This window comes from Mesoplodon densirostris, chromosome 2, assembly GCF_025265405.1.
Source record: "Mesoplodon densirostris isolate mMesDen1 chromosome 2, mMesDen1 primary haplotype, whole genome shotgun sequence".
In the NCBI taxonomy this organism is placed as follows: Eukaryota; Metazoa; Chordata; class Mammalia; order Artiodactyla; family Ziphiidae; genus Mesoplodon; species Mesoplodon densirostris.
The window spans coordinates 141,822,614-141,885,143 of NC_082662.1; the positions used below are offsets into that span (position 1 = coordinate 141,822,614).

Genomic DNA, 62,530 nt, shown 5'->3' on the forward strand with positions numbered 1-62,530 from the left:
CTTAATAAACAAAAGCCCTGAAGAAAACCATTCAAGAGGCCTGCAAGTTTAAGAAAACACGAGTTCAATTAATTTTGTGCAGCTGAACTAAACTGCATGGAATGAGAGCTGGCAGAGCTCCTACTCAACACACTAGAACGCTGATGGAGTAAAAATGAACGGAATCGCTGTTGGCCCCAGAGATACTACAGACGCGCCCGCTCAAGCCACTCGCCTCGGCGCAGAGCCCGGCAGAAGGGGTGAGGCGAAAGGGTGCACCGCTCCGCGCAGGGATCCGCCCCGCCTTCTCCGGCCCCGCCCCCCATGCTTCAGTTCCCAGCCTTGCCACTAGGGGTGGCCGCGAAGCTGCGCGGCCCCGGTTTCCAGCCGGGCCCTTTTCCCAGCCGGGCCCAAGCATGGCTGCCCCCAGGACTGCGGGTTGGGAAGCTGCCGTGCTCGCGCTTTCCTAACAGTCCCTGGCTGCTGTGGTCTCCTTCTCTTACCCAGGCCCCTCCAGCAGACATGTTTGCCAAGGCCTTTCGGGTCAAGTCCAACACGGCCATCAAGGGGTCGGAGAGGTGAGGGAGAGAAGAGCCTGCTCTGCCCACCAGGGCACCCGGACATCTCTCAAGCTCGGCTGGCTCACAGCCTTTTCTGGGCTGCGTCAGCCGACTTGGGGTGGAGGCCGAGGGGTACAGCCGGAGAAGGGACCCCGGGGGGCGGGCAAGGGTGAGTTAGACGTGTTTTGAGAGTGAAGATGGAGAGGAGGCCTGATTTATCTCCCAGGCTGTCTTTTGGATATTTTGGTGAGTTTACGAGAAAGCGTATAATTCAATCAGCGCGTATTGACTGCAGTCTGTTTAAGGTGTCGTGGAGGCTGCCAAACTGTAGGAAAACGGGGTCCCTGCCCTACCAAGAGCTTTGAGTCCCTTGGGAGAGATTAGATGGGGCACAGAGAACTACAAGTAAACGAGAAGAAGTGTCTAGTGATTACCAGTGGCAGGAGAGACAGGTGGAGGGTGAGGTGAGAGGGGATAAGGCATATGTGGTAAGAACTGTATCTGTTCAGTTTTGCAAATGAAGGTGTCACCTTGGGAATTTTGGAGGCAGTGTTCTATAGTTGTCATTCTTGGTGCCCTAGCAGAGCTGTTTAATCATAAGTTGACAGATTTGGCAAGCATAGATGAGAAAGGAGTGGGTCCAGGAGCTATGTGTGGAGTCAGGAAGGCAGGGCTTAGTTTCCAGTGGCAGGCTAACTTGGGTCGCTTACCGGATCTCAGTTTTTTCCTCTCTTTGTGAAATGGAAAGACACGCCCCAGGAACATGTGGAAATAGATGAGACATTGGATGAGAAAGAGAATGGGATGTTTTGGAAGAGTGAGAATAAGGCATCGTCAACCAGTCTTTTTCTTGGGCCTCGTGATTTTATAGTAAGTCTTGAGTCCTCAATATTTATTAAAATCCATCCAGGCAGCATACATACCAGGTATGTGTGCTCTCTGCAGGAGGAAGCTTCGGGCCGATGTGACAGCTGTTTTCCCCACTCTTGGAACGGATCAGGTCTCTGAGGTAGTACCTGGAAAGGAAGAACTCAACATTGTGAAGTTGTATGCTCACAGAGGGGATGCAGTGACTGTGTACGTGAGTGGTGGTAACCCCATCCTATTTGAACTGGAGAAAAATCTATATCCGACAGGTATGGCAATGGGATGGAGATGGCCATTACTATGGTCCTTGCCTAACATCTGTTTCTTCCATTAATCTGTCTTCCTTAAGACAAATAAATGCAAAATCTCCCTAAGAATCTTTTTGGATTTAGTGTCCCTAGAATTGGGTCTTTCAAGATCAGAAACTGCTATAGAAGTGAGGGGAGAAAAGGGTTAACACAAAAGGAGGGTGGTTGCCAAGGGAAATTCTGAGGTGAAGAAACACTGGTTTCTAGTGGGTTAAGTCGGGATTGGAGCCGAGGTCGTGAAAAGGGTGGAGTTTCAGGGCATGTAAAAAATGCTTCTTAAAACTTCCACGAGTGGAATTTTCTTAAGATACTGAAGAGATACTGTGATGGGAAAGAAGCTGGGTTAGTTAAACTCCATACCCAGCTGTCTTAGTGGTGGACTTTGGTTGCGATGTCTCACAGGGATTCTTTCTTAGGCTCTTGTCTGGCTCTCAGGATACTTTGCTTGCTTTCTTTGTCACAGATCTCAGAGAGGCAGTGTCCTTTTCTCTTTTCCATGGCTGCTGACACCTACTTTGTCATTTGGGGGCTTTTCTTCCTCCCAGCTTGGCTGCAGCAGTGCAGTGCAGTCTCCTACCCCAGGCCACCCCTACCCCCACCCTGCTTTGCTGCTGTACACATACAAGCCCTTTTTGATCTAAGGGTTTTACTGCTAATCCCTGTGGAAACAGAGAGAATAAAAATAATAAACATGGGAAAGTTTCAGAATTTCTTACAGGCTGGTGCCCTGGTTTCGGATTACTTGCTTCTGAGGACATAAAAGGAATCCTCGTTGGGGCTCTGTCCCTACTTTTATCCACTATGGCCATGTTTGGCTGCTGCCGTCCAGGTGGAACAATAGGTGCCTCCAAGTCTCAAGTGACACCCAGTTTCTTAAGTCTCCGCCTTCTTCAAGACTGCAGCCTCTTTGAGAAGGGAGTCAGCCTGATGTAAACTATATGGAATGTGTTTCCCACAGGAGAAGGGGCACTCAGTTCCCAGAGAGGGGAAAAGGGATACTGGACAGGCAAAAGCAGATGTTCACTTCATCACTAGTTTTAGCCTTACACATAAATATCCAACTTTGGCAGCTAAACAGACTCTTAGAGCTGTAGCTCACTTCATGTGTCTTCCGACCAGTAAAAGTGATAACTTCTCAAGATCATAGATTGAGAGAAACTACTGCAAAGAGCTCAGTATAAATATGTAAAGAATGCAGGTCTCTAAGGCTAAAGGAAGCAAGGATTCTCAAGTAAATAGCATATAACATATAAACCGCTTCACAAACTTGGGGTAACCTAATAAAAAAAAAAGAATGCAGCTTTTTTGGGCATCCCCTTACAACCTTCTCTCTAGCTTTGACTTGAGTTTCTTTTCTACATGTTGATTAATGTGGCCTTAGTGTTTGGCTTTGCCATCCCCCAGGGGGTTGACTTTTGGGCAGTAAGTGTTTTCTGGCTCTCTTCTTGGACAGTGTACACCCTGTGGTCTTATCCTGATCTTCTAGCAACATTTACAACATGGCCCCTGGTGCTTGAAAAACTGGTGGGGGGGAGCAGGTAAGAGTATTTTCCTATATTCTGGATAGTGGCTGAAACCTACTTAGTAAAGGCCAACTACTTTAATAAATGTACCCATTTTGTGCATTCATATGATTGAAAAATAGAATTTTCCCCTCATGTCTGTTGCATCTCTTACTTGGCTGCTTCCATAAGCTCTCTGACCCTGCTGTAAGGCTTAAATAAGATAAGTGACATGAAAGTGCTCTGTGAACTGCCATATGCTATACTTTAGATTAATAAACTGAATTTAGGAAACCAGAATAAGATAGATCATGGAACTGGACCCTCAGCTTGGTGCTTCAGTTTGACCACTAGTCTCCCAGAAGGAAAAGGTCTGATCCTCAGTTTGCCACTTTTTATTTTCATTATGAATAATGTAGTTGATGCTTAACAAATGTATGTTTGTTGAGCAAATGAGTAAATGATGAAGTAAACTGTGGAGTTAGTTGCAATGCTTTTGTTTCCTGCAGATTTGATGCCGCCAGGGCTAGTGGTGCCCCCTGCTGGTCTGCCTCAGGTACAGAAGGGTGACCTCTGTGCCATTGCCTTGGTGGGGAACAGGTACTGTGCCAGTCAGCTGTGCCTATGGGGAAAAAACTTAGGGAAAACTTGGGAGGGGTGGGAATGACAACTTCACAGCATATGGAGAAAGGATTAAAAGAAAAAACATATTCTTCCTGAGCAATCAGAGAGTGGGGAATGGCAGTGAGCCTGTGGGGTGTCCATACATCTGGGCCAAGTGTATTTGCTCCTGCTGCTGCTTCTTCCTTTTTAAAATTTATTTGTTTTTTTTCTCCTTTAAAAATTTTTTTCTTAGATTTACAGAAGAGTTGCAAGTATAGTACAGAGTCCTGAAATACTCCTTACCCAGCTTCCTGTAATGATAACATCTTGTATAACCTCGGTACAGTTATCAACACTAAGGAATTAACATTGGTACAGTCCTTGTGACACTATTACAGACTTTATGCGTATTTCCCCAGTTTTCCCACGATGTCTTTTTTTTCTTTTTTTGTGTTCAAGAATCCAGTCCAGGGTACCACATTGCATTTAGTTGTCATGTCTTCTTAGTCTCCTGTCTGTGACATTTTCTTGGTCTTTCCTGCCTTGCATGACTTCAACATTATTTTTGTCGAACATCCACATCATCATCCTCATCTTTTAATTATTTTTAATAGATTTATTGAGATATAGTTTTCATACTATAAAATTCACCTGTTTCAAATGTACGACTCAGTGATTTTTTTTAGTATATTTACAGGGTTGTTCAGCCATCACCACAGTGTCTCTTTTTTAAAATAAATTAGGAAGTAATGGTATGAACAGTTGTGAAAAATCAAAACCCTCTCACCCCATAATCCTTTTCTCCTAGAAGTAACCATTATCATTCTGATGCATGTCCTTGTCAGCCTTCTTCAATGCACATATACACGTGCATATAAAATGTATGGTTTGGGGTGTGTATGTTTAAAAATACAAATAAACAAACTTTATCCCTATTACTTTTTCACTTCAGGTAGTGGGGACATGTTCCACGTCAGCAAGCACAGATAAGCTGAATCTTTTTACCCACTGTGGGGTGATGGGAAAAGTCCTCTTCTAGTGGACATTGTGGTTGCCTCTACTTCGTCTCTATCACAAACAAGATCTTCCTGAGGCCTCTAGGGACACTAGTGCCAAGATTTTTCTAAAGTAGATACTAGGGAGCAGAACTGTTTGGCTGAAGATCGTGCATATTTTCTGTTGCCCTATAAAAATGCTGTGTCAGTTTTCCCTCCTACCTACAGGGTATATGGAGCCTGTTTCCTTACATGCTCACCGACACTGGATATGATGGGTCATTTTCATTTGTATCATCCTGAATGAAAAATGACATCTTATTATTTTACTCCTTGCTTCTTTGAGAGGGAAACATGGTAGGCATGGGAGGGGTCAGTGTTTAAAGATCTTATTTTTGTTGCTCATATTCTCCCATTTTCCTTGAACCTTTGGGAACCAAGCACCTAGAAATGTTTCCTTCCTTGTTTACCTGTATCAAAACTTGAAGTTGAAAAGAATGGTGAAATTATTGTTTTTTCCCCCCAGTATTCTATCCAAGATAGGAGAAAACTACATAAATGTGTATTTGGCCTCTGAGTTTGGCATTTAGAATGTATGTGGGAATGAATCCTAGGTGGTTTATGGAAGGGGGTGAGGGTACAAGGGAGTTTACTAAAACTACAAGACAGGTTCGAGACCAAAGTTCTTGAGCTATTGACGATTCCAAGGGTGGAAGACAAAGACCCGTCTTTTAGGAACTGGGAAAGAAGCCAAATTCAAAGATTCTGTGGCAGGAACTGACCCATGGGCACAGGAAGTGGAGCCACCGGATTAGCAAACATTTTTTTTTGAAGTTCAGGTGTTGGGAAATCTGCCCTTGAATCGTCTCCCTTGGGTCCAGGCAACGTTGCCAGGCTTGTATATTCCCCTCCTGTTAGCCAGCTGGACACCAATCCTTACAGGCAATGTGTGAGCATTGCTAAGTAACAGTGGGCTGACAGAGATTTCCCATTTGGGCTTTGGAAGTTTTTTGTAGTTATTGTAAATGTGGTTGTTTCTGATATTTTGGACACATCCAGTTCTTAGACAGATGTTATACAGAGCAAGGCCTGTTATAAAGAACCAACTCAGAAGGAACCTTTCGTTGGTACCACTGTATCTCTCTTCTCTCTTCCCTCTGGCATCCCTCAGCCTAATTTATGGCATATGAATGGCCTCCCTTCTGAATTTCCATATAGGATGGCTATGCCTTTTTTAAGATAGGGGAGATAATTTATATTTTTGAAATTAAAGAAAGGGAACTTTAAATATCCTTCTGAGTCCTGGCTGGGTTTGGTTCATAATAAGAATATAAGAATGATAACATCAGTAGAGGAGTTACTTACACAGAAGGGAATATTTGGTCAAGGAATTTTTTTTTTTTTTTTTTTTTTTTTTTTATTTATGGCTGGCTGGCTGGCTGTGTTGGGTCTTCGTTTCTGTGCGAGGGCTTTCTCTAGTCGCGGCAAGCGGGGGCCCCTCCTCATCGCGGTGCACGGGCCTCTCACTATCGTGGCCTCTCTTGTTGCAGAGCACAGGCTCCAGACGCGCAGGCTCAGTAATTGTGGCTCACGGGGCTAGTTGCTCCGTGGCATGTGGGATCTTCCCGGACCGGGGCACGAACCCGTGTCCCCTGCATCGGCAGGCAGACTCTCAATCACTGTGCCACCAGGGAAGCCCTGGTCAAGGAATTTTTGAAAGTCATATGTGTAGGTAATTTGAATAAGATTGAGACTGCACCGAGTTTTAGCTCTGTGATACAAGTGGATGCTTCAGATTTGCAACCGTGGTGCTTTGAACACATGTGTAGAAACCTGGTCCTGACATGTGCCCTCCTGGAAGACTTTCCCTGACCCTCGTCTCTGACCTCCTCCTTCTCAGAGCCCCCATTGCCATCGGAGTTGCTGCCATGTCACAGCCGAGATGCTGACCTCAGGTCTGAAGGGAAGGGGCTTCTCTGTGCTCCACACCTACCAGGACCACTTGTGGTGGGTTCCATGCTTTTTCTGTTGTATAGGGAGCTGGGTGGGCGGAGGGAGCACAGGGCCTGGATTGAGAAGCGAGAGTTTTGATCCCTGCTGTGTCCTTAGTCAAGTTGCTGACCCTAGACATTAATTTCCTTGCAAAATGTGGAGAAAAGATTTTTTTTTTTTTTGGCCTGTTTAGAAAAGAAATTACGGAGAACTTTATTTTCTAGGTGAATTATAGAATCCTAGGGCTGGAAGAAGGCCTTAGGGATTGTCTTCTCTGCCTCTCAGTACAGTGATATTCTTTATTTTTATGGCACTGGTCGATCTGGCCTTTTCTGCCGTGTACATTTAGGCATTTTCTGACCCCATGATGAGTGCTCGGGAATTCTCACATCTGAATCCAAATCAAAGTAGAGTAGATCCTCAGGCACCAGGGTGACAACCTGATGACTTTCCTGTTGTTCAAGTTCCACGTTTAGGATCTCCTCCTCATTACGGAACTTGCGCTTTCTCACTGTGACGGGTGCTCTCTGGAACTGTATGTGAGTTTATTTTCTGGTTATTTTCTTGTCATTTAACCAAAATAGTAAGTAGTGCTTTTCTCGAAAGCAGTATACCTGGTCTTCTGGCCAAGTGTTGTGTGGCCTGTTGGTATAGATTTACCCTTACGTTTTTAGTCAGTCTTGGAGTTACTTATTTTACAAGTATTGGCCAAGCCCTGCTTTGCTGGAGGTACAGCCTCATCAGTGTGGGTTTCAGCAGGCATTTGAGGGCTGCTTACTCACGTACTCCCAGCACCTTGTTTTCTGACTGTTAGTCTGGGCAGTTAAGGTCCTGTTGTCTAAATTGTTTTTATCAGTGGCTGCCTCAGTCTCCCGTCCTCCCGCCCTTTGAAAACACTTATGGTATTTACCTGATCAGAATAGCCTAAACATACCATTCTGGCCTCACTAGTAGCCATACTTAATAAGCCTTGCTGCGGCTGTTAGTAAAACTTTGTTTGACTTGCATAATCTTAGTTAACATAATGCTTTTTGTTTTTACCGCTCTTGCTATGTGGCGTCCCTTTTCTTCCTGTCTTCATAAGGCTTAGTGGCATAAAGCCATTGTAATCTCTACTCTGCAGGTTAGATTGCATTCTTTTTTTTCAGTTGAGGTATAGTTGATGTACAATGTTGTGTTAGTTTCAGGTGTACAGCCAAGTGATTCTAGTGACCAATAGTATATCTAGTGATTCTAGATATAGATATATACATATATGTTCTTTCTCGGATTCTTTTCCATTAAAGGTTATTACAAGGTATTGAATATAGTTCCCTGTGCTATACAGTTGGTCCTTGTCATTTATCTATTTTAGATTGCATTCTGATTTAACACAGAAGCAGTCTTGAGCAGTCTTGAGCAGTCCAGGTGTTTGTAATTTGTTCCATACGCTCAACCTTGGGTTTGTATTTCACCAACCTGGTACTACAGATGCGTTTGCAATCTTCATTTGGTTATTTAATTCAAAATGGTTTTATTTTTAATTTCTATGAAGGGAATACTTTGGAAGGGGAGCTCCACTTTAACTATGTTGTCTTTAATTTTTCTCTGTCCCTGAATTTCTGTTTGGGTTAAGGAGGAGGCAAGAATTACTCTCCCCATTTCAAAGATGAGGAAACTGAGGCATGGGACTTCTCTGGGCCCAGAATTGGAAACAGAGTTGAGAGGCACACCCAGGTTCTCTGGCCTCTCCTGGACACCCCTGCCTGTGGGTCTTACTCTCTCTGGACCCCCGCTGACCCCCTGACCGGGGCTGGAGAGTGTTGTGGCTGCTGCTCAGTGTTTCTGACATGAGGTTTTTGCAGGTGATCTGGAGACAAGTCCTCTCCACCATCCATTGCTCCACTGGCCCTGGATCCCCCAGATCTCAGTGAAGAGAAGGGGTCTGTCCAGGCAGACACCACCTTGCAGGGAGACATGAGGCGCCTGACCCTGGAGGGAGAGGAGGAGGAGGGGGAGGTTCAGCAGAGGTGTGGGGAGAAGTCCCCGTCGGAAGCTACAGAAGACCCCAGTGTCGGGGGCCTGAGCCCAGAGCTCACGGACAGCAAGACCCTTCAAGGTACAGCTCTGGCAGGAGCAGGGCGCTCGCCTCTCAGTGTGGGGACTGAAGCGCTCGGCTCTGCTTCCGCCCAGAGCGGCGCCACGGCTCCGGGAGGGGCGGGGAAAGGCCTTAGTGTTGGTGAGGGTGGTGCCACAGCCCTTTGCCATCTTACCTGGGAGTCTTGCGCATATGTCGCGTTTCCCTGGATACCCGTCGACTCTGCTATTTGGACTGTTCCCAGCTACACGGCCCTCTTAGTTTTCTTCTGGCTCTGACTTCTCTATCAGAGAAGCATCTGCGCCTGTCTGGGTGGGACTTTGTGGCCTGACCCCCTCTGTGGGGTCAGACCTCTGTAAAGGCTCAGTGTTCTAGAGAGTCTGGGAGCTTTGGTGCCTGGGAATGGGCTCCTTCAGAGCTGAGGGGTGAGGTACGGATGTCACCGTGCGGGGAGTTATCTTGTGCTGCGCGGGCCTTCTGCGGCCCTCAGGAAGGATGTGATTCTTGTCTTCTCCTTGCAGAGCAAATGGACGAACTGTTGCAGAGATGCTTCTTGCGTGCTTTGAAGTACCGCGTCAAAAAAGCTGACCTCCCTTTACTCACCAGCACTCTCCTGGGCAGCCACATGTTCTCCTGCTGGTATGGAATGCATGGTGTGGGCTGGGGGCCGGGCAGTGGGTCTGTCTCCTGCTCTTTGGTGGTAGAATGGGACAAGGCTGATGGGGGAATTGTTTTAGGGACATGATGTGGAAAGAGCGAAGTGGAGGGTTGATCTAGCAAATACTGAGTTTTAAAGACTTAAGTTTTAGGCAGTGAAAGGATGTTGAGGAAATGAAGGTTAAAATGCGCAAGGCGCTTTGAGCACTACCTCTGCTGTGGTGATTCTGGGCTCTTTTACGGATTGGGCAGCATGTCCGGCCCCGGAAGGGCCCTGGGGCAGCCTGTTTGTTCTGGAGGCTTCAGTCCCCTCACATCTTTCTGAAGAGTAGGTGTGCCAGATTAGGTTGTGTCAGCAGGAAGAATCGGTGTGAACCCCCCCACCCGACCCGCACACACAGCCACCAGCAGAGGGAGTGTTACATGTGGGTTGAACCTGGACTTTGAAGACTGAGCCATCTGGGCTCAAAAGCCAGCTCCCCAGGGTGTTGGAGCAAAGGTGTATTTGAGCCCATTACCAGGCTTCTCTGAGCCCTGATTTCTAACACTTGTAAGATTGCTGTCAAGATCGAATAACCTGACATTTAATAAGCACCCAGTAGATATTATCATGTCAGGAGATTTGCTTATTGATTTTCACCTCAAGTCTGAACTTCTTTCTTTTTGAGAATTTTGCTCTGTTTTTTAAAAAAGTGGTTTTAATGTAATTCTCTTCCTCTACATGTGAGCTTCTTTAAGGCATTCTATACACATGTGGGGTCTGGAGTGCACGGCAGATCTAGTTTTCAGTCTCATCTATAACTACGGCCATGTCCCAAATTAAGCCTCTGGAACAGATGCCGAGGGAGACTAGAAGTGAATGTTCAGGATATACTTTCTGGTATATCGTCTACCTTGAGAGAAAAGGATTTAAACCCACAGAATAATACACAGGTTGGTGAACACCTGACAATAAGAACAAAAGATGCACTGACTTATAAAAAGTCTTTTACTATGTATCCCAGGATGGCCAATACAAGCTGGTTAGGTAATTAGCCCTTCAAGAGTTCTTTTACAGTCATATAAAAATGCTTTGCCTTGTTAAAAAAAGATATCTAGTCTACCAAAAACATATCCATTAATGGGCTTGGTGTTGTTTCTTTTTTTCCATTTTCAGGTTTGCAAGATAATTAAAAATACCTACATATCATCTCTGAGCACACCAGCTGTCCATTAGCTAATCAGTTTTGGCAATACAGTGCACAGAGGTATACCACCACTGGTTTCTGACATTAAGTTAGCTTTAAGCTTATTGGCTATTCGTACAATTGGAGGCAGCTTGGAACCCAGGCCCTGGAAAGCATTTGCAGGGTTTACTACCCTTTTGCCTGACACCTTTTCAATGGTGAGAGGTCTGGGCACAGGCTTGCTAATCCAAGGGTGTCTTAGTGCTTGAGCTGGGGTCAGGCGGGCAGAGGGGTCCCAGGTAAGACACCTTTTCAAAAAGTCTATGAAGAAGTAATCATCACACCCCTTCAGTGCTGTCCGCCAGTCTTTGCTGCCTGGGGGACCCCGCTTCTTACCCCTCCGTGAACGACCGCCCACAAACACAACCCTCCCATCTGCCTGACTGGTCACAAAACAGTAGCGAGGTAGGCCCCTGGAGTTAATAAAGTACTTGGCACGTTTGGATTGCTCCAGGAGTTTTGGTGGTGGCATCCCTAGAAGCTCCATCATACAGGCCAGCTGGTCTCCTTCATCCTCTCCAGGGAAGAGAGGATGTCCTGTTAAAAGTTCTGCAAGGATGCAGCCAAAACTCCACATGTCAATGGACGTGCTGTAGCGGCTTCCTAAGATGATCTCTGGAGCTCTGTAGAACCGAGACTGGATATAGGTGTAAAGCTTCCGGTACTCAAAACAGCTGGACCCAAAGTCAATGACCTTAGTCGCACTGTGCCCATAGTGTTTCAGGAGAATGTTTTCTGGCTTCAGGTCACAGTGAATGATCTTGTTTCTGTGGAGAGCATCCAAGGATTGCAAGATGGATTGAGCAAACTTGCGAACCAACTGGATACTAAAACCCTGGAACTTGTTTTTTTTCATGAGCTCATAAAGGTCTACGCTCAGTAACTCAAAGGCCATGCAAACATGGTTCCGGAACGTGAAACTTTCCAGCATATGAATAACGTTCATGCTACCGGTTTTATCCCGCTTTTTAAGATGCTCCAAAATCCGGATCTCCTCGGCTGCTTGGCGATGGAAGTGCTTTTCATTGCGTACCATCTTCAGGGCCACGTACTGTCGAAGTTTGTGATCATAGACCCGGGCTACCTGCCCAAAACTGCCCTTGCCAATAATTTTCAGCACCTCGTATCGATAAGCTAGATGGTCTCGAGGCACGTGAATGTAGGCCCCATCTGCATCATCATAACCCCCATTATTGGGACCACCGATAACTCCATGTCTTTTTTTGGCATTTGGACCCACAAAGTAAATTTCTGGATAATTGATGATTTCCAGCTTCTCATAAGCAGTGAGGTGGTGTTTATACTGCTTCAGTGCTTGTTCTGGAGTCAGAGGCAACACTTTGGATGCTTTGGATGAACTGCTGGATTTTACTGTATTCACACGATCTGAACTTTTACCCTGAGAAACTGTAGGAGAGCATTTTTCAGAGTCGTTGATGCCATCTGACTGAAAAGTATCAGATCTTCTGTTGCCAAATTCTTGAAATAGTTGTTCTACCTTCATCTCACCTCCATTCAGGAAGCACTGAGTAGGATCTCTTGTTAAATGCTCAGTGGTGATCTACGGCAAAGAGAAGTGAATCTATGTTAAAGTCACTAAAAACGGTGGAAGAACGAAAGAATCGTCCCCCTGACTGAACAAAAGAACAAAACATGCCAGTTGTGTAGTTAAAAGGCCCAAAAGTGAGATAAGAAAAGCAGGAGTCTCTAGAAACTCGTGTTATGTTAATCCTTAGGTTCCCTGACTGCTGTGGCCACCCCAGCCCCACTACGTAGGCCTCCCTTTGTTCAAAACAAGACGGTCATTTTACCATACCCGAAACATGCTAGATTCCTTCTAACTGGTATGTCTTCCTACCGAGAATCTTTTCACCCCATCCACTCAAATCCTACGCTCTTTCAAAGCCCAATGCTAGTCCTCCCTCTTCCACTTAGAACTACTCCAAGCCCATACTAACTACGGCTCCACTCACATCTTAGCTGCAGCTTTTCGAGTCTACCACGTAATCTGGCCCTTGTTATATATATACTGTCCTATATTGTTCACAAACTGTTTCAAGTATCTTCCCAAATCTTAAGGGCATGTACCAGGAGCAAATGAATACATATTAAAGTGTTCTGTAAATGATAAAGGGACAGAGGCAGGATGTGATCCCCAGGTCTTCTGAATCTGGGTCCAGAACATTAACATAACCTGGTACCAGCTTCTCCTAGTGCCTGTACTATTCTCCAGTAGGGCTGAATGTTGACCTTGGCCTGGAATCAACCAAGGCCTCATCATCTACTCCTGGGTCCCCAAATAAATGATCGCATCTTTCTATCTCAGTTCATTGAATCACAAAATTTCTAATCCAGAGAACTCTTGAGATCACCAAGGCCAATTCTTTATGTATCTGGTGAGTAGCAGTGAGAATCTAAGGCCCCAGGGTGCTTCTTGTAAAACTCTCCTAAAGACAGAGAGTCTCCTTTCTCTCTCCTTCCCTTGCTCATAGACACATACACTAGTCTCCCTCAGCAAACGCCTACGTGACAAAGGCATACAACTCTTTTTACTTGATTTGGCATCACCTTTTCCTGCAAGGAACAATAACCCACAAAAGAAAACTCTGCTTATTAAATACCTCTGAAATGAAATAAGATCTTTGAAACTCGATGGAGGGAAAGACAATGAAAAAGCCAAATGCTAAAAAAAATACAAGATTGTGCTAGAAGGAAAGAAGAAAAAAAGTGCTAAATCTGTTGTTTAAAAAAAAAGTCTGGGATACTTCAAAGAACAACTATTTTTCTTAACAGACCCTGAAGAACTTTACCCCCGATCTGTATGATTGAGAGCCTCTATGATCAGGGGTAGATAATTCCAGAGAAGCTCTGAGCTATCTTTATGATCTCTTAAAATATAACGCAAATTATAAGGTAATGATCCAAAGTGGCCAACCATTTAAAAAAGAGAATTTTAATATAACCTAAGCAAACAACACCTGACCCATCACCTATATAAATAAAAATATAAAAGATGTGAATATAAAAAACAAAAAAGGGATGAAAAAAAAATTAAGTGTTGGCATACTTTAGACAGCCCCTAATTTAGTTATAAAAGCACGACATTAGTTCCTGCCTGCTTCTTTTAGGTCATTTAATCAATTTAAACATTTATATAGTTCTACAGTTACAAAAATGAGGCACTGCACCATCTTACATATAAGCGAAGCAGCCAGTACAACGGTAGCCATACTTTGGCATTGAGTTTCTAAATAAAGAGGCAAGATACGGACCAGGAGAGATCTCTGATACCAAAATAGAGAACTATCACTAGTCAAGAAAATAAAACAGGCTGGCAGACAGAACCTAAATACCTTGCTAAGATGTAAATATAATGCAACATTTTGTTTATCAGCAACTAAGTCAAATAACCATTCCTGTTTTTAGGGATGGGAAAAAAAAGGTCTCATCCATCCATCTAACATTCACATGAGCACTAATTGTTCACAATTATAAAAGTGCCAAAAAACAGGTTACCTCAAGGCACTACAATCTATTAGGAGATAGGTTTGGCTGAACTAGGGAATTACAATTATTTGGTTTTAGGTAGATTTACATAACAAAACCAAATATTTGCATGCATCTAAACCAGTTTTCCTTAAGTTTTTACTACCTAACCTAAATGCATCTAAATATTTACTGCTAAAATCTTGGGGACACGTTCTGAAGAAATGTGAAGTCAGAAGGCCTAGGTTGGGGTCCTGGCTACACTGCTCAAAAACTGTAGGTCCCAGGGTAGGCTTAACCTTTAGCCCAGTTTCTTAGCCTCAATTTCTTTATCTTTAAAGTGTGGATAATAATACCTCCTTGCAGGATGTTGCGTGAATCAAATTATAATTAATAATATATGTGAAAGACCCTCAGAAACTATAAAACATGTTAAAAACACTGGTAACAATTAGGCAAAATTCTCAATATATTGTTTAAACTCCAATACACCCTCCCTTTCCCCTTTCAGCTTATCTTTTCTCTCCGTGGTGCCTTCCTCTGCAGTTCCAGACTCCCTCCACCAGACATCTGGCATTAACTATGCCTTCTGCTCCGTGAAGGCCTGCACAATCAGCCTTCCCTTAGGATGCATGGAAACACCTCACCCACTTTCTCCCCCACATAAAACCTCCTTTCAACTTGCCATGCAATTTAATGGGTTATCTCTCCAGACATATTTGACCTTTAAAAAGAGCAATGCCTTAACCCAAGGGAATGACTCTCTAGGACCCGCGGTCATCAATGACAAGCTGGTAGGAAAGGTATTTGTGGTCCAGGGTCCACCCCTGGGCATTTCACCTACTCTACCTACATGTAAGGCTGTGCTGGCTCTGGAGGTATTCATTTCTGTTTGTGGTAAAGAGAGGGTCTCAGGTACAGACTGTTAATAAGAACAGAGATTTAACTTCCACAGAACTATTACAATAAGATTAAGGATGTCATTTGGATTTCCTGACTCATGGTTTTTCCCTAAAGTGAGCCTAAATCTCTCTCTCTCTGCAAATTAAGTCTTATTTTGCCCTCCGGAACTACACAGGAGTGTCCAAATTTCCATGTTAAAGCCCTTCAGATACCTAAAAGGGGCTGTCCTGCCTTCACCATTTTTTCTCGAGGCTCATCATCCCCATCACATCCTCCACCTCACACAGCCTGGGTCAGGCTGCCTTACTATATCCTATTCACGTTCTCAACACGTTATGGGCTGCACGTTATATCTCTCTGCAAGTGTGGCTTCCAGAACAGAACAAGACACTTCAGGTCTAGTCCCCTGTAGACTGTCAAGGTTTGAACCTGCAATGAATCTGAAGAATTCCAGAAAGAAATTTTTCCACACAGGGAGGGGTTCTCGCCTTAGCTTTCTTTCCTTTCCTGTAATAACTCAAATACTGGTCTGAATCAATTATGTATCAAGTCTGCTGTGCTATAAATAAAATCTTCCTTCCATTGTTCTAGGAGAATCTAGAATTTTCACACATGTTAAAGTAGTTACAAAACACTATATATTTCTAGTCTAGGGTTATACTCACAATAACTGACCAATGTCTGCTATCGACTTCAAATATTGTAACTATGTAATTATATCCAGAGAGACAAATAATGCCAGATTAATCATGTTTTATTTAAGAATGCTTCATGTACATTGTTAATTTGGGGCGCTCTTTTTTTTTTTTAACACCCCTGTATTGGAGTATAATTGCTTTACAATGGCGTGTTAGTTTCTGCTTTATAACAAAGCGAATCAGCCATACATATACATATGTCCCCATATCTCCTCCCTCTTGCGTCTCCCATCCTCCCTATCCCACCCCTCTAGGTGGTCACAAAGCACCGAGCTGATCAATTTGGAGCACTCTTGACATTTCAAATAGAATCTTCAACTGCGTTAATCAAGTCTTAAAGATCTTGTTGAGAAATTCAGAAAAGGAATATCCTTCTCATCCAGATATAAAACACCACCCCCTCCCTCGTTCTCGACCCTAAATCTCTGCAACACAAAGCTAACCCAATAAAAGCCTATGAGCAGATGATTTATAGTTTACAACAAGAATGTAAGGGCATCTTGGATAAACAATGAAGCCAAAGCACTTTGTGAAATGAGCAAATAGCGTCTCGCAATGGAGTCATGGCATAATGAACTGTAAGTGTTACTAAGGTCAAAAGCACTTTTTTCAGCAAAATTTGCAAAGACAGCATTGTTTTAGAATCTAAAATCTTGTGTTTTGCAAGCTGTGTTACTCTGAATACCACACAGTAAAAAAAATTCATTTTCATCCTGAAACATACAATTTAATTGCCCTACTATATGGATATTAGCACTGGCCAACTCTGAAGTAAAGTTAAAATGGACTTTAAGTCACATGATGACGGACTGTAAAAGTTTCCCAGAGAGATGTGCTAATTGTCAGCAAGTAACCACGAAATCTGATAGTCAACACGCGAGTATATCGGTGGTTCTGGAGCTCTTAGAGGTTTTTACATATTAAAAACAATAAGCTTGTGGAGAATGGAAACTTACTGCACTTTGGAAAGGAGATTAAAAATTGGGTGACCAGCCTTCCAAATATATGTAGCCCGTATCTTGTAATATTATTAGCCTTGAAAGTAGTGAAGGGGTTGATTTTTAATGGCAAAAGCTGACAAAGCGTTGGGAAGGACTATGAAAAATGCAAGCAGTGTTTTACATAGAAATAATTTTAGGTCTTAAACAGAAATATGAAGGAGAATTATTGATAAATTAGTCTACTCAATTATTCAGTTTGTTCGTTGATGATATATGCAGCAAATTTTAAAGTCACAGGATAGATTCTCCCTGTCATGGAACTTGTCCAAAACCCTGCTCTCCCTACCTCTCTATGAGTGCGGAGGGAATGGGAATTAATTTATTCTCTTAAACATAAAACGGTGTCAAAAGCTAAATGTCTGCAAGCTCCAAAATGATTAAATGCATCGAAACCAAAATGCATTGCTCAAGTTGCATTTATGATCTCAAATGGTTCTCTTAAGCATACTAATAAGCTAGGACTGCATTTCTACCGTGCAGGAAAAATCTGCAGATCTGTAAGTTCAGAGGTATTTTCTGTTTCTTGTTCTTGTTAAAATGAGCCATCATAATATACTGTACATATCATTCTATCAAAAAAAAATAACCACTATCTAGGGCTTCCCTGGTGGCGCAGTGGTTGAGAGTCCGCCTGCCGATGCAGGGGACACGGGTTCGTGTCCCAGTCCGGGAGGATCGCACATGCCGCGGAGTGGCTGGGCCCGTCAGCCGTGGCCGCTGAGCCTGCGCTCCGCAACGGGAGAGGCCACAATGGTGAGAGGCCCGCGTACCGCAGAAAAAAAAAAACAAAACAAACACTATCTAGATAAAAGTAGCATGTCGTTTTTTTCCCTATTTACCCCAGTGATTGAAAGGGATAGGTGGGCTCCAAATCAAAATCATTCTGAAAAGCTGAACTTGGACCACAGAAATTGTTATTTCAAAGTCAAGAGAAACCAAAAGTGAATAAAAAAGAGCCTGGGTTACCAGTGACATGTAACTGTACCTTGACCATTTAAAGTAGCACTTCCTCCTTTCCAGGCCCATTAGAGCTCAAAGAATTACTTCATTTACTTACATTTAGTCTTCTGGGTAGAGGTGGTTCAGAAGGATTGCAGAGTGCATTTGAACAGGGTGAGCCTTTGGTTTCATCTATTATCACGACACTGTCATAGACAAAATCATCCAATCTAGTTGAAAGGATTACAGATAAAATCTGTCAGTAACTGAAGTATATAAATTTGTATTTCCAAAACACCCTTTAACTGCTTCATATCTGCTACAAAGAATAATTAATACAAACAAATGTCCACACTGCATTTTGGCACTGAATACACACCACAGGGGTATTTGGCAGAGGAAGGGAGGAAACCCAACTTTTCCTCCTTTTTTTATTTTTAAAGAAAGGACAGCACTTCTAGGTTTATAGTTTGAAATTGTTAAAATAAGTCTTACTTTCTGAATGTTGTTAACAATAGGGACCATCAAAAGAATCTCATTTAACCTACTACTTGAAAACGAAGGCTAGTTGAAATCTGAAGCCTAAAAGCTAACCAGAACAAACAAACAAGACAGAGAACTGTATTTTCAAGTCGGAGACTTGGATTCTAATCTCAGCTCTACCACTGGCTACTCTACCTTCCTCTCTGAGCCGTTGGCCACATGTTGTAAAGGGAAGAATAGTTCCAGTCTACGCACTTCTGGGTCTCACAAGCAAGAAATAAAAGGCCTTCTTAGGGCTTTCTCTATATTTATTTATTTACTTTCCTACTTAACATCTATCTAACTTGTAGAAAACTACAGTGAATTCTACAGCAAATACTATAGGGATTCTCTAAATTACAAAACGTACTGGATTTCACATCTTTACCCACTTAATTTTCGGGTGGATGGTGGAAGCTAAATGCCAAATGATAATTTCTCTGCTCTTTAACGCTGTGCCTCCCTCCACCGCTGTAAGGGAACACAAAAGACGGAGAGGATTTATTTAATCCACAAGATGGCTCTGAATAATGTATTTCATCTGCCACCAAGAACATGGATTTGCCAGTAACACACATCAGCATTTCATTGTATCATTGTTACATGATATACTATGAATACAATGATAATGAGCCAGCTGCAAGGGAAGAATTTTTTTTAATCTTTAAAACTATGCTGGAATATTTTAGTGGCTTATAAAAACTGTTTTGTAAAATTCTAGAGTTTTCTTAATCGATGTGTTATAGGAGTACAAAGAGAAAAAAAAAAACCGAAAAACAAAAACCAAACAGAAAACCCACTACAAATTATTTTTGGAATGTTCTCTTTTTAAAAAACATGCTTACATTCTGATAAAATTATACCTTTAACGGGAACTGCTTCATTGACAAGAACCAAAAATTCTGGATGTGACTGATTCTTTGCCAACAGCACGAATAAAACAAACAAAATGGGACAGACGTCCACATTTACAAAGAAAAAGACAGACTGAAGACCTACAAGATTTCCTATAAAGAGCCAAAGGAAATTACCCAAAGGTAGTCTCCATGCAAATGAGGTGGGCAGGTGGTCCCTACTCTCCATTAAGGTGTAAAATCCTATGAAAGGTGGAGAATCTCTCAAAACACGATCCACAAAAAGTCCTACTCGGCAGAGCCCCTCACCTACACCCCTCACGGCAAAGCCCTTGGTTATCTGCTCTGAGCAACAGGGCTTATTTGAAAAGGTATTGCTCCCTGTCTCCCCCAGTTTGCTAAAAAGCCCCACCAAAAAAATCCCAGCTTCTCAGAGTTCCTACCATATACCCCCGATGTAGGACTTCAGAAATAATCCCCAGGGTGGGAATTCTTCTTTCCCTAACTCCTTTCTAGCCCACTCCCGCGCTGGGCTGGGAGCAGGGGAGCTGATGGAGAGGAAGAGGGTGGGCCAGTCCCGGAGAGGGAGTCAGACCCCTTCCCTCGTCCTTACTGCTTGGGGGCTCGCTCAACCTCCAGCCCAGTCCATCCACGCCCCCCGACCTCGCCTGCCAGCTACAGCGGCTCCTTCGGGAGCCCCAGCGCGTTATCCCCCGGCGCCGTTACTTCCGCGGCTGGGGCGGCAGTCCGTCTCCTGGCGGCCCCGCATCTTTCCGCCCGGACCCGCGAGCTGTGCCTCCCATCCGTTAGCTCCGGACCCCCCGGAGGGAGGGGCGGCGTTTGGACGGTCAGGCGAGCAGCGTCCACCTGAGCTGGGGCGGCTGCCTCCCGGGCCGCGACGTTTCCTCGGTACCTCTCTTCCACACAGTGCAGCTCCGAGCGCGTCCGCTCGGGACTGGCTGGGGTCGACAACTGCCAGAGGCGCAGCAGGGGCGGGAAGGGGAGTGGTGTGGTCGCCTAGCAACCGCGGTACGCCCCTTGAAACACCTGGGCGCAACAATGTGGCCACGCACGGGGGCGGGGCCGAGGCCACTCCCCACTGAGCGGCGCGCGTCTCGGAAGCTCTCGCTGGCCCAGGAAGGTGAGAGGCGGGAGGCTGGGAACCCGCCGCCTGAGGTTCTCTGGTCGCTGGCCGAGGCCTGAGGGCCGCGGTTGGGGAGGTAGAAGGGCCCTGACGGAGGGTTTGCCGGAATTTAAGCTGAGGTATGTCTGACTCCCCTGCAATGGGATGCCACGGATGGTAGGGCTCAGAGCCATTTTAAGGATGAGGAAAGTGAGGCCAGAGGAGATCTGTGGTTGGCAAAGCCTGAACTAAATGTCTCCAAATTCCCAGCCTTCGTCCTGCTGCACCAGACCCCCTGGAAAGAAGGCTCTTCCTGTCTTCTTCCTTGGAATGGGTGGGGGTTTTCCCTTTACTTTTCTGAAAAGTTAAGATGCCTCGGCAACACCAAGGGTAAGCGGATTTGGATAGTTGGAACGAAAGTGAAAGGGAAGGAGGTTAAAACAGAAGAACACAAGTGTTGTTTTCTTGAGCGTAACAGCCAGTCGGATTATCTAAACCTACAAAACACGAGGCAGGCTGTCTGACCCTTGAGGAGAGAACGAAACGTTATGGAAATGCCGAACACGGGCGCCACCTGGTGAGGCTTGGAGACTCATTGCCCCAAGCCTGCAGAGCATAGTCCAGAAACCTGAACATTTGCATCCAAGGCTCATTTCCGTGAGACTAAAAGTCAGAGTCCCTGTTCTCATGTCTTTAGTAAAAATGCCCTTAAAATCCAAAGGCTCTTCACTTTATAAATTACTAATGTGTCAGTTTGGGGAACTTTACACTCAATGTTTTCTTTAGCGTATGATAAAAATATAAATTCAAAGATTTTCTTCCATGATGATTTAAAATTTTTTTCTAATCTTATGAATAAGCTTTTTTTTCCTAACCTCGCCCAGCCCCTCCCCCACCCTTCCCCAACCAGAACAATCCTGCTTTCATGTGGGTTTGTATTTAGACTCCTATGGAAGATTTTGTTTGAAGGAAGAGTTCCATGGCAGCGAAAGGTTTGGACTAGATTGTTGCTGAGGTCCTTTCCAGCTCTAAGGTTGCAAAATTGTATTAAATAATCATTGTTCTTAGTACTTATGTGGACCCCTCAGACCACTTTACTGCACTAAACGTTTCGATAGGACTTGTCCCCCCAAGTTTTCTTACCTCCTTCTGAATCACTGCTCTCTCCAAGTCTGCTTTAAGACATAGCTTGAAGTAAGCCACCTTGAAGCATTCTGCTCCCCTTCCTGCCCCTGAGATAGGAAGCACAGAGGCCTCCTTTGTCTTTAGGCTATTGATCCCAAGGTCACGGGAGGGAGGATTACACGAGGATGCTGGCACTTCATGAGCCTCCGACCTTAGTGACCCAAGTAATTTCTTCAAAGAGCCCCTGTTTCATAACAGTGTGGCTGGATTAAAGCCCAATGAGGGCTCTAGCAGGAGCCCCCACACCCCAGCTGAACTGCTGCCCTGTGCGCTCCAGCTCCTGAGCAGCTTCTACATCATTTACTCCCTTTCTTCCCTTCCCGTTACCAAGAAACTGGGTTTGCCTCTTGGTGGGTGTTGAGCCAAAAGATGCAATGAAATCAAAGAGTGAGAGAAGGAAGGATTTATTACTTGCAGCAAGTAAGGAGAACCCTGAGGATCTTTCCCAAAACAGTGTCTCCCAGAACTGTCAAACTGGAGAAGTTTTAAGCATATTCATGATTTGCAGAGCTCAAGCTTCAGTTGATTGAAGTCATGAAGTTCATAAAACGTCAACATCGTAAATAGGGCTGCTATGAACATTTTGAACTGTATGCTGACACATATATATGGAATTTAAGAAAAAAAATGTCATGAAGAACAGAGGGGTAAGACAGGAATAAAGACACAGACCTACTAGAGAATGGACTTGAGGATATGGGGAGGGGGAAGGGTAAGCTGTGACAAAGTGAAAGAGCGGCATGGACATATATACACTACCAAACGTAAGGTAGATAGCTAGTGGGAAGCAGCCGCATAGCACAGGGAGATCACCTCGGTGCTTTGTGACCGCCTGGAGGGGTGGGATAGGGAGGGTGGGAGGGAGACGCAAAAGGGAGGGGATATGGGAACATATGTATATGTATAACTGATTAAATTTGTTATAAAAAAAAAGTCAGGGGCTTCCCTGGTGGCGCAGTGGTTGAGAGTCCGCCTGCCGATGCAGGGGACACGGGTTCGTGCCCCGATCCCGGAAGATCCCACATGCCGCGGAGCGGCTGGGCCCGCGAGCCATGGCCGCGGAGCCTGTGTGTCCGGAGCCTGTGCTCCGCAACGGGAGAGGCCACAGCAGTGAGAGGCCCGCGTACAGCAAAAAAAAAAAAAAAAAAGTCAACGTCATTATCCCTTAGGTTCCAGTTGATCTGGTAGCTGAGCACTTCAGGCTAATCTTTGCCATTGAAAGAGAACTGGGACTCTTTAGAACTTCTCTTGCCTAATAACAGGTAATGTTTCTGCATTCTTTTCTTCCCTTAAGATCATTAATTACTGAGACCTGTGCAAGGGCAAGCATTGTGGCCAGGCTTAGATAACAAAATGGCTTCTGTCAAGAAAGCCATGCCTGGTTCTTTTTCTCCAAGGATCCCCTACCCTATCTGCTTATGCTCCCTAGCCCCACTCAAGAGTAGTTCAAAATTTCCATTGTCTCTCTCAGTGCAGCTAAAGCCAGATTTACCTATCGTGGATTAGCCAAATATCCTGTAAGATACCTGCTTGCTTGTTGAAGCCAGTTCTAATATATCTGCAAAATAAGGAACCCCTAAAAAATAAACAAGAAAAATGGGACTATTCCAGCCTCTTCAAAAATCATCAGAACATTCCGAATGTGATTATAACAGTTTCAAATGTAAAGATGAAGAAAATATTCCTATGGCCACATGCACCTGGAATTTTGTGATGAAACACCTGTTGGTGGGTTAAGTTTAAATTCTTTTCAATAACTATAAATTAGTCTTTGCAGCATGATGTGCCATAATGCATAGTATACCACATTAATCACAAAATTGGAATGCACTTTAAAAAATCATTTATAGAGAATGTATGAAACTCACCATTTTCCCCAAGCTGTGTCGACCTCAAGTTCACCTGAGCTCCAGAAACATGTATAGCTATTTTCAGAAACAGAGATTTAACTCACTGAAACACTAAAACCATGTCATTTTTCTGAAGTTTCAGAAAGCTATCTCTCTTCTGAACCTCATGGACTTCTGTTACCAAAAACTCAGGTTCAGCTGTTCACCACTCAAAAACCCATACTTGAGAGGCAAGTGTTGCTTGGAAAGGAAAGGTTGCTTTATTCAGGAGGCTGGCAACCTGGGGAGAAGGCAGACTTGTGTCCAAAAACCAACTCCAGAGATTCTGCGGGACCATGAAAGTTTTCAAAAGGAGAATCATTTGGGGAGGGGGTCAGAGTCTTCATTATCTTCTACCTTGTACAGACTTCTGATTGGTTGGTGGTGAGGTAAGAGGGTGGTGTTCCCAGAATCTAGTGCTTAGCCTGAAGTTGCCATCCTCCACCTGGGAGGGGGCCTTAGTTCCTGCAGAAGAACTCAAACATATATTGTTATGTATATTCCTTGAAGAGGAACCAGGAACCTGCCCCATGCTGCACTACTGTTTCTTGATTGCTCCTCCTTTCTTTCTGCAATCCCTCCCTTCCCTGATAAGCAACTGTTTGAATCTGCCCTTTGGAACTCAGGAAAGGTCAAGGAGGCTGAATGAAGACTATTTCCTACAGAGAAGAAACAGGGGACATGGAAAGGATTTATACCTTGGAGGGCCCCACAGGGTCCTGCAAGGTTTCACTTCCTGTACTTCTTCCCTCTCTCTCTCTTCCCCAAGCTTTGAAAGTTGCCCCATTAATGCTTCAGAATCTTGAAAACAACAACAACAGCAACAAATAAAATCCCTATGCTTCTTCCAATACTGTAGACACTTGGTTCGATGTCTCCTAAATCCTGAAGTTTGTCCTTATTAATCCCTAACCCCAGAAAGATTTATCTTTTCCCAAAATATCTGTCACCTCTTCTCACTCTTCCCAAGTCAACATGACCAGTTCCAGCGACAGACCTGAGGGGCCATGTGAAACTATGTTTCTGAAGTTTGAAAACCTAACCAGGACTCTTTCTAATATAATTACCGTTTTTAAAAAATATATTCATTTATTTATTTTGGCCGCACTGGGTCTTAGCTGCGGCCCGCAGGATCCTCGTTGAGGCATGTGGGATCTTTAGTTACGGCATGCAGACTTTTAGTTGCAGCATGCATGCAGGGTCTAGTTCCCTGACCAGGGTTAGAAGCCGGCCCCCTGCATTGGGAGCGCAGAGTCTTACCCACTGGACCACTAGGGAAATCCCTAATTACCATTTATTAAGTCTATTATGTTCCAGGTACCATCAGAAGTGCTTTACATATATTTTCTCATTTAAAACTTATAACAGTCCTGTGAGATAGGTATTATCCCTATTTTACAATTCAGAAAACATTCTCAAAGATTACCAACTTGTCCAAGTTCACCCAGCTGGTGTGTGGTTCCAACTAAAAATTGTCACTTGCCATCGGAGTTTAGGGTAGAGATCAGGAATGAGGCCTTCTGTGCTCTGGGAAACATTGGCAGAACAGGCCTTCAGATAGTTGGATATTTTCAGAAGGTTTTATGAGCCCAGTTTCTTGCATCTTCTCATATCTAGAGAATCACTAAAATCATAAATGGAGACATCTGCTCCTCATGAGTAGCAACAACCTTCTGCCAAAATGTGTGCTTGACTGCATGTATCCCTCTTCACCAAAATCACATATATACTGACTTCCACCCTTACCTCTTCAGAGCAGTTTATCAGAGTTATCTGAGAGGCTGTCTTCTGGGCTATAGTCCTCATTCGCCCCAAATAAAACTTAACTCACAACTCTCATGTTGTGCATATTTTTCCAGTCGACAGTTTTGGCGACCATGGTCAGGATTGGCTAAGTGTAGAATAACTTTAATTGAGTAAATGAATTTTAGAAATAAGCTGGTGCAAAACCTGAATTTGGTTTTTCTCTCTGTTAAGATGACACAGTTTTCTTAGAATATTGAGCCACTTTTGATAACAGATTGTAAAGTTTCTTTTACCTTTAACTGGTAATATGTTATAACTGTGTGTACTTGCCTTTGAAATCTTTTTGTCACTTTGGTTAAGTGGATAAGCATTGTTTCACAGTGACCTATGATCCTATTTGACCAAGAGTTTTAAAAACTTTTAGATATTTTTTGACAAAGTTCCCAAATCAAATTCTAAAGATGTTCCTTTGACCTCTAGTTAACTTTGACCTCTAGCTAGCTTCAAAGGGCTCCCTGAAACATCCCAAAGAGAGGTATTAAACTATTTAGGTTCATTTGGTATGTTAAATTACATGGGAACTATTGTCAAATGAGTAATAAATCTTCTTAGGTTGTATTGCATGGGTAAATATCATTAATATACATAGTCTAGAAATTACCTACAATTCCTAAAAATCTGGTATGTCCTGGTAAAATTTATCCGTCGTAATTCTGGTTATTATCCTAAAGTGTCACAGCAGTAACCAAGTTTCTTTGTCAATAGCATTGTAATCAGGTCTTTAACTGTGCCTTCTTAAGTCTTTTGTCCTTCATAGACAGTTATTGTCTTACACTTATGCCTTTGCAAAAATGCTTCCTCTTCAAGAAGATTCATAGCAAGGACTTTTGGACAAGTACAGATTTCTGATAACTTTTAGAGCATTTTGCTGAACTGGGTAAGAAATTTAAAAATTCTAGTGGAAAACCGGATGGCTTCATGAAACTATTAACAGAAACGAGTAGTTACATAGGACTGAGTGAACTGATGAATGTGGTTATAATTTTTATGGTTTCTGTCTAAAACATTACTGGCTTTTAATCTGTGTTTTCCAGACATAAGCAGACCCTTCCCTCAAGCTAGTTATGACTTACAGCAATTTGGTAAGTTATACCTCTGTAAACAGAATTGAAACATTTATCTTTTCTGTCTACCTGATTCCTTCAGAAATTGGAAACTCATAGGTTCCCAGTAGCCTTATCAGGTAAATAAGGAAGGCAACCTCCTGGCTGGTGATATTGTGGGGATCTTGAAAAGGGAGTAATTCACCCAAATCTGTAAGGCAAAATCTGTGACAAGCCTTTGGCATTGCTTTCCTTGACCTTGAGGTCTTTTGTTTTTTTAATATTCATTTACTTTATTTAATTTATTTATTTTCTTCATTTTTTTGGCTGTGCTGGGTCTTCATTGCAGCACGCAGGCTTCTCTCTAGTTGTGGTGCGTGGGCTTTCTCTCTCTAGTTGTGGCACGCAGGCCAGTAGTTGTGGTGCACAGGCTTAGTTGCCCTGTGGCACGTGGGATCTTAGTTCCCCAACCAGGGATCAAACCCGTGTCCCCTGCATTGGAAGGTGGATTTCGTACCACTGGACCACCAGGGAAGTCCCCGAGAGGGCTTTTTAAAAAAAAAATTCAGTCCGAGACTCCTAATGAAAAGTTCCCCACGGCCAATATAAAAGATCCTACATGATCAATTACACTTACCTAAGTAATCAGGCCAAGTTTATTAAAATTAGACTTAATATGCAAACAAATTAATCTTCATTTGTCTATATTTGGTAAAAATGAGGGTAATTTTAGAGAGAAAAATTTATGTTTTAGTGGATATCAAATTCTAGTTTTGTTAATTGAGGTCTGTATTTACTGCTTAAGCCTCACTTCCGATTCAGCTCCTTGCTATTATGTTATATTATTGTAAAGTTTAATTGAATTATTAAAAGGACACTAATTTGTTTCTGAAGTTTATCTCAGTAATCTATCTTTGGATGAAGATCAGATGCCTCATGACCTGTAGCCAGGGATTATGCATACTGGAAAATACATCATTTAAAGGACTATCTCCAACCTAGATGGAAAGACCCTTATCAGGTACTCTTAACTAGCTCATGCACAGCGAAACTGAAAGGAATTGACTCTTGGATTAATGTTTCCAAAAGTGTCCCTGCACTGGACTGGCCTAGAGAGAGGATTGCTGACCTTAAAATCACCTTAAAACAAGACTCAAACAGAGGAGAAACTTTCAGACTAGGATGAGAAGACGACATCTGAAATAGACATCTGACCCAAGATGCTGGACCAGGCCTGTCTACCAATTACTTTGATAATTGCTCACAACTTTGCTTATGAACCGAATGTATTTCACAATCTTATACTGCGTTTAAAGTTAATCCAATTGTTGGCTTTATGGCTATTTACCTATATCCAGTTCTTCTGGATTACTTTGGTGGATTTCTCCACTCCAAGGCTCTAATTGGATAGCCCTTAGGAAATTTATTCTAGAAGAAAGAAATTATAGTTCTCTTTAGGCCACTATTGATATTACTAGGTGATATCCCTCACCTGGCCAATTAATAATACCTGCTCCGACTCTGACCATAAATATGAATTTTCTTGTAGGGTCACTCAAGCTCAGTCAGAACACCAAGCGGAATCACAGTCAAAAACCATAACCTCCTGTTTCTGACAAGGAAACCTCACACAGTTCTGGTATGTATCTATGTGGCTAACACCAGGCTATGCTCAAGTTTAAAGGCTCCTTTAGTATATTAAATCATACGAAGGATAACCAGCTAATAACAGTAGGAAATTGGGTCGGGTGCCTTATAAACAATACCAATATATAATTTTCTTTAAAGATAAGAACTGGTATAGAACAGGCTAAGTCAGATGACCTGGGGATATACTGGGCTGCACCTAATAGAAGTTCTAGGCTTAAATTCTTATTTATAACCTTACTAATACTACTAGCTATATCATTTGTATTTTGCCTGTTTTACAAAATCTTTTTTGTAATAAATTTATTTATTTAATTTATTTATTTTTGGCTGTGTTGGGTCTTCGTCACTGCTCGCAGGCTTTCTCTAGTTGCGGCGAGCGGGGGCTACTCTTCGTTGCGGTGCACAGGCTTCTCATTGCGGTGGCTTCTCTTGTTGAGGTGCACAGGCTTTAGTAGTTGTGGCACGCGGGCTCAGTAGTTGTGGCTCGCGGGCTCTAGAGCCCAGGCTCAGTAGTTTTGGTGCACAGGCTTAGTTGCTCCGTGGCATGGGGGATCTTCCCAGACCAGGGCTCGAACCCGTGTCCCCTGCATTGGCAGGCAGATTCTTAACCACTGTGCCACCAGGGAAGCCCTAAAATTGTTGTTTTTTGCATTATCAATTGTGTGACTGAGACTTTGATAAAATGATGACTAGGTGAACTTGAAACAGTTGACCAGATACATAGTTCTATATCACATCAATGACCGTAATAGTGTAACTCTTAATAGGGGAAAAGGCAACAAGAGGGAATCATTTCCTGTACCATAACAGACTAGTGAGACTGTCTTGTGGTCCAGAGACTTTGGCTACTCTTAATAGGGCCTAGTCCAGTAACAGCACATTGAGTTGCCTATCGACGAAACCCTCACCTGGTGCAGGAATGTCTTAGCACTCTGGGACAAAATGGTCACGAAGTGCCTCCCAAACCATGGTCGAATTTATGACCATGATCGGGCACTGCCAACTAAAAATTGTCACTTGCCATCTGGCACCACAAGAATGAAGTCACTGGCCACTGCAGTGGCTGACCTTCAACACACCCTGAAAGGAGTTCGGGGGAGAGATCAGGGATGAGGCATTCTGTGCTCTGGGACAAACTGGCAGAACAGGCCTTCAGAAAGATATTTTTAGGGTAAGATTTTATGAGCCCCATTTCTTGCATCTTCTCGTATCTAGAAAAACACTAAAATAATTAATGGAGACATTTGTTCCTTGTGACTAGCAGCAACCCTCTACCAAAATGTGTGCTTGATTGCACGTATCCTCCTTCACCAAAATCACATATATACTGACATCCCCTCTTACTTCTTCAGAGCAGTTCCTCAGAGTTATCTCAGAGGCTGTCTCTTGGGATATAGTCTTCATTTTGCCCCCAATAAAACTTAATCACAACTCTCACGTTGTGTACTTTTTTTCAGTTGACAGTGGTGAACTGGAATTCAAACCTTGGTCTGCTTGAATCTAAAGCCCAGTCCTGGGGCTTCCCTGGTGGTCCAGTGGTTAAGATGCCATGCTCCCAATGCAGGGGGCCTGGGTTCAATCCCTGGTCAGGGAACTAGATCCCACATGCTGCAACTAAAAGATCCTGCACACCACAATGAAGATCCTGCATGCGGCAACGAAGATCCCACGTGTCACAACTAAGACCTGGTGCAGCCAAATAAACAAATAAATATTTTAAAAAAATGGAGCCCAGTCCTTTGACTGCCTGTATGCTGCCTGAGCATGCAGAGCCTGTCAGGGTAACCCAGACTAGATCACTGGATCCTTTGAATTATGTGACAGTTTCCCTTGATCTAAGATTCCCAAATGTGGTAACAGAATAATCATCCTCCAAAGATGTCCGTGTCCTAATCTCCAGAACCTGTCAGTATGTCACCTTAAATGGCGAAAGGGACTTTGCAGTGTGATTAAGGATCTTAAATTCGGGAGATTATCTTAAATTATCAGGATGGGCCCAGTGTAACCATAAGCGTCTTTATAAAATGGAAGAGGGAGGCAGGAGGGTCAGAGAAGAAGATGTGACAATGGAAGCAGAAGTCGGGGAGGTGGGGAGATCTGATGCTTGGTTTGGGTCTTAAAGCTTGAGGAGGGGGCTGCAAAACAAGGAATGAAGGTGGCTTCTAGAAGCTGAAAAAAGTAAGGAAACAGATTCTCCCCTAGCGCCTCCAGAAAGAACACAGCTCTGCCAACAAATTGATTTTAGGACTTCTGACTTCCAGAATTGTAAGATATTAAATCTGTGTTGTTTTACTCCATTAAGTTTGTGGTATTTGTTACATTAAAGCTTAAGAAGCTTGGGTACTATGGTAGATTAGACACGGCCACATATTCTTTGCAGCTTCTCCTATTAGGTGGTGGAGATTAGTTTCCCAGTTCCTGACTTTGGCTAGCCATGTGACTTGCTTTGACCAGTAGAATGGGATGGAATTGGTCTTGTGTGATCATGAGTTTAGGCCTCAGAGACCTTACAGTTTCTCTCTCTCTCTCTCTCTCTTATCTGCTGCCACCATATGGACAAGTTGCAGCTAGATTGGTGGAGAATCCTCAGCCAACATCAACTGCTAGCACTTGAGACAGGAGATGAGTTGCCACATGACAGCAGCCACATGAGGATCCCAAGCAAATCTAACAGAAGAACCAAGTCAGCAGCCCCTTGAGAACTGTGAGCAAATAGGTATTGTTATTTTAAGCCATTAAGGTTTGGGGTGCTGCAATAGATAAATGATACGGGTGCTTTTGAAAAATATCCATTTCTGCCTATCCTCCATTTCACCAGATAGAGTGATCAAGAATTCCTTGGTAAGGAGCTCCACTGATATTTTTGTTGTGTCTGTTGGTCATCAATAAGGTTTGGAACTCACTAGTGTGGACCTTGGAGACTAAGTTCTACTGGGTCACCTGTACTTTGGAAGCCTACTAAGTCTGCTCTACTCATGGCGCGTGGGCCAAGGAAACCAATTCTCTATCACCTAGTGTACAGGTCAGGACTTTTTCTATTTCAAGTATCAAAAAACCCAACTAAAACTGCTTAAAGAAGATGTATTATAAACTTTTTTCTTTTTTTTTTACAATTTTTAAAAGCAGTAGTGCTTAATTCAGGTATGGTGTATGTTCTGTTCTCTCCCCATCGCTTGTCTCACACTGGCTTCATTCTCAGGCTTCTTCTGTGCAAACAAGATGCGTACCAGCGGTACCAGGATCAACTCCGTGGAAAAGCTCTCTCAGTGGTTTCCACAAAGTCTCACGATATATTGTGGGCTTTGATTGGGTCGATCCTTGAAACAGATCTCTGGCCAGGAAAATGCAGTACTCTGATTGGTCAGGCTAGAGCCACCTGGAGCAAAAAGCAGTGTCATCTGAAGTACATTAGACAAGGAGTTAGGGAGACAGCAATTCTCCAGAGAAAAATTGCTATAGTAGATTCCAGAAAAGGGATGAATGGATGTTGGGCAGCAAAACTCGCTGATATTTACTAGCTGGACATTGGAGATCAGCTTTACTGGTGTCACTTAAATCCTGATAATCCACATTGAGTCACCTGGCTACTGGAAATCTTCACCTTCCCAATCTCAAATGCCTGGACACCAGGCTTTGAAATGCATCTCACCTGTCACCTGAATGAGGGAAGCAGGTTGCCCTCTCCATCAGAAATGCCCCCTATGCTCTGTAAAACAACTCGTGAAGTACTTCTCATGTGAGATAATTTAATCCCAACTCTAAGGGCCCTACCAATATGTCTCAATGTTCATAACCCTCTAATTTCATGTACCTCTTTGTATTACACTAAAAGCTGGATTAAGGGATGTTGTAGTCAAACATTTTCCCAGGGAGTTAGTCCATTAGGAGGGTTAAAATTAACCAGAAATGTACAAAGATGGAGAATATTGTTTTTATCTGGATTTCTCTTATGGAGACAACCATACGTGCCTGGAAGAAATTCTGGGATAAGTGCCTTGTGGGGACAGTTTGGGGACAAAGGTAGGACTCCCAAGAGACCTTCAGAAAACCATGATGTCGAAACTGCCTTCTGTGGAGGGTGGGTTCAGTGGTCTGCAGGGATTTTAGGTCTGAAAGCTGTTCTTCTCTGCCCTTTTCCCTGACCAGCTCAGTCCCTCTCTCCTCTAAACAAATAAGCACATATCTGGGTTTGAGGAAAATCCGGGTATTTCCACTGGCCCTGATCATAATGATGTGTGCATGGGTCTGTCTCACTCCCTGAGACGGGCACTTTGTTTTATTGATAATCTTCATATTCCCCACATCAAGTACAGTGCCTGGCATATAGCAGGCTCTCAGCAAAGATGTCAGTGTCACCAGAATTTTAGAAACCACTCCCTGAAAGATGGAAATCTGTCTTAATATCCACTACTCCCTTCAAAATAGTACTTGCTGGTCACCCTGATGCTGGGGAGTCCTCACTTTTGTTTGCTTGCTTTTTTAAAATAATTAATTAATTAATTAATTAATTAATTTTTGGCTGTGTTGGGTCCTCGAATGTGTGCAAGGGCTTTCTCAAGTTGCAGCAAGCGGGGGCCACTCTTCATCGCGGAGCGCAGGTCTCTCACTGTCGCGGCCTGTCTTGTTGCGGAGCACAGGCTCCAGACGCACAGGCTCAGTAGTTGTGGCTCACGGGACCAGTTGTACCACGACATGTGGGATCTTCCCAGACCAGGGCTCGAACCCGTGTCCCCTGCACAGGCAGGCAGACTCTCAACCACTGCCCCACCAGGGAAGCCCCTGTGTACGGATCTTTTTGTGAGCATATGTTTTTACTCCTCTTGTGTTAGTTTCACAGGGCTTGTATTGGTTTCTCTTGTATTTGTTTGCGGTTAACAAATTACCACAAATTGGGTGGCTGAAAACAACAGAAATTTATTCTCTCACAGTTCAGGAGGCCAGAAGTCTAAACTCAAAGTGTCAGCAGGGTTGGTTCCTTCTGGAGGCTCTGAGGGAGGCTATGTTCCATGTCTCTCTCCTAGCTTCTGGTGGCTGCTGGCAACCCTTGACATTCCTTGGCTGGTGGCTGCATTCCTCCAGTCTCTGCCTCCATTGTCACACGGTGTTCTTCCCTGTCATTAATCCTGTGTAGCCTGAGGGACAGTGGAGTTGGTAGATAAGCAGGGCAATGGGGCATTGTGACTAGTTGTAAGGGATACTTTTGGGTCAAATCCTGTCCCCACCCTTAATTTACAGGCTCTCTGAAGGCTGGACCTGAACCCTAGGCTGGGCTGACATCACTGACCCGAGCAAAGATGTTCATCTGCTTCTTTCCAAAGCAAAGGAAGCAGACATCAGCGCTTGCAGACGTGAAGCCCATGTTCCTGCCCTTCCTCCCCAGAGTTGCCCCTCTCTGGATATCCACCCCTAAACATCCAGCCTTCCCATACTCCAGAAGTGTTGCCCAATCCCAGATTCTAGAAATTCTCTTGCCTTCAAGTCCTCTAGAAATGAAATGATAGACAAAACCCAGCCTGTCTGGGCTTGGCTTGGCCGTGGACAGCACAGAACCAGAGGAACTGTGACATTCAGCAATATACCTGCAGCACTTGTCCCCTGAGCCTCTTTCATCTACAGCCTCTGCTGTGTGATCTGGGCAGTTCTAGCTCTAGGTTTGATCACAGGATCCAGAAGTACATTAGGCATCAGTTACAAAGGAACATTTCTCTAAGGGTCTGGTACTATGTGAAATCCTGACTTTGAAGTTAAGGAAGCATCTTGACTCAGCCCCAGGGCTTTGCCTCTAGACTTTGCCTGTCCCCTGCCTGGTCTTCCCTCTTACAGCCACAATAAGAAGCCCACAGCTGGCTGCAGGGCTTCCATTCCTCCTCAGTCACCCCATGCCCTTGGCTTTTCCTTCCTCCTCACCACAGACATCCAGCTCCGAGCTCAAAGGTCCCTGGGAATGCAGGTCATCTGTGGTGTTTTCCCAGAGTCTATTAGGTTCTGAGAGTTTCCAACGACAGGTTTCTGCAACAGAAACCTTAGATCAGTCCCTTCCAGATCTATCCCAGGCAAGGAAATAACTGTAACTTTCTGAGATGTAAAAGATTTTACTTCTGAGCAGCTATACAACTCTTGTTTTGCCCAATTGCCAGTGTCTGAGGGTTCCTACGGGCCTCACCTGGGATCGCGCAGGTTCATTAGCTTTTGGGTGTGTGAGTTTGGGGGAGGCAATGAAGAGGAAAGGGGATTTTCAAAAGCCCTGCAGAATATCTAGTTTGAGCAGTCCCAAGAAAAGAGAAAGGACAGGTGGGCATCAAACTCACAAAGAAAGTCCTCACCCTGCTGAAGCAGGGGGCAGCTAAGGGCTCCCAGGGCATGTGTGGCAGGCTGGCTGGGAAGTGGATGCAGCTCTTCTCAGACTGGGTGCTCTGGTCTTGGCTGGCACCCACCTATCCCTGAATACCAGGCAACATATCAGTGCTGAGCTGGGCAAAGTGGAACTCTGCCTTCTTCAAATTTGCCTTGTGGTTTTATTTTGCAAGTGCAAGCATCTGATGTGCGTATCTTTGCCTCCTGTGTCCCCCTTTTATATTGTGAGTTCAACATCTTAGGCTTTTAGGTTGTCAATTTCCACATCGTAAGCAAAAGAGCCAGTGGAGGATGATTTCCTGGGAGAACAGCTGGACTGTACACAGTTGTGGCTTCAATCACAGTGACATGGACCAACTGGCTATCTCAGGATGCACTGGGAGTGAGAAATGCTTGGGTTCCTGTATTAGTTATCCAGTGCATCATAACAAACCATCCCCAAGCTTAATGACTTAAAACAGCAATTATTTACCATCTCATGACTTCTGTGGATCAGGACTTCAGACAGGGCATAGTGGAATGGCTAGTCTCTGATCCCTGGTGGCTGGGGCCTCAGCTGGAAGGCTTGAAAGCATGTGGGATGGGACGACTTGCCCAGTGCTGGAGGCTGTGCTTCCAAGGTGGCTCAATCACATGGCTGGCAAGTTGGTGCTAGGAGATGGGTTCCTCTCCACACGGACCTTTTGACAGGGCTTCCTGAGTGTCCTTTCAAGATGGTGGGGGGTTTCCCCCAGAGCAAGAAATCTAGGAGACCAAGGTAGAAATGACAATGACTTAGCCATAAGGAGTCACACAATATCACTTTGGCCATATGCTAATGGTCACAGAAGTCAGCCCTGGTCTCATGTGGGAGGGGACCACATAAGCACATGAAGACCACTGAGAGCCCTCTTGGAGTCTGGCTACCATCATCTACCCTCTGCCCTTCAATGACGCATGTGCCTCTTAAATGCAAAACATATTAACTTCTTCCCCAGGTCCCCTCAAATTTCACTCCTTTATCTGTTCAAAATGAAGGAGCTCATCATCTAAATCAGGTCCAGCTGTGGATAATGAGCCTCAGGTGTATTTCCTTGAGTATAGCTGCTTGAGTACAGTTCTTGATCTGAAGATCTGTGAATAAAAGACACAAGCTTTCTGCCCCAAACAAATTTGACATACAGTGTTGGTACAGGCATATTATAACCACCTCTAACCATTGTAGACACTCCTCAAAGGGGAGAAAAATGGAGTCACTGATTATAGCTAATACGAAATGCATCAAGGCATGTGTTGCCAGTTCCTTGATTATGGCTGAAGTCTTGTGAATGACAGTTCTTGGCTCTACCCTCTGGACTCTAACTTCTACCTTTCCTTTTATACAAATCATAAATCAAAGAGAGCCTGTGTTTGCAGCTTTCCCAAGAGTGGGCAGCAGGTTGGTAGCCCTGTGGGGCTGTACTGGAGCCACAAAGGGAAAGTTAAAGAATCTAGGCTTGCTGGACTCAGGGTTCAGCCAGCTTGCCTAGCAACAGGACCACCGGCAGGGAGCACACAGGTCCCTGATGCAGGCAGAGAAGTAGGGATGGCACCCTCCTGGGGAAAGGGAGATCTTGCTCTGCCAATAGGGAGGCAGGATGCTGTGTACAGAATCCCCTTGGGTCTTGGCTCCTACTTGTCAACCATGAATTAATTTTTAGGCTGCTAATCTGTGCCTTCTTAGCCAGGACATATGGTGTGTACAATAGTTTTCACAGCTTGAAATTTCTAGTATGCCCTTGAATAACCTTCCTCGGCTCCTTGGTCAGAGACAGATTCCACCATGGCTGTACTGCAACAGGCCTGGTCAACAGCTCAGAGTCTGGCATCACACCCCCCCGAGTGTGGCTGGGTGGGGGCCCAAGCGGAGAAGGATCTGTGGCACTCTCCTCCTCTGGGCTCCTCTGACGTTGGCTTTATGGCTGAGGTGGTTCAGAATAAAGGCATGGTGGGTCAGAAGTGCAGGAGGAGATGGAGCTGTGGCTGACCCCAGATTAAGGGCAGAGATGGTGGTGGACAGAGACTGTGCAAGGCCTCATCTTTGTTATAGCCCAGATGGACTTCTCCTCTGTGTGACTGTATCACCAAATTAAAGCAATCAGGATTTTTTTTTTTCTTGGTGGATGGACACTCTGCTCTGAAATTTTCATTAGCAAAATTAAGTTTAGTAGGGGCCAGGACCCCAGGTAATTAAATCCTTGTCTCCAGGGTACACAGCAGTCCCTTTCAGGGAAACCCAATCCCTCACCCCTGCCTGAGACTGTTTTTTGTTTGTTTGTTTTGGACTAATATCTACCATTTATGGGAAAATTTCAAAGCACCCTGCAATATATCACATGCGTTATCTCAGTGGTTTCTCACAGAAGCCCAGTGAAGTAGGTATTACCTCCACATCTTACAGAGAATGTAAGAGTTTCAGAAAGGATAAGGCATTGGCCCAAGATCAAACTGCTAGGGAGAAGCCAAACCATAATTTGATTTTACTGTGCCTCAAAAATTTTTTTTAATAAGCACTCTGAGTTTTTAAAATTGCTTTGGAAACAAAATCCCCCCAAATAATGCCTGAATGCAAAAGGTACCTAAAAAGGTCCAAAAATGTGGGGTTTCTTAACCAAAAATGTTTTAGGGCTTCCCTGGTGGCACAGTGGTTGAGCGTCTGCTTGCCGATGCAGAGAAGACAGGTTCGCGCCCCGGTCCGAGAAGATCCCACATGCCACGGAATGGCTGGGCTCCTGAGCTATGGCCGCTGAGCCTGCGCGTCCGGAGCCTGTGCTCCGCAACGGGAGAGGCCACAGCAGTGAGAGGCCCGCATACCGCAAAAAAAAAAAAAAAAAAAAAGTTTTGAATAACACATTTGAAGCTCATTTGTATAGTTTTTTCCTCTTAACAGGAGGTCAAACCTCGGACTAAAGTGGATTCCTTGTTATTGTTATTATCACCTCATGTAAATTAAAAAACAGGAAGGAGAAAATCTCGGAAAGAATTCTAGCTGAGGCCCCAAGTGTGCAATAAAATGTAAAGATCTTAATAAACAAAAGCCCTGAAGAAAACCATTCAAGAGGCCTGCAAGTTTAAGAAAACACGAGTTCAATTAATTTTGTGCAGCTGAACTAAACTGCATGGAATGAGAGCTGGCAGAGCTCCTACTCAACACACTAGAACGCTGATGGAGTAAAAATGAACGGAATCGCTGTTGGCCCCAGAGATACGACAGACGCGCCCGCTCAAGCCACTCGCCTCGGCGCAGAGCCCGGCAGAAGGGGTGAGGCGAAAGGGTGCACCGCTCCGCGCAGGGATCCGCCCCGCCTTCTCCGGCCCCGCCCCCCATGCTTCAGTTCCCAGCCTTGCCACTAGGGGTGGCCGCGAAGCTGCGCGGCCCCGGTTTCCAGCCGGGCCCTTTTCCCAGCCGGGCCCAAGCATGGCTGCCCCCAGGACTGCGGGTTGGGAAGCTGCCGTGCTCGCGCTTTCCTAACAGTCCCTGGCTGCTGTGGTCTCCTTCTCTTCCGCAGGCCACTCCAGCAGACATGTTTGCCAAGGCCTTTCGGGTCAAGTCCAACACGGCCATCAAGGGGTCGGAGAGGTGAGGGAGAGAAGAGCCTGCTCTGCCCACCAGGGCACCCAGACATCTCTCAAGCTCGGCTGGCTCACAGCCTTTTCTGGGCTGCGTCAGCCGACTTGGGGTGGAGGCCGAGGGGTACAGCCGGAGAAGGGACCCCGGGGGGCGGGCAAGGGTGAGTTAGACGTGTTTTGAGAGTGAAGATGGAGAGGAGGCCTGATTTATCTCCCAGGCTGTCTTTTGGATATTTTGGTGAGTTTACGAGAAAGCGTATAATTCAATCAGCGCGTATTGACTGCAGTCTGTTTAAGGTGTCGTGGAGGCTGCCAAACTGTAGGAAAACAGGGTCCCTGCCCTACCAAGAGCTTTGAGTCCCTTGGGAGAGATTAGATGGGGCACAGAGAACTACAAGTAAACGAGAAGAAGTGTCTAGTGATTACCACTGGCAGGAGAGACAGGTGGAGGGTGAGGTGAGAGGGGATAAGGCATATGTGGTAAGAACTGTATCTGTTCAGTTTTGCAAATGAAGGTGTCACCTTGGGAATTTTGGAGGCAGTGTTCTATAGTTGTCATTCTTGGTGCCCTAGCAGAGCTGTTTAATCATAAGTTGACAGATTTGGCAAGCATAGATGAGAAAGGAGTGGGTCCAGGAGCTATGTGTGGAGTCAGGAAGGCAGGGCTTAGTTTCCAGTGGCAGGCTAACTTGGGTCGCTTACCGGATCTCAGTTTTTTCCTCTCTTTGTGAAATGGAAAGACACGCCCCAGGAACATGTGAAAATAGATGAGACATTGGATGAGAAAGAGAATGGGATGTTTTGGAAGAGTGAGAATAAGGCATCGTCAACCAGTCTTTTTCTTGGGCCTCGTGATTTTATAGTAAGTCTTGAGTCCTCAATATTTATTAAAATCCATCCAGGCAGCATACATACCAGGTATGTGTGCTCTCTGCAGGAGGAAGCTTCGGGCCGATGTGACAGCTGTTTTCCCCACTCTTGGAACGGATCAGGTCTCTGAGGTAGTACCTGGAAAGGAAGAACTCAACATTGTGAAGTTGTATGCTCACAGAGGGGATGCAGTGACTGTGTACGTGAGTGGTGGTAACCCCATCCTATTTGAACTGGAGAAAAATCTATATCCGACAGGTATGGCAATGGGATGGAGATGGCCATTACTATGGTCCTTGCCTAACATCTGTTTCTTCCATTAATCTGTCTTCCTTAAAACAAATAAATGCAAAATCTCCCTAAGAATCTTTTTGGATTTAGTGTCCCTAGAATTGGGTCTTTCAAGATCAGAAACTGCTATAGAAGTGAGGGGAGAAAAGGGTTAACACAAAAGGAGGGTGGTTGCCAAGGGAAATTCTGAGGTGAAGAAACACTGGTTTCTAGTGGGTTAAGTCGGGATTGGAGCCGAGGTCGTGAAAAGGGTGGAGTTTCAGGGCATGTAAAAAATGCTTCTTAAAACTTCCACGAGTGGAATTTTCTTAAGATACTGAAGAGATACTGTGATGGGAAAGAAGCTGGGTTAGTTAAACTCCATACCCAGCTGTCTTAGTGGTGGACTTTGGTTGCGATGTCTCACAGGGATTCTTTCTTAGGCTCTTGTCTGGCTCTCAGGATACTTTGCTTGCTTTCTTTGTCACAGATCTCAGAGAGGCAGTGTCCTTTTCTCTTTTCCATGGCTGCTGACACCTACTTTGTCATTTGGGGGCTTTTCTTGCTCCCAGCTTGGCTGCAGCAGTGCAGTGCAGTCTTCTACCCCAGGCCACCCCTACCCCCACCCTGCTTTGCTGCTGTACACATACAAGCCCTTTTTGATCTAAGGGTTTTACTGCTAATCCCTGTGGAAACAGAGAGAATAAAAATAATAAACATGGGAAAGTTTCAGAATTTCTTACAGGCTGGTGCCCTGGTTTCGGATTACTTGCTTCTGAGGACATAAAAGGAATCCTCGTTGGGGCTCTGTCCCTACTTTTATCCACTATGGCCATGTTTGGCTGCTGCCGTCCAGGTGGAACAATAGGTGCCTCCAAGTCTCAAGTGACACCCAGTTTCTTAAGTCTCCGCCTTCTTCAAGACTGCAGCCTCTTTGAGAAGGGAGTCAGCCTGATGTAAACTATATGGAATGTGTTTCCCACAGGAAAAGGGGCACTCAGTTCCCAGAGAGGGGAAAAGGGATACTGGACAGGCAAAAGCAGATGTTCACTTCATCACTTGTTTTAGCCTTACACATAAATATCCAACTTTGGCAGCTAAACAGACTCTTAGAGCTGTAGCTCACTTCATGTGTCTTCCGACCAGTAAAAGTGATAACTTCTCAAGATCATAGATTGAGAGAAACTACTGCAAAGAGCTCAGTATAAATATGTAAAGAATGCAGGTCTCTAAGGCTAAAGGAAGCAAGGATTCTCAAGTAAATAGCATATAACATATAAACCGCTTCACAAACTTGGGGTAACCTAATAAAAAGAAAAGAATGCAGCTTCTTTGGGCATCCCCTTACAACCTTCTCTCTAGCTTTGACTTGAGTTTCTTTTCTACATGTTGATTAATGTGGCCTTAGTGTTTGGCTTTGCCATCCCCCAGGGGGTTGACTTTTGGGCAGTAAGTGTTTTCTGGCTCTCTTCTTGGACAGTGTACACCCTGTGGTCTTATCCTGATCTTCTAGCAACATTTACAACATGGCCCCTGGTGCTTGAAAAACTGGTGGGGGGGAGCAGGTAAGAGTATTTTCCTATATTCTGGATAGTGGCTGAAACCTACTTAGTAAAGGCCAACTACTTTAATAAATGTACCCATTTCGTGCATTCATATGATTGAAAAATAGAATTTTCCCCTCATGTCTGTTGCATCTCTTACTTGGCTGCTTCCATAAGCTCTCTGACCCTGCTGTAAGGCTTAAATAAGATAAGTGACATGAAAGTGCTTTGTGAACTGCCATATGCTATACTTTAGATTAATAAACTGAATTTAGGAAACCAGAATAAGATAGATCATGGAACTGGACCCTCAGCTTGGTGCTTCAGTTTGACCACTAGTCTCCCAGAAGGAAAAGGTCTGATCCTCAGTTTGCCACTTTTTATTTTCATTATGAATAATGTAGTTGATGCTTAACAAATGTATGTTTGTTGAGCAAATGAGTAAATGATGAAGTAAACTGTGGAGTTAGTTGCAATGCTTTTGTTTCCTGCAGATTTGATGCTGCCACGGCTCGTGGTGCCCCCTGCTGGTCTGCCTCAGGTACAGAAGGGTGACCTCTGTGCCATTGCCTTGGTGGGGAACAGGTACTGTGCCAGTCAGCTGTGCCTATGGGGAAAAAACTTAGGGAAAACTTGGGAGGGGTGGGAATGACAACTTCACAGCATATGGAGAAAGGATTAATAGAAAAAACATATTCTTCCTGAGCAATCAGAGAGTGGGGAATGGCAGTGAGCCTGTGGGGTGTCCATACATCTGGGCCAAGTGTATTTGCTCCTGCTGCTGCTTCTTCCTTTTTAAAATTTATTTGTTGTTTTTTTTCTCCTTTAAAAATTTTTTTCTTAGATTTACAGAAGAGTTGCAAGTATAGTACAGAGTCCTGAAATACTCCTTACCCAGCTTCCTGTAATGATAACATCTTGTATAACCTCGGTACAGTTATCAACACTAAGGAATTAACATTGGTACAGTCCTTGTGACACTATTACAGACTTTATGCGTATTTCCCCAGTTTTCCCACGATGTCTTTTTTTTCTTTTTTTGTGTTCAAGAATCCAGTCCAGGGTACCACATTGCATTTAGTTGTCATGTCTTCTTAGTCTCCTGTCTGTGACATTTTCTTGGTCTTTCCTGCCTTGCATGACTTCAACATTATTTTTGTCGAACATCCACATCATCATCCTCATCTTTTAATTATTTTTAATAGATTTATTGAGATATAGTTTTCATACTATAAAATTCACCTGTTTCAAATGTACGACTCAGTAATTTTTTTTAGTATATTTACAGGGTTGTTCAGCCATCACCACAGTGTCTCGTTTTTAAAATAAATTAGGAAGTAATGGTATGAACAGTTGTGAAAAATCAAAACCCTCTCACCCCATAATCCTTTTCTCCTAGAAGTAACCATTATCATTCTGATGCATGTCCTTGTCAGCCTTCTTCAATGCATATATACACGTGCATATAAAATGTATGGTTTGGGGTGTGTATGTTTAAAAATACAAATAAACAAACTTTATCCCTATTACTTTTTCACTTCAGGTAGTGGGGACATGTTCCATGTCAGCAAGCACAGATAAGCTGAATCTTTTTACCCACTGTGGGGTGATGGGAAAAGTCCTCTTCTAGTGGACATTGTGGTTGCCTCTACTTCGTCTCTGTCACAGACAAGATCTTCCTGAGGCCTCTAGGGACACTAGTGCCAAGATTTTTCTAAAGTAGATACTAGGGAGCAGAACTGTTTGGCTGAAGATCGTGCATATTTTCTGTTGCCCTATAAAAATGCTGTGTCAGTTTTCCCTCCTACCTACAGGGTATATGGAGCCTGTTTCCTTACATGCTCACCGACACTGGATATGATGGGTCATTTTCATTTGTATCATCCTGAATGAAAAATGACATCTTATTATTTTACTCATTGCTTCTTTGAGAGGGAAACATGGTAGGCATGGGAGGGGTCAGTGTTTAAAGATCTTATTTTTGTTGCTCATATTCTCCCATTTTCCTTGAACCTTTGGGAACCAAGCACCTAGAAATGTTTCCTTCCTTGTTTACCTGTAGCAAAACTTGAAGTTGAAAAGAATGGTGAAATTATTGTTTTTTCCCCCCAGTATTCTATCCAGGATAGGAGAAAACTACATAAATGTGTATTTGGCCTCTGAGTTTGGCATTTAGAATGTATGTGGGAATGAATCCTAGGTGGTTTATGGAAGGGGGTGAGGGTACAAGGGAGTTTACTAAAACTACAAGACAGGTTCGAGACCAAAGTTCTTGAGCCATTGACGATTCCAAGGGTGGAAGACAAAGACCCGTCTTTTAGGAACTGGGAAAGAAGCCAAATTCAAAGATTCTGTGGCAGGAACTGACCCATGGGCACAGGAAGTGGAGCCACCGGATTAGCAAACGTTTTTTTTGAAGTTCAGGTGTTGGGAAATCTGCCCTTGAATCGTCTCCCTTGGGTCCAGGCAACGTTGCCAGGCTTGTATATTCCCCTCCTGTTAGCCAGCTGGACACCAATCCTTACAGGCAATGTGTGAGCATTGCTAAGTAACAGTGGGCTGACAGAGATTTCCCATTTGGGCTTTGGAAGTTTTTTGTAGTTATTGTAAATGTGGTTGTTTCTGATATTTTGGACACATCCAGTTCTTAGACAGATGTTATACAGAGCAAGGCCTGTTATAAAGAACCAACTCAGAAGGAACCTTTCGTTGGTACCACTGTATCTCTCTTCTCTCTTCCCTCTGGCATCCCTCAGCCTAATTTATGGCATATGAATGGCCTCCCTTCTGAATTTCCATATAGGATGGCTATGCCTTTTTTAAGATAGGGGAGATAATTTATATTTTTGAAATTAAAGAAAGGGAACTTTAAATATCCTTCTGAGTCCTGGCTGGGTTTGGTTCATAATAAGAATATAAGAATGATAACATCAGTAGAGGAGTTACTTACACAGAAGGGAATATTTGGTCAAGGAATTTTTTTTTTTTTTTTTTTTTTTATTTATGGCTGGCTGGCTGGCTGTGTTGGGTCTTCGTTTCTGTGCGAGGGCTTTCTCTAGTCGCGGCAAGCGGGGGCCACTCCTCATCGCGGTGCACGGGCCTCTCACTATCGTGGCCTCTCTTGTTGCAGAGCACAGGCTCCAGACGCGCAGGCTCAGTAATTGTGGCTCACGGGGCTAGTTGCTCCGTGGCATGTGGGATCTTCCCGGACCGGGGCACGAACCCGTGTCCCCTGCATCGGCAGGCAGACTCTCAACCACTGTGCCACCAGGGAAGCCCTGGTCAAGGAATTTTTGAAAGTCATATGTGTAGGTAATTTGAATAAGATTGAGACTGCACCGAGTTTTAGCTCTGTGATACAAGTGGATGCTTCAGATTTGCAACCGTGGTGCTTTGAACACATGTGTAGAAACCTGGTCCTGACATGTGCCCTCCTGGAAGACTTTCCCTGACCCTCGTCTCTGACCTCCTCCTTCTCAGAGCCCCCATTGCCATCGGAGTTGCTGCCATGTCACAGCCGAGATGCTGACCTCAGGTCTGAAGGGAAGGGGCTTCTCTGTGCTCCACACCTACCAGGACCACTTGTGGTGGGTTCCATGCTTTTTCTGTTGTATAGGGAGCTGGGTGGGCGGAGGGAGCACAGGGCCTGGATTGAGAAGCGAGAGTTTTGATCCCTGCTGTGTCCTTAGTCAAGTTGCTGACCCTAGACATTAATTTCCTTGCAAAATGTGGAGAAAAGATTTTTTTTTTTTGGCCTGTTTAGAAAAGAAATTACGGAGAACTTTATTTTCTAGGTGAATTATAGAATCCTAGGGCTGGAAGAAGGCCTTAGGGATTGTCTTCTCTGCCTCTCAGTACAGTGATATTCTTTAGTTTTATGGCACTGGTCGATCTGGCCTTTTCTGCCGTGTACATTTAGGCATTTTCTGACCCCATGATGAGTGCTCGGGAATTCTCACATCTGAATCCAAATCAAAGTAGAGTAGATCCTCAGGCACCAGGGTGACAACCTGATGACTTTCCTGTTGTTCAAGTTCCACGTTTAGGATCTCCTCCTCATTACGGAACTTGCGCTTTCTCACTGTGACGGGTGCTCTCTGGAACTGTATGTGAGTTTATTTTCTGGTTATTTTCTTGTCATTTAACCAAAATAGTAAGTAGTGCTTTTCTCGAAAGCAGTATACCTGGTCTTCTGGCCAAGTGTTGTGTGGCCTGTTGGTATAGATTTACCCTTACGTTTTTAGTCAGTCTTGGAGTTACTTATTTTACAAGTATTGGCCAAGCCCTGCTTTGCTGGAGGTACAGCCTCATCAGTGTGGGTTTCAGCAGGCATTTGAGGGCTGCTTACTCACGTACTCCCAGCACCTTGTTTTCTGACTGTTAGTCTGGGCAGTTAAGGTCCTGTTGTCTAAATTGTTTTATCAGTGGCTGCCTCAGTCTCCCGTCCTCCCGCCCTTTGAAAACACTTATGGTATTTACCTGATCAGAATAGCCTAAACATACCATTCTGGCCTCACTAGTAGCCATACTTAATAAGCCTTGCTGCGGCTGTTAGTAAAACTTTGTTTGACTTGCATAATCTTAGTTAACATAATGCTTTTTGTTTTTACCGCTCTTGCTATGTGGCGTCCCTTTTCTTCCTGTCTTCATAAGGCTTAGTGGCATAAAGCCATTGTAATCTCTACTCTGCAGGTTAGATTGCATTCTTTTTTTTCAGTTGAGGTATAGTTGATGTACAATGTTGTGTTAGTTTCAGGTGTACAGCCAAGTGATTCTAGTGACCAATAGTATATCTAGTGATTCTAGATATAGATATATACATATATGTTCTTTCTCGGATTCTTTTCCATTAAAGGTTATTACAAGGTATTGAATATAGTTCCCTGTGCTATACAGTTGGTCCTTGTCATTTATCTATTTTAGATTGCATTCTGATTTAACACAGAAGCAGTCTTGAGCAGTCTTGAGCAGTCCAGGTGTTTGTAATTTGTTCCATACGCTCAACCTCGGGTTTGTATTTCACCAACCTGGTACTACAGATGCGTTTGCAATCTTCATTTGGTTATTTAATTCAAAATGGTTTTATTTTTAATTTCTATGAAGGGAATACTTTGGAAGGGGAGCTCCACTTTAACTATGTTGTCTTTAATTTTTCTCTGTCCCTGAATTTCTGTTTGGGTTAAGGAGGAGGCAAGAATTACTCTCCCCATTTCAAAGATGAGGAAACTGAGGCATGGGACTTCTCTGGGCCCAGAATTGGAAACAGAGTTGAGAGGCACACCCAGGTTCTCTGGCCTCTCCTGGACACCCCTGCCTGTGGGTCTTACTCTCTCTGGACCCCCGCTGACCCCCTGACCGGGGCTGGAGAGTGTTGTGGCTGCTGCTCAGTGTTTCTGACATGAGGTTTTTGCAGGCGATCTGGAGACAAGTCCTCTCCACCATCCATTGCTCCACTGGCCCTGGATCCCCCAGATCTCAGTGAAGAGAAGGGGTCTGTCCAGGCAGACACCACCTTGCAGGGAGACATGAGGCGCCTGACCCTGGAGGGAGAGGAGGAGGAGGGGGAGGTTCAGCAGAGGTGTGGGGAGAAGTCCCCGTCGGAAGCTACAGAAGACCCCAGTGTCGGGGGCCTGAGCCCAGAGCTCACGGACAGCAAGACCCTTCAAGGTACAGCTCTGGCAGGAGCAGGGCGCTCGCCTCTCAGTGTGGGGACTGAAGCGCTCGGCTCTGCTTCCGCCCAGAGCGGCGCCACGGCTCCGGGAGGGGCGGGGAAAGGCCTTAGTGTTGGTGAGGGTGGTGCCACAGCCCTTTGCCATCTTACCTGGGAGTCTTGCGCATATGTCGCGTTTCCCTGGATACCCGTCGACTCTGCTATTTGGACTGTTCCCAGCTACACGGCCCTCTTAGTTTTCTTCTGGCTCTGACTTCTCTATCAGAGAAGCATCTGCGCCTGTCTGGGTGGGACTTTGTGGCCTGACCCCCTCTGTGGGGTCAGACCTCTGTAAAGGCTCAGTGTTCTAGAGAGTCTGGGAGCTTTGGTGCCTGGGAATGGGCTCCTTCAGAGCTGAGGGGTGAGGTACGGATGTCACCGTGCGGGGAGTTATCTTGTGCTGCGCGGGCCTTCTGCGGCCCTCAGGAAGGATGTGATTCTTGTCTTCTCCTTGCAGAGCAAATGGACGAACTGTTGCAGAGATACTTCTTGCGTGCTTTGAAGTACCGCGTCAAAAAAGCTGACCTCACTTTACTCACCAGCACTCTCCTGGGCAGCCACATGTTCTCCTGCTGGTATGGAATGCATGGTGTGGGCTGGGGGCCGGGCAGTGGGTCTGTCTCCTGCTCTTTGGTGGTAGAATGGGACAAGGCTGATGGGGGAATTGTTTTAGGGACATGATGTGGAAAGAGCGAAGTGGAGGGTTGATCTAGCAAATACTGAGTTTTAAAGACTTAAGTTTTAGCCAGTGAAAGGATGTTGAGGAAATGAAGGTTAAAATGCGCAAGGCGCTTTGAGCACTACCTCTGCTGTGGTGATTCTGGGCTCTTTTACGGATTGGGCAGCATGTCCGGCCCCGGAAGGGCCCTGGGGCAGCCTGTTTGTTCTGGAGGCTTCAGTCCCCTCACATCTTTCTGAAGAGTAGGTGTGCCAGATTAGGTTGTGTCAGCAGGAAGAATCGGTGTGAACCCCCCCACCCGACCCGCACACACAGCCACCAGCAGAGGGAGTGTTACATGTGGGTTGAACCTGGACTTTGAAGACTGAGCCATCTGGGCTCAAAAGCCAGCTCCCCAGGGTGTTGGAGCAAAGGTGTATTTGAGCCCATTACCAGGCTTCTCTGAGCCCTGATTTCTAACACTTGTAAGATTGCTGTCAAGATCGAATAACCTGACATTTAATAAGCACCCAGTAGATATTATCATGTCAGGAGATTTGCTTATTGATTTTCACCTCAAGTCTGAACTTCTTTCTTTTTGAGAATTTTGCTCTGTTTTTTAAAAAAGTGGTTTTAATGTAATTCTCTTCCTCTACATGTGAGCTTCTTTAAGGCATTCTATACACATGTGGGGTCTGGAGTGCACGGCAGATCTAGTTTTCAGTCTCATCTATAACTACGGCCATGTCCCAAATTAAGCCTCTGGAACAGATGCCGAGGGAGACTAGAAGTGAATGTTCAGGATATACTTTCTGGTATATCGTCTACCTTGAGAGAAAAGGATTTAAACCCACAGAATAATACACAGGTTGGTGAACACCTGACAATAAGAACAAAAGATGCACTGACTTATAAAAAGTCTTTTACTATGTATCCCAGGATGGCCAATACAAGCTGGTTAGGTAATTAGCCCTTCAAGAGTTCTTTTACAGTCATATAAAAATGCTTTGCCTTGTTAAAAAAAGATATCTAGTCTACCAAAAACATATCCATTAATGGGCTTGGTGTTGTTTCTTTTTTTCCATTTTCAGGTTTGCAAGATAATTAAAAATACCTACATATCATCTCTGAGCACACCAGCTGTCCATTAGCTTATCAGTTTTGGCAATACAGTGCACAGAGGTATACCACCACTGGTTTCTGACATTAAGTTAGCTTTAAGCTTATTGGCTATTCGTACAATTGGAGGCAGCTTGGAACCCAGGCCCTGGAAAGCATTTGCAGGGTTTACTACCCTTTTGCCTGACACCTTTTCAATGGTGAGAGGTCTGGGCACAGACTTGCTAATCCAAGGGTGTCTTAGTGCTTGAGCTGGGGTCAGGCGGGCAGAGGGGTCCCAGGTAAGACACCTTTTCAAAAAGTCTATGAAGAAGTAATCATCACACCCCTTCAGTGCTGTCCGCCAGTCTTTGCTGCCTGGGGGACCCCGCTTCTTACCCCTCCGTGAACGACCGCCCACAAACACAGCCCTCCCATCTGCCTGACTGGTCACAAAACAGTAGCGAGGTAGGCCCCTGGAGTTAATAAAGTACTTGGCACGTTTGGATTGCTCCAGGAGTTTTGGTGGTGGCATCCCTAGAAGCTCCATCATACAGGCCAGCTGGTCTCCTTCATCCTCTCCAGGGAAGAGAGGATGTCCTGTTAAAAGTTCTGCAAGGATGCAGCCAAAACTCCACATGTCAATGGACGTGCTGTAGCGGCTTCCTAAGATGATCTCTGGAGCTCTGTAGAACCGAGACTGGATATAGGTGTAAAGCTTCCGGTACTCAAAACAGCTGGACCCAAAGTCAATGACCTTAGTCGCACTGTGCCCATAGTGTTTCAGGAGAATGTTTTCTGGCTTCAGGTCACAGTGAATGATCTTGTTTCTGTGGAGAGCATCCAAGGATTGCAAGATGGATTGAGCAAACTTGCGAACCAACTGGATACTAAAACCCTGGAACTTGTTTTTTTTCATGAGCTCATAAAGGTCTACGCTCAGTAACTCAAAGGCCATGCAAACATGGTTCCGGAACGTGAAACTTTCCAGCATATGAATAACGTTCATGCTACCGGTTTTATCCCGCTTTTTAAGATGCTCCAAAATCCGGATCTCCTCGGCTGCTTGGCGATGGAAGTGCTTTTCATTGCGTACCATCTTCAGGGCCACGTACTGTCGAAGTTTGTGATCATAGACCCGGGCTACCTGCCCAAAACTGCCCTTGCCAATAATTTTCAGCACCTCGTATCGATAAGCTAGATGGTCTCGAGGCACGTGAATGTAGGCCCCATCTGCATCATCATAACCCCCATTATTGGGACCACCGATAACTCCATGTCTTTTTTTGGCATTTGGACCCACAAAGTAAATTTCTGGATAATTGATGATTTCCAGCTTCTCATAAGCAGTGAGGTGGTGTTTATACTGCTTCAGTGCTTGTTCTGGAGTCAGAGGCAACACTTTGGATGCTTTGGATGAACTGCTGGATTTTACTGTATTCACACGATCTGAACTTTTACCCTGAGAAACTGTAGGAGAGCATTTTTCAGAGTCGTTGATGCCATCTGACTGAAAAGTATCAGATCTTCTGTTGCCAAATTCTTGAAATAGTTGTTCTACCTTCATCTCACCTCCATTCAGGAAGCACTGAGTAGGATCTCTTGTTAAATGCTCAGTGGTGATCTACGGCAAAGAGAAGTGAATCTATGTTAAAGTCACTAAAAACGGTGGAAGAACGAAAGAATCGTCCCCCTGACTGAACAAAAGAACAAAACATGCCAGTTGTGTAGTTAAAAGGCCCAAAAGTGAGATAAGAAAAGCAGGAGTCTCTAGAAACTCGTGTTATGTTAATCCTTAGGTTCCCTGACTGCTGTGGCCACCCCAGCCCCACTACGTAGGCCTCCCTTTGTTCAAAACAAGACGGTCATTTTACCATACCCGAAACATGCTAGATTCCTTCTAACTGGTATGTCTTCCTACCGAGAATCTTTTCACCCCATCCACTCAAATCCTACGCTCTTTCAAAGCCCAATGCTAGTCCTCCCTCTTCCACTTAGAACTACTCCAAGCCCATACTAACTACGGCTCCACTCACATCTTAGCTGCAGCTTTTCGAGTCTACCACGTAATCTGGCCCTTGTTATATATATACTGTCCTATATTGTTCACAAACTGTTTCAAGTATCTTCCCAAATCTTAAGGGCATGTACCAGGAGCAAATGAATACATATTAAAGTGTTCTGTAAATGATAAAGGGACAGAGGCAGGATGTGATCCCCAGGTCTTCTGAATCTGGGTCCAGAACATTAACATAACCTGGTACCAGCTTCTCCTAGTGCCTGTACTATTCTCCAGTAGGGCTGAATGTTGACCTTGGCCTGGAATCAACCAAGGCCTCATCATCTACTCCTGGGTCCCCAAATAAATGATCGCATCTTTCTATCTCAGTTCATTGAATCACAAAATTTCTAATCCAGAGAACTCTTGAGATCACCAAGGCCAATTCTTTATGTATCTGGTGAGTAGCAGTGAGAATCTAAGGCCCCAGGGTGCTTCTTGTAAAACTCTCCTAAAGACAGAGAGTCTCCTTTCTCTCTCCTTCCCTTGCTCATAGACACATACACTAGTCTCCCTCAGCAAACGCCTACGTGACAAAGGCATACAACTCTTTTTACTTGATTTGGCATCACCTTTTCCTGCAAGGAACAATAACCCACAAAAGAAAACTCTGCTTATTAAATACCTCTGAAATGAAATAAGATTCTTTGAAACTCGATGGAGGGAAAGACAATGAAAAAGCCAAATGCTAAAAAAAATACTAAGAAAAATATAAGAATGTGCTAGAAGGAAAGAAGAAAAAAAGTGCTAAATCTGTTGTTTAAAAAAAAAGTCTGGGATACTTCAAAGAACAACTATTTTTCTTAACAGACCCTGAAGAACTTTACCCCCGATCTGTATGATTGAGAGCCTCTATGATCAGGGATAGATAATTCCAGAGAAGCTCTGAGCTATCTTTATGATCTCTTAAAATATAACGCAAATTATAAGGTAATGATCCAAAGTGGCCAACCATTTAAAAAAGAGAATTTTTTTAAATAAAAATAAATTTTTTTAAATATAAATAAAAATATAAAAGATGTGAATATAAAAAACAAAAGGATGAAAAAAAAATTAAGTGTTGGCATACTTTAGACAGCCCCTAATTTAGTTATAAAAGCACGACATTAGTTCCTGCCTGCTTCTTTTAGGTCATTTAATCAATTTAAACATTTATATAGTACTACAGTTACAAAAATGAGGCACTGCACCATCTTACATATAAGCGAAGCAGCCAGTACAACGGTAGCCATACTTTGGCATTGAGTTTCTAAATAAAGAGGCAAGATACGGACCAGGAGAGATCTCTGATACCAAAATAGAGAACTATCACTAGTCAAGAAAATAAAACAGGCTGGCAGACAGAACCTAAATACCTTGCTAAGATGTAAATATAATGCAACATTTTGTTTATCAGCAACTAAGTCAAATAACCATTCCTGTTTTTAGGGATGGAAAAAAAAAGGTCTCATCCATCCATCTAACATTCACATGAGCACTAATTGTTCACAATTATAAAAGTGCCAAAAAACAGGTTACCTCAAGGCACTACAATCTATTAGGAGATAGGTTTGGCTGAACTAGGGAATTACAATTATTTGGTTTTAGGTAGATTTACATAACAAAACCAAATATTTGCATGCATCTAAACCAGTTTTCCTTAAGTTTTTACTACCTAACCTAAATGCATCTAAATATTTACTGCTAAAATCTTGGGGACACGTTCTGAAGAAATGTGAAGTCAGAAGGCCTAGGTTGGGGTCCTGGCTACACTGCTCAAAAACTGTAGGTCCCAGGGTAGGCTTAACCTTTAGCCCAGTTTCTTAGCCTCAATTTCTTTATCTTTAAAGTGTGGATAATAATACCTCCTTGCAGGATGTTGCGTGAATCAAATTATAATTAATAATATATGTGAAAGACCCTCAGAAACTATAAAACATGTTAAAAACACTGGTAACAATTAGGCAAAATTCTCAATATATCGTTTAAACTCCAATACACCCTCCCTTTCCCCTTTCAGCTTATCTTTTCTCTCCGTGGTGCCTTCCTCTGCAGTTCCAGACTCCCTCCACCAGACATCTGGCATTAACTATGCCTTCTGCTCCGTGAAGGCCTGCACAATCAGCCTTCCCTTAGGATGCATGGAAACACCTCACCCACTTTCTCCCCCACATAAAACCTCCTTTCAACTTGCCATGCAATTTAATGGGTTATCTCTCCAGACATATTTGACCTTTAAAAAGAGCAATGCCTTAACCCAAGGGAATGACTCTCTAGGACCCGCGGTCATCAATGACAAGCTGGTAGGAAAGGTATTTGTGGTCCAGGGTCCACCCCTGGGCATTTCACCTACTCTACCTACATGTAAGGCTGTGCTGGCTCTGGAGGTATTCATTTCTGTTTGTGGTAAAGAGAGGGTCTCAGGTACAGACTGTTAATAAGAACAGAGATTTAACTTCCACAGAACTATTACAATAAGATTAAGGATGTCATTTGGATTTCCTGACTCATGGTTTTTCCTTAAAGTGAGCCTAAATCTCTCTCTCTGCAAATTAAGTCTTATTTTGCCCTCCGGAACTACACGGGAGTGTCCAAATTTCCATGTTAAAGCCCTTCAGATACCTAAAAGGGGCTGTCCTGCCTTCACCATTTTTTCTCGAGGCTCATCATCCCCATCACATCCTCCACCTCACACAGCCTGGGTCAGGCTGCCTTACTATATCCTATTCACGTTCTCAACACGTTATGGGCTGCACGTTATATCTCTCTGCAAGTGTGGCTTCCAAAACAGAACAAGACACTTCAGGTCTAGTCCCCTGTAGACTGTCAAGGTTTGAACCTGCAATGAATCTGAAGAATTCCAGAAAGAAATTTTTCCACACAGGGAGGGGTTCTCGCCTTAGCTTTCTTTCCTTTCCTGTAATAACTCAAATACTGGTCTGAATCAATTATGTATCAAGTCTGCTGTGCTATAAATAAAATCTTCCTTCCATTGTTCTAGAAGAATCTAGAATTTTCACACATATTAAAGTAGTTACAAAACACTATATATTTCTAGTCTAGGGTTATAATCACAATAACTGACTAATGTCTGCAATCGACTTCAAATATTTTAACTATGTAATTATATCCAGAGAGTCAAATAATGCCAGATTAATCATGTTTTATTTAAGAATGCTTCATGTACATTGTTAATTTGGAGCGCTCTTTTTTTTTTTTTTAACACCCTTGTATTGGAGTATAATTGCTTTACAATGGTGTGTTAGTTTCTGCTTTATAACAAAGCGAATCAGCCATACATATACATATGTCCCCATATCTCCTCCCTCTTGCGTCTCCCATCCTCCCTATCCCACCCCTCTAGGTGGTCACAAAGCACCGAGCTGATCAATTTGGAGCACTCTTGACATTTCAAATAGAATCTTCAACTGCGTTAATCAAGTCTTAAACATCTTGTTGAGAAATTCAGAAAAGGAACATCCTTCTCGTCCAGATATAAAACACCCCCCCTCCATCGTTCTCGACCCTAAATCTCTGCAACACAAGGCTAACCCAATAAAAGCCTATGAGCAGATGATTTATAGTTTACAACAAGAATGTAAGGGCATCTTGGATAAACAATGAAGCCAAAGCACTTTGTGAAATGAGCAATAGCGTCTCGCAATGGAGTCATGGCATAATGAACTATAAGTGTTACTAAGAGGTCAAAAGCACTTTTTTCAGCAAAATTTGCAAAGACACCATTGTTTTAGAATCTAAAATCTTGTGTTTTGCAAGCTGTGTTACTCTGAATACCACACAGTAAAAAAATTCATTTTGATCCTGAAACATACAATTTAATTGCCCTACTATATGGTGATTAGCACTGGCCAACTCTGAAGTAAAGTTAAAATGGACTTTAAGTCACATGATGACGGACTGTAAAAGTTTCCCAGAGAGATGTGCTAATTGTCAGCAAGTAACCACGAAATCTGATAGTCAACACACGAGTATATCGGTGGTTCTGGAGCTCTTAGAGGTTTTTACATATTAAAAACATTAAGCTTGTGGAGAATGGAAACTTACTGCACTTTGGAAAGGAGATTAAAAATTGGGTGACCAGCCTTCCAAATATATGTAGCCCGTATCTTGTAATATTATTAGCCTTGAAAGTAGTGAAGGGGTTGCTTTTTAATGGCAAAAGCTGACAAAGCGTTGGGAAGGACTATGAAAAATGCAAGCAGTGTTTTACATAGAAATAATTTTAGGTCTTAAACAGAAATATGAAGGAGAATTATTGATAAATTAGTCTACTCAATTATTCAGTTTGTTCGTTGATGATATATGCAGCAAATTTTAAAGTCACAGGATAGATTCTCCCTGTCATGGAACTTGTCCAAAACCCTGCTCTCCCTACCTCTCTATGAGTGCGGAGGGAATGGGAATTAATTTATTCTCTTAAACATAAAACGGTGTCAAAAGCTAAATGTCTGCAAGCTCCAAAATGATTAAATGCATCGAAACCAAAATGCATTGCTCAAGTTTCATTTATGATCTCTAAAATGGTTCTCTTAAGCATACTAATAAGCTAGGACTGCATTTCTACCGTGCAGGAAAAATCTGCAGATCTGTAAGTTCAGAGGTATTTTCTGTTTCTTGTTCTTGTTAAAATGAGCCATCATAATATACTGTACATATCATTCTATCAAAAAAAAATAACCACTATCTAGGGCTTCCCTGGTGGCGCAGTGGTTGAGAGTCCGCCTGCCGATGCAGGGGACACGGGTTCGTGTCCCGGTCCGGGAAGATCGCACATGCCGCGGAGTGGCTGGGCCCGTCAGCCGTGGCCGCTGAGCCTGCGCTCCGCAACGGGAGAGGCCACAACGGTGAGAGGCCCGCGTACCGCAGAAAAAAAAAACAAAACAAACACTATCTAGATAAAAGTAGCATGTCGTTTTTTTCCCTATTTACCCCAGTGATTGAAAGGGATAGGTGGGCTCCAAATCAAAATCATTCTGAAAAGCTGAACTTGGACCACAGAAATTGTTATTTCAAAGTCAAGAGAAACCAAAAGTGAATAAAAAAGAGCCTGGGTTACCAGTGACATGTAACTGTACCTTGACCATTTAAAGTAGCACTTCCTCCTTTCCAGGCCCATTAGAGCTCAAAGAATTTACTTACATTTACTTCATTTACTTACATTTAGTCTTCTGGGTAGAGGTGGTTCAGAAGGATTGCAGAGTGCATTTGAACAGGGTGAGCCTTTGGTTTCATCTATTATCACGACACTGTCATAGACAAAATCATCCAATCTAGTTGAAAGGATTACAGATAAAATCTGTCAGTAACTGAAGTATATAAATTTGTATTTCCAAAACACCCTTTAACTGCTTCATATCTGCTACAAAGAATAATTAATACAAACAAATGTCCACACTGCATTTTGGCACTGAATACACACCACAGGGGTATTTGGCAGAGGAAGGGAGGAAACCCAACTTTTCCTCCTTTTTTTATTTTTAAAGAAAGGACAGCACTTCTAGGTTTATAGTTTGAAATTGTTAAAAATAAGTCTTACTTTCTGAATGTTGTTAACAATAGGGACCATCAAAAGAATCTCATTTAACCTACTACTTGAAAACGAAGGCTAGTTGAAATCTGAAGCCTAAAAGCTAACCAGAACAAACAAACAAGACAGAGAACTGTATTTTCAAGTCGGAGACTTGGATTCTAATCTCAGCTCTACCACTGGCTACTCTACCTTCCTCTCTGAGCCGTTGGCCACATGTTGTAAAGGGAAGAATAGTTCCAGTCTACGCACTTCTGGGTCTCACAAGCAAGAAATAAAAGGCCTTCTTAGGGCTTTCTCTATATTTATTTATTTACTTTCCTACTTAACATCTATCTAACTTGTAGAAAACTACAGTGAATTCTACAGCAAATACTATAGGGATTCTCTAAATTACAAAACGTACTGGATTTCACATCTTTACCCACTTAATTTTCGGGTGGATGGTGGAAGCTAAATGCCAAATGATAATTTCTCTGCTCTTTAACGCTGTGCCTCCCTCCACCGCTGTAAGGGAACACAAAAGACGGAGAGGATTTATTTAATCCACAAGATGGCTCTGAATAATGTATTTCATCTGCCACCAAGAACATGGATTTGCCAGTAACACACATCAGCATTTCATTGTATCATTGTTACATGATATACTATGAATACAATGATAATGAGCCAGCTGCAAGGGAAGAATTTTTTTTAATCTTTAAAACTATGCTGGAATATTTTAGTGGCTTATAAAAACTGTTTTGTAAAATTCTAGAGTTTTCTTAATCGATGTGTTATAGGAGTACAAAGAGAAAAAAAAAAACCGAAAAACAAAAACCAAACAGAAAACCCACTACAAATTATTTTTGGAATGTTCTCTTTTTAAAAAACATGCTTACATTCTGATAAAATTATACCTTTAGATGCATGGGGGAGGGGATGTGGGAACAGATGTATATGTATGACTGATTCACTTTGTTATAAAGCAGAAACTAATTTAAAAAATAGAAAAAAAAATTATACCTTTAACCGGAACTGCTACATTGACAAGAACCAAAAATTCTGGATGTGACTGATTCTTTGCCAACAGCATGAATAAAACAAACAAAATGGGACAGACGTCCACATTTACAAAGAAAAAGACAGACTGAAGACCTACAAGATTTCCTATAAAGAGCCAAAGGAAATTACCCAAAGGTAGTCTCCATGCAAATGAGGTGGGCAGGTGGTCCCTACTCTCCGTTAAGGTGTAAAATCCTATGAAAGGTGGAGAATCTCTCAAAACACGATCCACAAAAAGTCCTACTCGGCAGAGCCCCTCACCTACACCCCTCACGGCAAAGCCCTTGGTTATCTGCTCTGAGCAACAGGGCTTATTTGAAAAGGTATTGCTCCCTGTCTCCCCCAGTTTGCTAAAAAGCCCCACCAAAAAATCCCAGCTTCTCAGAGTTCCTACCATATACCCCTGATGTAGGACTTCAGAAATAATCCCCAGGGTGGGAATTCTTCTTTCCCTAACTCCTTTCTAGCCCACTCCCGCGCTGGGCTGGGGGCAGGGGAGCTGATGGAGAGGAAGAGGGTGGGCCAGTCCCGGAGAGGGAGTCAGACCCCTTCCCTAGTCCTTACTGCTTGGGGGCTCGCTCAACCTGCAGCCCAGTCCATCCACGCCCCCCGACCTCGCCTGCCAGCTGCAGCGGCTCCTTCGGGAGCCCCAGCGCGTTATCCCCCGGCGCCGTTACCTCCGCGGCTGGGGCGGGAGTCCGACTCCTGGCGGCCCCGCATCTTTCCGCCCGGGCCCGCGAGCTGTGCCTCCCATCCGTTAGCTCCGGACCCCCCGGAGGGAGGGGCGGCGTTTGGACGGTCAGGCGAGCAGCGTCCACCTGAGCTGGGGCGGCTGCCTCCCAGGCCGCGACGTTTCCTCGTTAACTGTCTTCCACACAGTGCAGCTCCGAGCGCGTCCGCTCGGGACTGGCTGGGGTCGACAACTGCCGGAGGAGCAGCAGGGGCGTGGTGTGGTCGCCTAGCAACCCCGACACGCCCCTTGAAACGCCTCGGAGCAACAATGTGGCCACGCACAGGGGCGGGGCCGAGGCCACTCCCCACTGAGCGGCGCGTGTCTCGGAAGCTCTCGCTGGCCCCGGAAGGTGGGAGGCGGGAGGCTGGGAACCCGCCGCCTGAGGTTTTCTGGTCGCTGGCTGAGGCCTGAGGGCCGCGGCTGTGGAGGTAGAAGGGCCCTGACGGAGGGTTTGTGAAATAGCAGCCCCCGATTTCTGCCTCAGAAGTGGCAGCCGGCACCTCACGGTCAGCTAGCTATCTCTTAGCAAGTTGCAGCCTAGAGTTCTAACACCTCCCTTGATTATGAATAAAATGAGAACGAAAGACGTGGGTAATTTCTCAGACTTCTCCACTGAGGGGCGTCCCTCCGGAGGGTAATGAGTTAACAAAGGAAACCAATAATAATAAACCCATTTTGTGACACCACCGGCGCCACGAATCTTTTCATTTAACCTCGGTAACCATACTAGATGACATCCCTCTTTTATATAGATTTAACTAGGATCCGGAATTTACGCTGAGGTATGTCTGACTCCCCTGCAATGGGATGCCACGGATGGTAGGGCTCAGAGCCATTTTAAGGATGAGGAAAGTGAGGCCAGAGGAGATCTGTGGTTGGCAAAGCCTGAACTAAATGTCTCCAAATTCCCAGCCTTCGTCCTGCTGCACCAGACCCCCTGGAAAGAAGGCTCTTCCTGTCTTCTTCCTTGGAATGGGTGGGGGTTTTCCCTTTACTTTTCTGAAAAGTTAAGATGCCTCGGCAACACCAAGGGTAAGCGGATTTGGATAGTTGGAACGAAAGTGAAAGGGAAGGAGGTTAAAACAGAAGAACACAAGTGTTGTTTTCTTGAGCGTAACAGCCAGTCGGATTATCTAAACCTACAAAACACGAGGCAGGCTGTCTGACCCTTGAGGAGAGAACGAAACGTTATGGAAATGCCGAACACGGGCGCCACCTGGTGAGGCTTGGAGACTCATTGCCCCAAGCCTGCAGAGCATAGTCCAGAAACCTGAACATTTGCATCCAAGGCTCATTTCCGTGAGACTAAAAGTCAGAGTCCCTGTTCTCATGTCTTTAGTAAAAATGCCCTTAAAATCCAAAGGCTCTTCACTTTATAAATTACTAATGTGTCAGTTTGGGGAACTTTACACTCAATGTTTTCTTTAGCGTATGATAAAAATATAAATTCAAAGATTTTCTTCCATGATGATTTAAAATTTTTTTCTAATCTTATGAATAAGCTTTTTTTTCCTAACCTCGCCCAGCCCCTCCCCCACCCTTCCCCAACCAGAACAATCCTGCTTTCATGTGGGTTTGTATTTAGACTCCTATGGAAGATTTTGTTTGAAGGAAGAGTTCCATGGCAGCGAAAGGTTTGGACTAGATTGTTGCTGAGGTCCTTTCCAGCTCTAAGGTTGCAAAATTGTATTAAATAATCATTGTTCTTAGTGCTTATGTGGACCCCTCAGACCACTTTACTGCACTAAACGTTTCGATAGGACTTGCCCCCCCAAGTTTTCTTACCTCCTTCTGAATCACTGCTCTCTCCAAGTCTGCTTTAAGACATAGCTTGAAGTAAGCCACCTTGAAGCATTCTGCTCCCCTTCCTGCCCCTGAGATAGGAAGCACAGAGGCCTCCTTTGTCTTTAGGCTATTGATCCCAAGGTCACGGGAGGGAGGATTACACGAGGATGCTGGCACTTCATGAGCCTCCGACCTTAGTGACCCAAGTAATTTCTTCAAAGAGCCCCTGTTTCATAACAGTGTGGCTGGATTAAAGCCCAATGAGGGATCTAGCAGGAGCCCCCACACCCCAGCAGAACTGCTGCCCTGTGCGCTCCAGCTCCTGAGCAGCTTCTACATCATTTACGCCCTTTCTTCCCTTCCCGTTACCAAGAAACTGGGTTTGCCTCTTGGTGGGTGTTGAGCCAAAAGATGCAATGAAATCAAAGAGTGAGAGAAGGAAGGATTTATTACTTGCAGCAAGTAAGGAGAACCCTGAGGATCTTTCCCAAAACAGTGTCTCCCAGAACTGTCAAACTGGAGAAGTTTTAAGCATATTCATGATTTGCAGAGCTCAAGCTTCAGTTGATTGAAGTCATGAAGTTCATAAAACGTCAACATCATTATCCCTTAGGTTCCAGTTGATCTGGTAGCTGAGCACTTCAGGCTAATTTTTGCCACTGAAAGAGAACTGGGACTCTTTAGAACTTCGCTTGACTAATAACAGGTAATGTTTCTGCATTCTTTTCTTCTCTTAAGATCATTAATTACTGAGACCTGTGCAAGGGCAAGCATTGTGGCCAGGCTTAGATAACAAAATGGCTTCTGTCAAGAAAGCCATGCCTGGTTCTTTTTCTCCAAGGATCCCCTACCCTATCTGCTTATGCTCCCTAGCCCCACTCAAGAGTAGTTCAAAATTTCCATTGTCTCTCTCAGTGCAGCTAAAGTCAGATTTACCTATCGTGGATTAGCCAAATATCCTGTAAGATACCTGCTTGCTTGTTGAAGCCAGTTCTAATATATCTGCAAAATAAGGAACCCCTAAAAAATAAACAAGAAAAATGGAACTATTCCAGCCTCTTCAAAAATCATCAGAACATTCCGAATGTGATTATAACAGTTTCAAATGTAAAGATGAAGAAAATATTCCTATGGCCACATGCACCTGGAATTTTGTGATGAAACACCTGTTGGTGGGTTAAGTTTAAATTCTTTTCAATAACTATAAATTAGTCTTTGCAGCATGATGTGCCATAATGCATAGTATACCATATTAATCACAAAATTGGAATGCACTTTAAAAAATCATTTATAGAGAATTTATGAAACTCACCATTTTCCCCAAGCTATGTCGACCTCAAGTTCACCTGAGCTCCAGAAACATGTATAGCTATTTTCAGAAACAGAGATTTAACTCACTGAAACACTAAAACCACATTATTTTTCTGAAATTTCAGAAAGCTGTCTCTCTTCTGAACCTCATGGACTTCTGTTACCAAACTCAGGTTCAGCTGTTCACCACTCAAAAACCCATACTTGAGAGGCAAGTGTTGCTTGGAAAGGAAAGGTTGCTTTATTCAGGAGGCTGGCAACCTGGGGAGAAGGCAGACTTGTGTCCAAAAACCAACTCCAGAGATTCTGCGGGACCATGAATGTTTTCAAAAGGAGAATCATTTGTGGGGGGGAGGGGGTCAGAGTCTTCATTATCTTCTACCTTGTACAGACTTCTGATTGGTTGGTGGTGAGGTAAGAGGGTGGTGTTCCCAGAATCTAGTGCTTAGCCTGAAGTTGCCATCCTCCACCTGGGAGGGGGCCTTAGTTCCTGCAGAAGAACTCAAACATATATTGTTATGTATATTCCTTGAAGAGGAACCAGGAACCTGCCCCATGCTGCACTACTGTTTCTTGATTGCTCCTCCTTTCTTTCTGCAATCCCTCCCTTCCCTGATAAGCAACTGTTTGAATCTGCCCTTTGGAACTCAGGAAAGGTCAAGGAGGCTGAATGAAGACTATTTCCTACAGAGAAGAAACAGGGGACATGGAAAGGATTTATACCTTGGAGGGCCCCACAGGGTCCTGCAAGGTTTCACTTCCTGTACTTCTTCCCTCTCTCTCTCTTCCCCAAGCTTTGAAAGTTGCCCCATTAATGCTTCAGAATCTTGAAAACAACAACAACAGCAACAAATAAAATCCCTATGCTTCTTCCAATACTGTAGACACTTGGTTCGATGTCTCCTAAATCCTGAAGTTTGTCCTTATGAATCCCTAACCCCAGAAAGATTTATCTTTTCCCAAAATATCTGTCACCTCTTCTCACTCTTCCCAAGTCAACATGACCAGTTCCAGCGACAGACCTGAGGGGCCATGTGAAACTATGTTTCTGAAGTTTGAAAACCTAACCAGGACTCTTTCTAATATAATTACCGTTTTTAAAAAATATATTCATTTATTTATTTTGGCCGCACTGGGTCTTAGCTGCGGCACGCAGGATCCTCGTTGAGGCATGTGGGATCTTTAGTTACGGCATGCAGACTTTTAGTTGCAGCATGCATGCAGGGTCTAGTTCCCTGACCAGGGTTAGAAGCCGGCCCCCTGCATTGGGAGCGCAGAGTCTTACCCACTGGACCACTAGGGAAATCCCTAATTACCATTTATTAAGTCTATTATGTTCCAGGTACCATCAGAAGTGCTTTACATATATTTTCTCATTTAAAACTTATAACAGTCCTGTGAGATAGGTATTATCCCTATTTTACAATTCAGAAAACATTCTCAAAGATTACCAACTTGTCCAAGTTCACCCAGCTGGTGTGTGGTTCCAACTAAAAATTGTCACTTGCCATCGGGCACTACAAAAATGAAGTCTCAAGCCACTGCAGTTGCTGACCTTCAACACACCCTGAAAGGAGTTTAGGGTAGAGATCAGGAATGAGGCCTTCTGTGTTCTGGGAAACATTGGCAGAACAGGCCTTCAGATAGTTGGATATTTTCAGAAGGTTTTATGAGCCCAGTTTCTTGCATCTTCTCATATCTAGAGAATCACTAAAATCATAAATGGAGACATCTGCTCCTCATGAGTAGCAACAACCTTCTGCCAAAATGTGTGCTTGACTGCATGTATCCCTCTTCACCAAAATCACATATATACTGACTTCTGCCCTTACCTCTTCAGAGCAGTTTATCAGAGTTATCTGAGAGGCTGTCTTCTGGGCTATAGTCCTCATTTGCCCCAAATAAAACTTAACTCACAACTCTCATGTTGTGCATATTTTTCCAGTCGACAGTTTTGGCGACCATGAAGGGATGCAGAGCAGATTTCTCTCCTTTACCCGAACTCTAGGAGACACTGGAACATTGATAGTATCAGAGACCTCTTGTGTCCATCCACCTCCTTGGAGAGTCCAGACAAATTTGGGTGAGTCTCTCCTGGTTCTTGGATCTCCTGT

At 44.1% G+C, this 62,530-nt stretch overlaps 2 protein-coding genes and 2 pseudogenes across 2 annotated transcripts; 2 read left to right on the forward strand and 2 right to left on the reverse strand.

The window, feature by feature from the left end:
- The first annotated feature begins 361 nt into the window (after positions 1 to 361).
- LOC132484457 (eukaryotic translation initiation factor 2D-like) lies at positions 362 to 17,252 on the forward strand (annotated as a pseudogene).
- On the reverse strand, positions 10,531 to 37,763 carry LOC132476384 (dual specificity tyrosine-phosphorylation-regulated kinase 3-like). Its single transcript, XM_060078302.1, has 5 exons — positions 37,586 to 37,763; positions 20,243 to 20,400; positions 19,849 to 20,141; positions 17,912 to 18,023; positions 10,531 to 12,327 (listed from the first exon to the last, which is right to left on the reverse strand). The coding sequence occupies exons 1-5, from the start codon at positions 37,761 to 37,763 to the stop codon at positions 10,753 to 10,755; spliced, it is 2,316 nt and encodes a 771-aa protein (XP_059934285.1). The 3' UTR covers positions 10,531 to 10,752.
- Positions 37,630 to 50,340, forward strand: LOC132484459 (eukaryotic translation initiation factor 2D-like; annotated as a pseudogene).
- On the reverse strand, positions 47,785 to 57,467 carry LOC132484458 (dual specificity tyrosine-phosphorylation-regulated kinase 3-like). Its single transcript, XM_060091008.1, has 3 exons — positions 57,265 to 57,467; positions 55,175 to 55,286; positions 47,785 to 49,581 (listed from the first exon to the last, which is right to left on the reverse strand). Exons 1-3 carry the CDS (start codon positions 57,339 to 57,341, stop codon positions 48,007 to 48,009), a joined length of 1,764 nt encoding a protein of 587 aa, XP_059946991.1. The 5' UTR covers positions 57,342 to 57,467; the 3' UTR covers positions 47,785 to 48,006.
- Positions 57,468 to 62,530: the final 5,063 nt, after the last annotated feature.

Bases quoted from the DNA above. Each gene is read 5' to 3' on its own strand.
- LOC132476384 (XM_060078302.1), bottom strand. From the start codon at position 37,763: ATGTCTGCTGGAGTGGCCTGCGGAAGAGAAGGAGACCACAGCAGCCAG. The intron at 20,401-37,585 runs GCAAGGCTGGGA...ACCCTCCGTCAG, and splicing joins CTTCGCGGCCACCCCTAGTG to GGCCCTTCTACCTCCCCAAC. The intron at 18,024-19,848 runs GTAGCTGGCAGG...CCTTTCAACTAG, and splicing joins GGGCTCCCGAAGGAGCCGCT to ATTGGATGATTTTGTCTATG.
- LOC132484458 (XM_060091008.1), bottom strand. From the start codon at position 57,341: ATGGGAGGCACAGCTCGCGGGCCCGGGCGGAAAGATGCGGGGCCGCCA. The intron at 55,287-57,264 runs GTAACGGCGCCG...CCTTTCAACTAG, and splicing joins CTCCCGCCCCAGCCGCGGAG to ATTGGATGATTTTGTCTATG. The intron at 49,582-55,174 runs GTAAGTAAATGA...TCTTTGCCGTAG, and splicing joins CTCTACCCAGAAGACTAAAT to ATCACCACTGAGCATTTAAC.